Below are 62,123 nucleotides of genomic sequence, written 5' to 3' on the forward strand. Positions count from 1 at the left end.
TGGACCGCGCGAGCTCGCGCGGCCTTCTCGCGCGCCCGCGCGCTGTGCCCGCGTGAGCAGTCCAGCAACTTCTGCCATCGTCGCGCGGTCGGGTCGCGCGGCCGCGCGCCTGGACCGCGCGACCTCACGCGGTCTTGCGCAGTGATTTTGTTTTGGCTCGTTCTCCCTCGTCCGAACTCCGATTTACGAACCGTTTGCGCTCACGAACTCCTCTCGAGATGAACTACAACTTGTATTTCAGCCAAATCTTCCAAATTCTTCTTCTTTATTTCTGAAAATACGTTCAAACACAAGCGAGTGACAAGTTCTTGACCAAAAACCAATATAAGCTCAAAATAAACCATCAAACACACAAAAACCTCATAACTAACCATCAAATATGACACACTAAGAGGTAAAAATGCATGTTTATCAAGGGTAGATCTCACCAGAAAAAAATCAGGAAGCAGGGTTTTTAACATCCGCAACTGCCCATCACCCATTTCCCTGTGTTGCCAATTTTCCTCACACAGAAAAAAGGAATCGGGGTAAGCATCACAATTAGCAGGAGAAGATGATACAGGCAGTTCATCGGAGATCATAGGAGTAATGATAGGGCCTTTACCTTGTTGGGCTAAAGCCAAGCGACCCCGTTCTCTGATTCGATCTTCAATCACCTTGACCTCGATCCATGTCTGTAAAGAAGCCATCCATTCCCAATCATATGAATCACCATAGTCTTTCGACATCCTTCGGTTAGATCCCTCAGATTTTGAAGGTAGACTCACAGAGAGAGAGAGACGACAGGCAGAAGACGAAGATAGAGACAGATCTGATTTTGGTAAGGGTTTACATCATTGGGATTTTTCAATCGGGGACGATGGTGGAGGCCAAATCGGTGAGAGACGAATTCAGAGGGGGCGGCGGCTTACAGCCTAACAAGGCGACGAGGGGCGGCAAGCGTGAGATGGAGAATTCAGGCGAAGAAATAAATTAGGGTTTCAGACTCGAGAGAAAGAGAGAGCGGTGGACATGAGAGACGAATTAAATGGAATGGAGTGAAGAAGAGACGGTTCCAATTCAGATGAGAGAGAGAGACGCGTGCCTTTTTCTAATTTTAAAGTTGTTTAATTAGGCTTTTAATTAGGGGTTTCATTAACATTAAACACTCCCTTATTTTTTCCAAAAAAGGAAACGTGCCATCAATAACGGGACAGCCCAAAAAGGAAAACGTGCCATTAATAATGGGACGGAGGGAGTATAAAGGTATGAATTGCGAAAAATAATTTTTTGCTACCTTTGGGATTCGAACTCAGGACCATGAATTTATCCAACAAGGTGATGAATCAACCGTAGATCTTGATGATCTAAGGGCTGAAAATGGTTCCTAATTTATATTTTAAGAAGCGTTTTTATTTTAGTCTTCCCCTATATATATATATATATATATATATATATATATATATATATATATATATATTGAGAGAAAGGAGACCAAATCTCATGCGTTGATCTTATCTAATCTAACGGTCAACGTTCGTTCGTTTAAACGTTCAACGGGAATTGTGTTGAACGTATACAGGGTGCGAACCCCAATAACCCCAAACGTTCAACTAAATTATTGGTATGTTCAACCGCATTTAGTGACATGTTCAATGTTTCTCCATTCTCTACTTATATATTCGTTTCTATGGAAGTTAACCCTATATATATATATATATATTCACTTGCAGCGCGAAGTAGAGTATATGTAGTATATGTGTAGTAGGGTGGAATGAAGATTGGTTGTGAATTGTGATTGTAGTTTGTAGTATCCAATTATGAAGTGTGTTGTCACATAATTAATGATGGTTTGTAGTGGGCCGGCTTGCTTGTTGGTTACAAGTTGGAAAATTTTCTTCAGAAGACGATACAAGTTCAATGTTTCCTACAAATAGAAAGAATAAATTTCATTTGTTGATTTCTGAAAATTTTGAATTAAGTGGGTGAGAAATTTTTGTTTTGTTTTTTTTTTTTTGGGGGGGGGGAGGGTGAGAATTTTTTGTTAAGCTTGTGCTTGTTCTCACTTTTCATTTGTAGATCCTCCAATTATCAGGCTCATCGGAAATATGGGGACATGGGTTGGGGTTATGGGTTATTTAATTTGGAGATTATGGACTATAAGGTAAAATAGTAAATTTATATTTATTTATTATTATTATTATTTTAGTTGGGGCTATATAAGGTAAAATAGTAAATTCATATTTATTTATTATTATTATTATTTTAATTGGGGGCTATACTGAGTAAACGAAGGCTGTGAATAGAATTACCTATATATCATAATTCGACCAATTTGAATTGAAACTTTGGGCTTTTAGGATTGCTGATTGGGCTCATGTTTCATGATCTGGGCCCAATTATTTTATTTCCAATTTCAGTTTCTAGTTTTCAATATATCCAATGTAGTTTACAGAAGATGATGTGGCAGCAGTTGGAAATTTTGATATTAAATCGTTATAAGACCTTAATTATTTATGATAAATTTGTTGGGATTTGTCAAGATTTAATTATACGTCTCAAGCACATAAATTTAATGTATTTGATTATTTATTTTTAATTTGTAATGAATGAGCAATTAATGTATAAAATTTGATGCTTGAGAATATGGAAAATGAATGTATCACACATTGGTGAAGAAGTTCACAGTCATTTATAAGTGTTGTCCCATTAAAAAAAAAAATCAAGTGTACAACATTATAGTGCACCTTTTTTTTTAGAGGACCATTATGATGTACCTTATTGGGTCTTTTGTATTAGTCATTTTATGGCTAGTCACGTGCACATCATTGCGAGAAGTAGTGATGAGCCTTTGGTTTTGGTAAAGTGACTCGTGAAAGCGGCTCGGCCGGTGGTAGTTTGGGTAGTTCGATCGTGGTTCACACCGGATGTATGAAGTGACAGTAAACAGACACGTGGTGCAGAGGTGGCAGCGGTTGGCGTCGGGTGGTGTTTGTTTGACCCAGGCGCCAGAGTCAGGACTCACACATATTCGGGTCTAACTACCAGATCTATTCAGAACTCGCACCCCTTTAAGTTAGACCACTTACACCTATAAATAGAGGGCCCCATAAAGTCATAAAAGCTCATTCAACATACTATTTCGACCGTTTATCGTTATTTTCATATAGTTCGAGTCCTAAAAAAATACTCAGTCTCGAATATCGAGTAGTTCGTTAGAACGTCGAGCCCATGGTGTGCATCGACTTGAGTTCATCAGAATCGTTGTATCTTGAAGATAATTATATATTGTAGAATCGTGTGCACAATATAGCAGAAAAAATATTATTACGAAAATAGTCTCCAACCACCAACCTCAATTTTTTTTTCATCTTTTCTATTATTTTTGTAATTCCATATCCTAACGCCTTGGTTTATTTAATAGTAGCTTCTATAAAAATAGTGTGGTGAATCTATATATATATGAAACACCAGTTTTTGTTCCCGTCAATTTTTCTCCTTCCTTCCACTACTGCATTTTTTCACATTTTCTCTCTCCTCTCTCTATCACACGTTTTTTCACTATTTTTTTCATACAATTTCTCTCTCTTCTACTCTCTCTTTCATACTTTAGTGATTTTCTTAAAAAAAATTAAAATTGATATATGGAAAGATATTCAATATGTATCTTAAATTAAAGATAATGACAAGATCTTTAATTTGGTATAAAAATCATAATATATGAATTTGAAACAAATAAATTATTGTAATTAAAAAATTTATGGTAATTATTTTTCTCTCTCCTATTTCTTTTTCTCTATTCTTTTATATTTTTATCTCTTCCTTTTTTTTGCACTATTATTATTGTTGTTATTAATATTATATCGAAATTATTTTATTGTAATTTAATAATTGTTGTTATTATATTTTTTTTCTCTCTCCTCTCTCTCTTTGCTACAAACTTTATCTCTTATTTTGATCTTTTGTTCTTTCCTCTCTACTTTAATGAGTGTTAATTTTCTCTTTAATGACATGTTTACTTTTTTCTATTATATTAATTTTTTTTTTTGTATTTTTAGATAAAAATAAGTAAATATCATGTGTTTGTGTTTACATATATTTTTTTAATTATAATAGTTTAAATGTAATAGAGGTGAAGGAATATATATTGGTTCATTTTATAACTCTTTTTTTTTTAAATATTTTTTTTGTATTAATGTTAATTTAACTTTGTAGATGAAATTAGTATATATATTAAAAAATATAATTTCTTTTTATATTTGTGAATTATTTATTTATTATGAAGCATCATACTTTATAATTATAATAAAATATAATGCTAATTTTCATTATCAAATAATTATTAATTATTTAATAACTATAATTGACATTACACTTTATATAAAGTTGAAAATTTACGTTTTCAAAACCAAAATTTTATTGAGTAATTGATGTCGTTTAATTTCGATACTCGCCGTGCATCGCACGGGAGATCGTTCTAGTTGTTTGATATCTCAGAGTTATTTATTGGGAAAGTGAAAATGTGTTTGTTTGATTACTTTTTCAGTTTGAATACTGTGTCTGATCAATTATTGAGATTAATTTTGTTATAGGAGAGATTAAGATTCATAAGGAAATAAGACTAATTTTAAATAATACTACTATCTTGAGATTATGTATTGATGCATGTCCACTCAATCGAATATGATATATATCATGAGGCTAAACTTATTTAGTCCATCAAATCGAATAACCCTGCTATCATTCCCACTATCACAAATTGAATAACCCTCCTATCATTCTCACCATTACAATCGATAAATGCTTATTTAATTGGAAATGGTATAATAGTACTCTCTTCGACACAAATTTTAATAAAAATATTTAAATGTATTGTGAGTGGAGAAAATACCTCATCTAAAAAGTATTAGTATTAATAATGATAATTAATTGTATTGTGAGTGGAGAAAATGACTCATCATATGGTGAGGTATTGTCCATAACTGTAAATGAGCTAATTTTTATGGATATATCAAAATGACAAAAATAAACTATTTTTCATAGACGAAGAGAATAATAGTAAATAAAATAAATGTGTCTTCAAGTATTTTGCATAATGGGAAAATGTGAAAAAAAATACATATGTACATGACCAAAGATTTATTCAAATGAACACGACCAAAGTTTGTGGAGAACGCCAATGAGGCCTTGCTCTAGTGGCAAAGTTGGAGCACTCAAAAACTCTCATTTGTCAGAGGTCTTGGGTTTAATCCCGCTTGGCGGCGATGTTTTTCCACTTTATGTGGCGATGTATTGTTGTTGTATTAATTGTTTGGTGATGTGGTCTCACAGTCACACGCAAGGCGTTCTCGCCTAAGTGCAGCTCGCCTGCGTGCGGTGATGTTTTCCCACCGTTGAGTGGTGTTGAGGTCCCGCCTGCGTGCGGGTTGCATAATTGATTGTATTCAGGTACCTCTTGTAACTTAAAAAGTGTTTTAAGAAATAAATATATTTATGATAAGATCTCATATACCGATTATTTCAGTTCTCCTATAACTTTGGTCCTGCTACATTATTTAGGAATAAGTTTTTGTAGTTCACAGCTTGGAACACGTTTCAGAGCATGTGCATGTTTGACCTTTGCTAGGTCTAATTTTACTTCAAAAATTCAACCCTCATTAATTCATGCTTAGTCAATTGTTCAACGTTTGTTGCTACTTTTGTCTGATTCGAATTACAATAGTCTCTTCTCTTTTTAATTTATTTTTTCGTATTAATATTAGTCTTTTTGATTGCGTCAATTTAATCCAAAGTGCCATTTAAAGGGTTTTAGCCCCACAGCAAAAGAGGATATAGGTTGAAAAAGTCTTAACTATAAAGGCATGCAGGAATATATGAGACTTCCGTTCACATACTGACTAATCTGTAAAAATTATTTTATGAGCGGTGAGAACAACATAATGCGGGAGAAAATAAAAAATCATTATTAATCTTTTTTCTATATAAAAAAGTACAACATAATAATGCAGTTGCCTAGATATTCAAACTGACGATTGGTTTAATTTCACGTTGAGTGAGTAAAGTGTGTGTAGGTTTTTTCCTAAGAAAAACTATATAATATAACTTTATTTTAATCAAACCATGTGATCCAAATTACCGGAAATGCATGTACCATTTATCTTGTTAATGGCATCCACGGTCCACCCCACTCCCACTAGATCTCATTAATATTATTTTTTCCATATCAAGTGGAATTTGTTAAATTGGAAAGTGATAACTGTAAACTATATTAGAACTTTTACATTATGGTCTCATTGCTTTAAAATTTTAGATTTTTTAGTAAACCAGATTTTAGTAACTTGGATTAGTATAATATTTATCCTTAATGAAAATATGAAAATTATCAAATAATAATGGATTAATGATTAAATCTATCCCTATCTCTAGTGATTTTATAAAATATATTACAATCTTTGAAATTTATCAATTACATTCCAACTTTTAGCGACTACGCCAATTTTATACGGATCTTTGAAGCTTATTAATTATACCACAATCTTCTCATCAAATCAATATTAATATTATCATCAAAATTTAACTTCAACAGCATGTCAAAGAATGACCTATTATTTTACTCTGAAAAATAAATTATATACGAGGATATTAATATTTCACTTTTTTTTTTAAATATAATTATCTTAAAACAATTTATAAGCATTGGTACAAATTGAAAAGATTAAAATATACTAATTAATAAGTTGAAATTTTTGGCTTATAATTGATATAATTACTAAAAGTTAGAATAAAATTAATATTCTCGTCCCAACTAACTTGATCAATATTTTTTTTAGGTTGTTTGAATTAAATTGATCAATTTTTTTAGATAGAATAAATTAGAAAAGATTTTTATTTATTTTATTATCAAATGCATTTAAAATATTAAATATTAGTAATTCATCAACTCAAATGGGTGGGAGGGAGAGAGTAATAAAATTACTCAAGATTGGAAAAAATATCATCGATCCAATTATAATTATAGAAATTAAGTCATAGTGATATGAGTGCGTATAATTAGAGAATGTGAAATGCTGTAAAAAGATGAAGTGACGGTAAAATCTAGAAAAGGCATTTAATGAAAGTAAAAGTCCACTTTGTGGAGTTTGTGTTTATCTTTGTCCGAAAACGGCAACCTCATCATGTCGGAGCTCTGACACGCCCTCAAATCTCTGGATTTTCAAGTTCTTGCAACTCCCAACCCGAATAATGCTCCCTACAGTGCTTCTCCTCCTGTTCCTGCAGTTGGCAGCAGCTCCATCCTCAGCTCTCGACTTCATCTTCAACTCCTTTCCCGCCGGCGCCAACCTCACCCTCATAAACCATGCCCGCATCGACCCGCCTGTGATCCGCTTCACCAACGACTCCGAGCAGTACTCAAGCGGCCGCGCCTTCCTTCCCTACAGAGTCCCCTTCAAGCCCCCAAACTCCACCAACGCCACGACGTCGTTTTCCACCCAATTCGTCTTCTCAATCCTCCCCGAAATCGCCGACAGCCCCGGCTTCGGCCTCGCCTTCGTCCTCTCCAACACCACCACCCCTCCCCGCGTCGTCGCGGGCCAGTACTTCGGCCTCTTCACCTCCCCGCCGCGCACGGTGGCGCCGCTCCTCGCCGTCGAATTTGACACCGGCCGGAACACCGAGTTCAACGAGGTGAATTCCAACCACATCGGCGTCGATTTGAACAGCGTGTTGTCGGAAGTAACCGAAACGGCTGGGTATTACGATTCCAATTCTACATTTGTGGAAGTTAATATGAGAAGTGGGCAGAATGTCCACGCTTGGGTCGAATTCAACGGCCCGGAAAATGAAATCAATGTCACGATCGCGCCGGCCGGAATGCCCCGCCCGGCGAGGACTCTGCTGTCGTATAAAAGCCCGTTGATTGCAGACTACATCGCGGCGGAGATGTTTGTCGGATTTTCGGCTTCAAAAACGGAGTGGGTTGAGGTGCAGAGGCTGCTAGCTTGGAGTTTTAGCGATGAAGGAATTGCTAGGGATATCAACACTACTGGTTTACCAATTTTCCGGCCGGCAAATCCGGGGTCGTCTTCCCTCTCGAATGGGGCGGTTGTGGGGATCGCGGTGGGGTGTGTGGCAGCGGTGGTGGCGGCTGCATTGCTCTTGACCTATTGGTTTTGGTGGAGAAAAAGGGGAGATTTGGATGACGATGATGATGACATTGAGGATTGGGAGATGGAATATTGGCCTCACAAATACTCATACGAGGAGCTCAGCGTGGCCACAAAGGCGTTTTCGAGTGAAGAGCTTTTAGGATCGGGTGGTTTTGGGAAGGTTTATAAAGCTACATTGGGCAACAACATGGAGATGGCGGTGAAGTGCGTGAACCATGACTCCAAGCAGGGGTTGAGGGAGTTCATGGCTGAGATCTCGAGTATCGGTAGGCTGCAGCACAAGAATCTAGTGCAGTTGAAAGGGTGGTGCAGGAAAGGAAATGAGCTGATGCTAGTGTATGACTACATGCCTAATGGAAGCCTCAACAATTGGATCTTTGACAAGCCCAAGCGCTTGTTGAGTTGGGAGGGGAGGAAGAGGGTTCTTGCTGATGTTGCAGAGGGTTTGAGCTACCTTCACCACGGTTGGGATCAGGTGGTGGTTCACAGAGACATTAAGTCCAGCAATGTGTTGCTGGATGATGATCTGCGTGGTAGGTTAGGCGATTTTGGCTTGGCGAAGCTGTACACTCATGGACAGGTGCCTAACACGACTCGGGTAGTGGGGACGTTGGGTTACTTGGCGCCTGAGGTGGTGACATTGGCTTCTCCAACTGCAGCTAGTGATGTGTACAGCTTTGGTGTTGTGGTGTTGGAGGTGGCGTGTGGGCGGAAGCCTATTATGACGGGGGTGGCGGACGAGGATGAGGAGATTTTGATAGACTGGGTGAGGGGTAAGTATGTGCAGGGGAGGATCTTGGAGGTGGCGGATGCGAGGATTGAGGGGGAGTACGAGGTGGGGGAGATGGAGGCCGTGTTGAAGCTTGGGTTGTCTTGCTGCCACCCTGATCCTAGCCGGAGGCCTACTATGAAGGAGGTCACAGCAATGTTGTTGGGCGAGCACGTGGAGATGGAGCCGAGGGATATGTTGTCTGGATTGACTCCGGTGCAGAGCATCATTGATAGAGATGAAGGTGAAAAGGAGCAAGAAAAGGTGTTCCTGCCTCCTCAAGAGGAGGTGTGAAGGTCTATTTTGTTCTTGTAGGTGTTTTGGTATTTGATATGTATATATACAGGTTTGTTGTGTGACTTGATTGATTATTTGAGGTTCTTGCCATTGTTGTTGTATCATATAGTTGGGATTTTCCATTTATGAACAAAGTGCTTGGCTACATTTCCTTACAGACTATCTTATTACACTTTTAATTATTACAGTGTCGCATGGCCACAAATTAGGTATATTGCAATTTGTCTGCAAACTAGCTAGAGTGTGAAGTTCAGTGAGTGAAAGGTGAGTTTTGGTCTCTTTCCCTTAGCATTCCTCTGTGAAACCCGAGCTCGTCTGCAAGCTAAGGCAACAGAGTCTTTCATCCCTTGAGGGCCACAGACGAAAACCCCTATATCTGATCCACCAGTTTCTCTAGCGAAATTTGAGATTATATCTGCCGAGCCGGGAATGAGTTAGGCCACGTGCGATAATAATCATAATATAGAGAGCTAGATGTTCATGTATCTATCTCTGTAGTTGAAAGGAAATATAGTGTGTTAAAGACATGCTACCTTGAAAGATTGGTCTTCCTCCAAAGTGGATCTCATGTTCATCAAGATCCCTACTTGCTTCAAGTGAGCTCTGTTTCACAGCTTTGCTTTGCTTATTGGAGAAGAACTGAAGCTCGTTTGTTAGTATCGTTACCCTCTTCCACCTTATGGCAATAGCCATTATTGCTGCGGATATGATTGCTATGGTGAAAGAGCAAACAAGGACGAGATCAGTCTGTGTTGAGGATTTCTTCTGAGCTGCTGCTGGTTTCTGGGCTGGTGAGATAACAAAACGGTTGAAAATAACGAGTGAGATGAGAAACATGACTGAAGAAATGACTGTGACAGCAGCCATCCATAGCAATCTTTCAGGCCCATGTACTGCATAAGTGGTGTTTGCAGTGCTAAAATTCGTTATTTCTGCTTTGGGAACGTCGTTGAACACTTCTCTTAGTGTCACTCCGATTTGGTTTTCCCTAGTGACGAATACTTTGAGTTTCGTGTGAAATTGTTCAATATCTAGCAGCTGTGGGAGTATTGGATCAAGTAAGCATACATCTTGTGACTTCTTTATACTGTATATGAGATGTATCCTATCTGGATATGCATTTCTGCCGTTGCAGGTTATCTCGCGCAAGATGCTCAGGAACGGTGTCACCCCTATCCCTCCAGCAACCATGAGTAAGTTATTGTACCTGAACATCATAAACATGGACATAAAGTTGAGAATTAGGAAGTTAATCATGCTAGTTGATCACATTTATACCTTAAAAACTCCGTAGATGCAGGCCCGTATGGACCTTCAACTGCGACTGGGATGCATTCCCTTTTATCTGATTCTGAATCTTGCTTTTCAGCATGAATGATCTTGCTATGCAGGGAGCTAGTCCATTGCCCCTCACTCTTCACAATGACTGAGATACTGTGCTCGTCTGCGCTTGAGCTGGAGGTTACGCTGAATGGATGCCATTGGAGCTTGGAAATGCTCGGTATCTTGAGGAAGATGACGCTGGTTGGCTCGTATTTTAACCCTGCAGCAAGTTATAAAGACTAGTATGATATATATGCTTTCTTGAAAATGATGGTTAAAGTGATGAAGGACTAACTTGAATCCTTTGGCAAGGTGAGTTCTATGGCTTTGCAGGGGAAGACTCGAGCAGAGAGAATGCACGTCTCTGGCCTTGACTGCACCACACGGAGGAGTTTATCCAAGGCGAAGAGGAAGACTCCGGGAAACACCATGTAGAAATGGCGGTCTCCACCGTGGAAGAGGAAGAAGAGAATGAAGACTATGTAAAGGTGATGTGTGTAGTAAAAAATTTGAAACCATTTCCTCCTAATCTGTGGAAGTGCTGTGATCGCCATCACAAAAGCTGTTGCTAGAGCTATCTCTCCTGCGAGGTATATACGACCTTTCTTCTGCCACTCCCACATCTGTAAATTCGTCGACTTATTACTGTCAACTGTTGTATGCAATGTATGAAGAGTTTGAGCTATGAACAATGTTTGTGATTGTTGGTTACCTCGTCTTGGATTCTATGCTTGATTCCCCAGATGAAGAGGGTGCCTCCACCGTGTAAAGTGGCGAAGAATATCATTGCAGAACCGAGCCAGACATGGTACTTGATCGAGGCCTCGAATTGGATGCCAAGGCACCGGAATATGGACATCCCTCGTAGCACGGGGAGAAGCAGCAGAGCTAGGCAGGCTTCTGATAACAAGCCACAGCGCGTGGCCATCCTGAACAGCTTATATTGCCATCTGAAAACCAGGTACCGATGAATTTATAATCTTATACACAACACGAATGCTTCTTTGATCGGAGTGATTTGAATGCTTACATGCTAAGTTTGAATGATTTGAGCGGCGTCATCTTCTTAAAGTCATTAGAAACACGAACATAGAATGTCCAGACAAGGAGCATGATGAACAGAGACGAGGTGAGGATCTGTGCCCCCGATAGAATACCTACGTATGGATTCACCAACAGTGGACTAGAGAGAGAAGTGAGTGCAGTAGTCCTTCCTAGGCTGCATCAAACTAGTTACATATGTAGATGTAGTAGCAGCATCGAAGAAAAAAAGTTTGATGTTTCTGGTGAGTTATATACCTGTTTCTTGGTTCGTCATGATGTTTCAGTTCCAAGTAGATGAACCCGATTATAGACAGACCGATTAGAGGGAACGTGAAGACCACAAAATCTAGGCCTGTGCAAATTTGATCATAGAAAAAACACAATTCTTGACTTAGACACAACATGAGCTAGGCCTTGAAAACGTTGTTGGAAACGTACCATTATAGCCAAACGCGGTAGCTGATGCTTTTGCCTCTGCGCCCTTCCATTTCCTTGTCCAGAACTCAGTCGGCTTAAGAACCCAAAGCGACACCCAACCAGCAAATACCAAGATCAGCAGTAGCTTGAGTAGTAAAAGAGACAACCTAGTCATGCTTCAATCCTTATAGTTTTCAAGAATCCGAGGCTTCGGCTTGACCTTATATAGTGCTCGTGTAAGAAATGAAGATCACTCCAAATGAAGAGTATCCCCACCATTTTGCAGAGGGATTTGTATTGCTGCTAATTGGCGTCGCACCGATATCATGTGATGGGATATGTGTGATCATTTTCTTTAGTTTTTCATCTCAAACATTATGCTAATTTGGACTGTGTTTTGCCTCAAGACTGGAGATAATGGATCATGGCGACTGAAAACACACACTGTGTCGTTTGGCACCGTGACGCGAGCATGATGATATAAATAATAGTAATTCTTTTTTATTTATTTTTATATGCAGTTTGCTGTATATATGCATACCTCTCAATCAGCTAGCTTTTTGAGATCATTGGTCCAACATCATTGTAGTGGAATTATGGTCCAAACTTACCCACTAATCTTGTTTCTTGTTGTAGGAAAATTACGACGAACAAACACCTTTTTTCTACACCAGCGCACATCAAAATTGAAAAATAAGAGTTTCATTTCTGAGTTTGTTTTTTTTTTGGGAAGAATCTGAGTTTCTTTCTTGTTAGAACTATTTGTTTCTTGTTAGAACTAAATTTTAGAACTACTTGGAATATGTGTGTTTTATATAAATGCATCTTTTTGTGTAGTGGGATAATAGATAATTGAGTATGGAAGTTGGTCTAAAAGATTCTTGATGATGAGTTCAAATCTTCGAAAAAGTCATTCATGTGAAGAGAAAGAAGAAAGGAGTTAAAGAGCTGTTGTTACATACGCAAGAAGTGGTCAACTTGTGCTAAAGGGTGCCAACTTTTTGCCCACCTTCATTCGTTTAGAGCATGCCTCGAAATTTGTTGTTTGCTAAATTGCGCTTTTAATAAACTTCATATGATCAATAATAATTCTCATTTCCCTCTATTATTACTCGAACTCCTAGTTTTAATAAATCAGTTGAGCTTCTCAATTCCACTTTTAATTAGGTACATATATTTATCAATAATGCTATTTGGACAAAATTTGTCTGAACAAAATATGAAGCATTTAACTTTTGTTTTTAGCTAATAATTGTACTAGAGTTAATTATTCCATAATTAGGATAATTTTTAAATAACAAATGATTATTACTGTTCATTATAATTTTTGTATAATTAATTAATAAATTTTATTAAAAAAAATAAATTTAATAATGAGGCACAAGGAAGATACAAATGATGATGATTATAATATCTTATGACATTACATTACACTAGCATTTGCACCTTGTGCAATGCACGGAAAATGTTTTATATTTTAATATCTATATAAAATTGATACCAATTCAATTATTATATTATAAATATCATAAAAAAATAATTTTAATTGAATATATTTGAGAAGAATATGAAAAAAAAAATTGCAACAATAAAAATTGATATAATGAAAAGGCAAAAATAAACAAAAAAAAAGAATTAAAAAATAGATTTATTCAAAAAAGGATGAGAGAGGAGAGAGGGAGAATTTTTAAAAATTTAAATATTTAAATCATATAACTTTTACATTTTAAATAAAATATTTACATAAAATATATCAAATTAAAGCTCTTTTAAATAAAATTACAAGAGACATCTAATATATAATCAAATCAGCAACTCGTACGCAGGCAAGACCTCTACACCACACAAATGTGGAAATACAACCGCACACAGGCGGAACACTATTTATACAAAAGTGGAAAAACTATCTGCACGCATGCATGATTGAACCTAAGACCTCTCATAAAGGAGAGTCTTTAAATTTATCAACTTTGCCACATGAGCTAGGCCTCATCGGCATCAAACTAAAGCTCTTATGATGATCTTTAATTTGATATGAATATTAAAATATTTTATAATTATTCAGAATTTCACAATTTAAAAAAAATAAAAATAAGAAGATAAATAAAGAGGAAAAATATAATTTACAAATTAACCTTCAATATTATTATAATTACAAAATTTCCACTCAATTTTAAATTAAATTGATTTGAAATTGATTTCAAATTAAAAATCGTCTTTTTACATTATACATTATACATTATAGATTATAGATGGCCCCAAGAGGATCAAGGTGGCTTAAGCACGTGCACCCTACTAAACAAAAGAATTGTTTTATTATTATAAAATCATCAACTTATAGATATTTTGTGCAAATCACTGTATAACAATCCTCATTACAAAGTCAAATTGTACGAAAATTGTTTTAAACAAAATTAAAATTCAAAACGTAGAATATATAGTCCCTTCATTACATGGCTGGTAAGCTTATTCTAGTGGCAAATGTTGAAATTAACGTATCATTCTTTGTGGACTCTAATTAATTATGATTCGAGAAAATGAAGACCCACGGAAAGAAACCATCTTTCCAATTATGGCTCTACAAAAAAGTGGAATAGCGATGAGCCATGAAGAAACAGACACGAGTGGCGACTATCAAAAGATTCTTACATTATCTTTATCCCTTCCTTAACTAACATTAAATAATTAAATCATGTTACTTTCGGCTTCAAATCCCAAAATATTATATAACTCAATCGCATGAAAAAATTGGAACAATATGTAAGGGTTTCTAGTGGTATAAATAATCCAAAGTAAATGAAAGAAAAAAGTTATTCTTATCAAAATAGCTCATATATACATTAAATTAATGATGGCTTTTTAATTCAAATTTATAATTATTTTAAATATATCATGTACTCCCTTCATCTCCAAATAAGTGTCATCTGACATAAATTTACACATATTAAGGAGTATAATTTTGCATGTATATCCTTAATTATATTTTCTAATTTTAAGATTTCAAATTTTAGTTCTCTAGTCTCTATTAAGTGGAATAGCAAATAAAGAGAATGCATTTAATTCTAATATTAAGATATGAGTAGAATTGAAAATTTAATTAAATTTTACTCTAAAATTTCACAATATGACAAAAGGAGACAAAAAGAAACTCTAGATTATGATATTTATTTAAAGATGGAGGGAGTGTTTATTTCCGTTGTTCGATTTATAGTATGGGTTAAAATTTCTAGCCAATTGAAGCTGATCATCTAATTGAATTATGTATATTCAAACACTTGGCTATCTGATGTTTTTTATACATTTGTATTTCTAATTCGATATATGGTTGAAAATTTTAGCTTATGCTAATTTGAACAACAAATACAAGTAATTGAAGAAGTAAGAAGAAGAAGAAGAAGAAAAAAAAAAAGAGTAGAATGAGAGTGCAAATCTACACAACACCAAAAATAATCCTCACTCACACCAAGTCAACTCAAAATGGTAAATACTTTGTAAACAAGTGGCCATAGACAAAAAGAAAAGCACAAAGTCTCTGCTGTATATGCAATCACTCACACACACACGACACAGGTTGTGAGTTGTGACATGAAAAAAGTTAAAAAAAAATAAAAATAAAAATCAAACCCTTTTTTATTTTGTGATTTTCTTTACTCCTTCATGGCTTTGAAAGCAACGACCCTTTTCTTACAACCTCATCACTCATACTTGTTGTTTTCCTCTTTTGTGTGAATTCGAGTGATACATATGGAGGAGGGGCAGTATCGTAATTTGGCAGCAAAGTCGTCGCCGGAGATAGTAGAGATTGCGGAGGAGAGTAATAGCACAGCCGCCAGCAGAGATGGTGGTGATGTATATGTTGCTGTTGGTAAGCACGATTTGCACGTGCTCAGATGGGCTCTCGATCATGTCGTCTCGCCAGAGAGTCGTGTTTTTCTCGTCCACGTTTTCTCTCCGATCACCTACGTCCCCACGCCAGGTCCGCTCTTCATCATTATTTTTCTTGTTTGACAGTTTAATTAGTTAGGAATTTAATTTGGCAGTTTATTGCAATAATTAACGAGTCCTAATTAAGAATTAATGACAGTTGGGAGGCTATCAAGAAGCCAGCTTAGCAAAGATCAGCTGCAGGTTTATATAAGGGAGGAAAGCAACAAGAGGAAACACCTCTTGGACAAGTACATTCAACTCTGCAACGACTCCAAGGTGTGTACGATCGTAACATTATGTGTGACAAATAAATAGAAATCAATATAAGGCTGCGTTCTCTTTGATGTAAATAGAGAAAAATATACTATATTTTTATTAATTTTTTATGATAATATTATCGTGGAGTATTGATATGATAATAATTATCTATATTCTTTCACCTTAGAAACCATGGGATAAAAAATTAGGAACATTAAAATATGGAGAGAAAAAAAATCTCATCTTTCTCTGTTCTTGCAATAAATTTTCAATGAAAGAGATAAGGCATAGTATTAATTAACAAGAATTGTGGGTAAACTTAATTTATTGCGCAGATAAGTGTAGACACAATGCTAGTAGAGAGCAATGCATCAGGCAAGGCCATTTTGGAACTCATTGGTGTTGCTAACATCACTCATCTTGTGATGGGAACTAAACAATCACCCTTCTCAAGGTAAATTAATTAATTCCCATTACAATAGTGGGTATTTTAATGTGGATGACTAGTTTATTTATTGTTAATTTGTGATCTGGTTTAGGTTATCGAGGAAGGGTGTAGGGAAGGGCGAATATGTCAAGAAATATGCACCTGAATATTGTGAAGTTAGTGTGGTATATGATGATGCCAAAAAGATGAAGGATGAGCAACCACAAATTAGAGACGACTCCAAGAATGCATCTCATCAAACACAACAAGTAACCAAGAATTCTCAAAGGCACTTCTTTGAGTGTGTGTGCTTTTCAGGCAAATTCGATTGACAAAAGTTCCATAATTTGAATTTTTCAAGATTTTGTCCACTTATTTTATTGCCATCTAGAGAAATAGGAAAGGTATATACGAAATCTTGAATGTTGATAAAAAAAATCGGCTATAATTTTCGCTTAACAATGTTTAGATTTATTGTTTCATTGTGATAATACACATGGCCTTTATTTTATCCACTATAACTTCTTATTTTTAAAAATAAAAAATAATTACAAATATACTATTTTATTCTTGTAGCCCCATGATTAAATTCAAATTAATGACTTAAAGAAAGCAACATACGGAAATATAAAATTCTCATAAGCAACCCAATGTAATGCCCCCAAACTAGACGAGAATATATAATTGCATAAACTCTCTCTCCAAATTATGATCTACATTAGAGCTGGTCTCCTATACACCTAGGTTGTACTCGATCCGGATCCTGACCCATTTTTTCTTAAAATGACACTAACACTAATACGATCTTAGATTGACAATAACAGTATTTTATTTTACAAATGACACTATTTCGAAAATAACACTAACATTATTTTGTTTTACAAATAACATTATTTCGAAAATAACACTAACACTATATTGAAGTAACACTAACACTACATGTAAATGACACTAACACTATATCGAAATGACACTAACACTTGACATTCAGGTAGGATAGTCCAGTTAGGTTATATTCGGGTCGGGTACGAGCCGGGTGTACCGTACACCCGGGTCTACAGGAGATTTTGTATCTACATTAATCCATCTTTGAAAAAAGTTATCTCACAATCGTCTTCCTCTCCTCTAAAAATTTTATTTATTATTTTCTTGCTCCATAACTTTCATTTGCCTTTTTTCTGCAAAACTTAAGTGCTCGCCTCTATCAAATGTAAAGAGAAGAATGAGATTTGAGAAGTGAGAGAGAGATCCTTTGTGAGTGAAGAGATTTCATTCGATTTCAATAATGATATTTTCATGTATAGGAGTTGTATTTATACAACAACTAGCTAATGATTACACGGTTAAACTAACTAACTAGTTAACAAGAAATTGACTCAGCAAAACTACTTAACAAACTAATGCCGACTCATTTAACTAACTAAAATATACTTCAACATGCACCAATAACTCTTGAATCTATCAACCAGGGGGCTTAGCCCACTGGCCACCGGGTCCTCACTTAAGTGTAAGTGACCCGAGTTCGATCCCTCTTGGGAGCGAATTTGGAGATTGGAGATATAAGGTGGATTTTGGTAAATGGAGAGATAAGGTGGTTCTTGGAGTGGATGGGGATCTAATTACTAACATCTAACATGACTTTGCCCGATCAAAAAAAAACTCTTGAATCTATCCATGATCATGCGGAGATTCTAGATGAAGTTGGTTGCGAAAAGCACAGAAACGAGCCTTGGCGAGAGGCTTGGTGAAAAGATTAGCAATTTAATCAACCGCAAGGACGTGCCCAACTTCCACAAATTTGTCTTGTACCTTTTCTCGAATAAAGTGCACATCGACTTCTATGTGCTTTGTCCGAGCGTGGAAAACAGTATTTGAAGATAATGCTACGGCGCTGGAGTTATCACACCACTGTTTATGGGGAGAAGCAACTGGGAGATGAAGCTCATGACATAGAGAGTCTAACCAGAGTAGTTCGGCAGTGGCAGAAGCTAAAGACCGGTATTCGTATTTTGTGCTGCTTCTAGAAACCACGTGTTGCGCCTATCGTCGATGCAGCTAGCGTAATTTGCATCTGCAAATCCAATAAGTTGAGTAGAGAAAAATGGAGCAAAGTGCAGAGCCATGGAACTAGAACCTTGAGATACCGAAAGACTCTCTTACAAGCAGTCCAGTGCAGAGTTGTGGGATGATGTAAGAACTGACTGAGCTTATTAACCGCAAAAGCAATATCCGGCCTGGTGTGAGTAAGATACAGAAAACGGCTCACCTCCTTTTTTGGAAAGCCGAGTTGCTGGTGTCATTGGAGTGGAGCAAGGATGACAAGAGCTCATATTAGTTTTCTCCAGTAGTTTTTTGAGATACTTAGATTGACACAGAGCATAGCTGGGGCCGGATTTAGTAACCTCTATACCCAAAAAATAGTGAACTGAACCCAAGGAAGTGAGAGCAAACTTGTTGTGCAGTAGATCAATGAGACTCAGAACTTCAGAAGAACTATGTTCGGTGATGAGTATATCATCAACATAGATGAGAATGAGGAGAAGTGCGCCATTAGAATGTTTGTAGAAGAGGGAATGATCAGAGACAAATCTCTTAGGCCCTGTTTGTTTGGCAGGAAAGTAATATTGTCTGGGAATATGATTTCTGGGAATATGAATCCTGGGAATATGATTCATGACAAATTACTTGCCAGTATTTGGAAAAAACAAGAAAACTGTTAGGATTTTGAATTTTATATTTGACTCAAATTTAAATATTAATTGAGTTACCATTAAAAAACATTAAAAATATCTTATATTTATCATAATACTAAAATCTATATTTAAATTTTCTTAGTAGAAATTATTAAACTAATAACATAAAAAAACACACAATACATCACAAAATCAATGTTAAAATAAACTACAATATGAATTTAATTAATTAAAACTAGAGTATAGATAAAAAGAAAAACGTAAATAATGTAAGTAGTGAGACTTAAAGTAAAGAATAATTTCTAAATGACAAATAATCTAAGACTAATCTATCCAGGCAATTCAATTAGAAATATTTCTTTCTGAGAATGATCATCAAGAGTGAAAAAGTAATCCAATAAATCTGGATCGCGAACAAGTTTCATTGCAGCTCTTTGTCTTTGTGAGTGCTTTAAAACTTCAATTTTTTGCAGTTCCTCATTAAGCTTACGCAGATTATCCTTCCTTTCTTGATCAACTCCAACAATGCTTTCCATATACTTGTCCATTTGATCATTAGACTTATCCATGTTAGTAGTAAGTGTATCGATCATGTACCTCAAACTTGAAATCAAGCCATCTGTACTTCTTCTCCTCTTTCGTTCAGATTTTTTTGAAGTTCATTCACATCGAGAAGTTGTGTTTGGTGACATAATACGAACACTATCATCATCAGATTCTTCATCTGCTTGGTCCACATTTTGATCTCTTTCCAAGTCTTCAATCACATCTTTTGGAGCTTCAACATTTAATCCAGTGGCTCTATCTTTGCCCAAAACAAGTGCTAGTTGATCGTAATAAGGAAACGGATTGTTTCTCATAAAACTGCAATCTGGATGACTCTGCAAAAAGTACAATCATAATAAATAGTAAATAATAAATATAATTTTAAAGATGAATATAAATAATATTACCTTCAAGTAATCATCCCACACATCTGCACTTGCAGTAACACACTTTCTAGCGTCATCCCAACCAAAACCACTTAATTCTCCATTAGCAAGCACATCATAGATAGCATGATATTGTTTTTTCAATAACTTACATCGAGATTCGATGTGTGGTTTTTCTTTAAGACCGTGGCCTGGTAACTTTTTATGTAATATTTTTTTCAGCTCCTTTTGATACCCTTTTTTCAACCCACTTCCACTTTCACCATCCCAATTTCCACTTCTTTTCTGAAATAGTTTAGTGCCTCAAATTACCACAAGTAAAAACTGTGAATTCGTAAGAGTAATGTTAGCAGGAATGTTGATAACAGGATGTTAATAGCATTCAAGCTAACATGCAGCGGAAATTAAAGAACACACAGGAATACTTTTTCACGGATTATATCACTATAATCCGCGAGTGCCTCAAGGCTAAAAACACTATGATCATCAACAATATAGAGTACATATTTGAGATCTCTTAGAGATCTATCTTTACAAAATGACTGCCTAAGATAAATCAACCTATCTACTCACTGCACTAGAATGTTGAATCAACACAGAACCAGAACACCCTGCTACTCTCCAATGGCCTTGTACTTCAATTCTTGCCCTTGACATCCCGTCAATACAAAGTAAGACTTTACAGATTAGCTGCCTAAGCCCCCTTTGTCAAAGCAATCCTTAAAGAACCGGTATCACGTTTGCAGCAGGAATATTGAAACAACACAGCCGAATAACTCGGACAAAATAGTCTGCTACGCTCCGATGTCCTCGATCTTCAACCCTTACCCTTGACCTCCCGTCAATACAGAGTGAGCCTTTACAGATGGGCAACCTAAGACTCCTCCGTCAAAATAAGGTTTGAAGAACTGGTGTCATGTTTGCAGCAAGACAAAAGTGACGAGTTGGTTGTGAGCGAATGTTAGGTCGGTGAAAATGCACTCCCAAAATGTAAGGATGAATGAGGCTTCTTGCTGCTTTTATAGACCTTCATGTCGTGGTTAGTTTCCTCCACTTCCCACTTCCAGAAGCTTCCAATTACCGCGGCAATCCACCTTCGAAAATTGCCAGTCGACTAGCCTGGAATGTTGGTTGAAAGATCATGGCTCCTTAAAAGTAGGAACTAACACCCCACTACTTTGGATCATGAATAACCGTCTTTCCACTTATTGAAAACATGGTCAACAAGCTTGAAACCTTTATTTCACAACCAAAGAATAATAAAACGTGAAAGGAAGGTAAAGATTAAATATATACAATTACCAATGGAAAGTCAAAGTATGGAGTCAAGGCAGACTCCAGAATGTTGGTTGAAACCTAGAAATGTTGACACCATGAATGTTATCAACATTTCACCCAACATTGAAAACACGTATGTTATCAATATTGGTCCCAACATTGTCGGAGTCAATACATTGACTCTAACAATCTCCCCCTTAATCTTTTCCTTCCTGCAACAAAAACACAAACAAAGAAAAACTATATACAGAAAAGAATTCTATGTTACAGGTTTTCAGATCAAGAAAGAGTTAGAAACTCCCCCTTAATCAAACAAGGGGTGAACCTCAAAAACAGTCCAGAAGAGATATTGGAACAACATTCCCCTTGAAACAAACAAGAGGTAAACCTCGAAAAAGTTCAGAAAAAGACGTTGGAACAACACTTCCCCTGAAACAAACAAGAGGTGACAACCTCAACACAGTCCAGAGAGAATGTTGGAACACCAATCCCTTTGAAACAAATTACGAGATAGTTTGGAACTCCCCATAAATTCAGCAACACTGAAACCTGCAAAATAAATGTCAGTGAAACACAACAAGTATTGAACTTTGAATCTCTCCATCAACCTTGTGAAGGTCGGCCGAAGGCCAAGACCTTCATTTGTGATGTTGGGATCTGGGAATTCAAAAGCACAAAACAAAAACACAATATACTAACAAGTATATAAAAAATAAGGAAATGTTGAACACACAACTTAACCAAAAACCAAGATAACATTTAACAATGTTACCAAAAAGGTGCTCATGCACCACAAACATCCAAGGGTGTGAAAACACCACAAAAATAGATGATTATGCATCAAAAACACCACCAAAGAAACATTGTTTTCAAACAAAGACTGCCAACAATCTCAGTCAACACCACACCCAACAATCTACTCCCCCTTTTTTGTTGAAGAAGGAAAAGGTAGGAGTTTGGAAAAGACATTTTCGCAGCAATCAATCCTGGCGAGCATAGCTTGCCCCATCTTGATCGTCCGATCCACCATTGATTGCACTTGGCTTTTGAGCTTGTGAAGATCCTCCCTTGCCTTAATGAGCTCTACAATGTCAAGATCGATCTCAACCTCTGATTCTCCAACTGGCCCCTTGCCTTTACGAGATGTTGATGTTTCTTTAGTGAAATGGGCTTTGACAGAGCGGATGTTGGCAACATCTGGAACAGTTGTTCGTTCAATATCATCGCCCCTACCATACTTGTCGATCTCAGCTTCATAGCCAAAAACATTTATAACAGTACCCCACATACCCCTATCTTGTAATAAGATATCAAGCTTAAACTTTGAATAGAAATCCTCATCCGCACGTCTATCATTGTGAAACTTCCTAGCAGCCAACACTTTATGCGCATTCTTTGCTTCACGAGTGTAAAAACGAGTAGAATATGACTTACTAACCTCAACCTTTGATTCAGAGGAGCTTCCAGAACAGCTTATGCGAGGAGAGGTAGTGTGAGAGGCCGAAGACACCTTTCCACTCTTCGAGGCAGAAGAGTGTTCAACCTTTGGTTTGAGCACTGTTGGCTTTGATGTTGGACCAACATCACTGTCTTCTCGGCTAGGAAGGTTGAGAGTTGATGGAATCACCCGTGTGGATTTGGATCTTGAGGATCGCCTAAGAGAAGCCATACTAGCTTTTCGTTTCCGACCTTTCTTGTCAGGAACAAAGGTCTCAACATCAATAACATCTGTGCTCTCAACATTGTCAGTAACATCAATCGTAGAAATAGATTTGTCAACATGAAAAGCAACATTCTTATGATAGTAATTAGATTTTTGCTGCTCAAGATTCATCTCGAATGTTACTAACTTACTAACCAAATCACCAATTCTAATCGAAGTAACATCAGCAGTTGCTTCAATGGAAGAAATTTTCATGTTGTACCTTTCCGGAAGTGATCTCAACATTTTACTTACAAGTCTCTCGTTGCTGATTGGTTCTCCAAGACCAACTGCCTCATTTGAGATCTCACACAACTTCTCATAATATGCTGGAATAGTCTCATCTTCATGCATCCTCAATATTTCAAACTTTGTAGTCAACATTCGCAATTTTGTTGCTCTAACACTTGCTGATCCTTCACATTGTTCCTGTAAAACAAACCAAGCATCGCGAGCTTCAACACAGTTAGAGATCAGGCGAAAACAAGGAACATCAACTAAGATGAAAATAGCCTTCAAAGCTCTGGTGTTGTGACTAGAAATAAGTCGTTCATCTGCACTCCATTGACTTTCTGGTTTAGGAGTAATGTTGCCAACATCATCAGTAACACGCGGTGAAGTCCATCCATCCAACACAGCAACCCAGGCACGTTCATCAATGGATTTTATGTAGATCTTCATCCTAGTTTTCCACAAGGAATAGTTCTTCCCACTACTATCCAAGGTAGGAGGACGAACCGAAGCATTAGCCACATCCATTGGTGGTAATTTTGCACACATGAATCGATTCTTAGTTCGTCAAGAACCCGCTCTTGATGCCAATTAAAAGAATTTAGTGCCCCAAATTAACACAAGTAAAAACTATGAATTCGTAAGAGTAATGTTAGCAGGAATGTTGATAACAGGATGTTAATAACATTCAAGCTAACATGCAACGGAAATTAAAGAACACACATGAATACTTTTTCACGGATTATATCACTATAATCCGCGAGTGCCTCAAGGCTAAAAACACTATGATCATCAACAATACAGAGTACATATTTGAGATCTCTTGGAGATCTATCTTTACAGAATGACTGCCTAAGATAAATCAACCTATCTACTCATTGCACTAGAATGTTGAATCAACACAGAACCAAAACACCCTGCTACGCTTCAATGGCCTTGTACTTCAATTCTTGCCCTTGACATCCCGTCAATACAAAGTAAGACTTTACAGATTAGCTGCCTAAGCCCCATTTGTCAAAGTAATCCTTGAAGAACCGGTATCACGTTTGCAGCAGGAATGTTGAAACAACACAGCCGAATAACTCGGACAAAATAGTCTGCTATGCTCCGATGTCCTCGATCTTCAACCCTTACCCTTGACCTCCCGTCAATATAGAGTGAGCCTTTACAGATGGGCTGCCTAAGACTCCTCCGTCAGAGTAAGGTTTGAAGAACTGGTGTCATGTTTGCAGCAAGACAAAAGTGACGAGTTGGTTGTGAGCGAATGTTAGGTAGGTGAAAACGCACTCCCAAAATGTAAGGATGAATGAGGCTTCTTGCTGCTTTTATAGACCTTCATGTCGTGGTTAGTTTCCTCCACTTCCCACTTTCAGAAGCTTCCAATAACCGCTGCAATCCACCTCCGAAAACTTCCAGTCGACTAGCCTGGAATGTTGGTTGAAAGATCATGGCTCCTTAAAAGTAGGAACTAACACCCCACTACTTTGGATCATGAATAACCGTCTTTCCACATATTGAAAACATGGTCAACAAGTTTGAAACCTTTATTCCACAACCAAAGAATAATAAAACGTGAAAGGAAGGTAAAGATTAAATATATACAATTACCAATGGAAAGTCAAAGTATGGAGTCAAGGTAGACTCCGGAATGTTGGTTGAAACCCCCCAGAAATGTTGACACCATGAATGTTATCAACATTCCACCCAACATTGAAAACACTTATGTTATCAATATTGGTCCCAACATTGTCGGACTCAACATTGACTCTAACATTTTCAACTCAACAATTGATTCTACAAGCTTCGCGTCTTCTTCAATCGTCCATACATGATTAGCTCCTTTTCCACGACGAGACATCTACAAATATTTTAACTATTAAAAATAATAAAATAATAAAATAATATAATTATAATGTTGTAAGAAAGTATACATATCAATCATAAAAATCAAGAAACGATGTAATTAAACTATTATAAAAATAGAGAAACAATGTAATTAAACTACTATATAAATGTCATGGCGTCACAAATATAACTCAAACATCTACCAAAGAAAATGATGCAATACTACAATCAAACATGTCTATTTTGCATCTATTGGTTAAACTTTTGATTAGCTAAGTTATATCTCCAATTTGTCCACTCTTGAGTTGGTTCAACTGAAGTAATTGGCTCTCTATCTAATTCAACAGTCTCTTAATCTTCATTTTGAAGATTGTCATTGTAACAAGTTTCAATAGGATCAACTGACATATGATCTCTAATGTGGTTCTGAAGAAGACAACACGCCATTATAATTCTGCCTTGTTGCTTGATTGGATAAAAATTTGGATTTCTAATTATATACCAACACATTTTTAACATTCCAAAGCATCTCTCAATGACATTTCTTGCTGATGAGTGCTTCATATTAAAATATTCTTTTGGAGTTGTTGGTTGACGTCCAGTCCTCCATTCAGTAAGATGGTATCTTTGCCCTCTAAAAGGTGCAAGAAAGCCTTTGCCGTTTGTGTATCCCGCATCCACTAAATAGTAATAACCTAAAATTTTAGAATATAGTAAGTATATCATTGATATATATTAAATATGAATATTAAAAGTGTATATCTTACATACCATCTTGTATTGGTAATCCATTCTTCTACTTAAAGCATCTCGAAGCACTCTTCCATCAGTGCTGAGCCTTCCCAACCCGCAAGCACATAAATAAATTGCATGTCTTGCGAACATACTCCTAAAACATTTGTAGAAGTATGACCTTTTCGATTTTGATATCTAGGTTTATCAACCTCAGATACTTTTACTTCAATGTGAGTACCATCAAGAGCTCCTATGCAATTCTACAAATTTAGATCCAATCGTTATAAATATATATTTTTTATATAATCATATAAGGTGAAATTTAAAAGTGTTTCTAATATACCTTAAACCATTTCCATTTGACATCAGAGGAATCCTCAGTTACAGGTGAAGGAACTTTTAGTAAATGACCTTGAAGCTTAAGAACTGAGCTCAATACCTTATTGAAATAGCATTGTACGGTTCTTTTGATGATGAGCTAGTATGTATAAGAAAATAGCAACTTGCTCATCAACTGTCAGGTTTCTTGTAGCTCTTAGTCGTCCAATCGTTTGAAGCATGTTAACTAGCCTTCTAAACGTGTATCTATCCATACGTAATTGTTCATGACATGTGGTGTCACTCTAATAGATCAGTCTGTGAATGTAACGAGATCGGTCTATCTCATTCACTAAACGTGCGACCTTTAAATAATATTTTTTACAGTGATGTCTTATGAGAGTTGTAATCACAAGAATGATTCGCCTCAACACATTAATTCTCTCCATATGCCTACGAATAATAGGATATAAAAGCTTTCTTGAATTTATGTCTAATCTTGCTATCCTCTTAAAAAGATCCTGAAACTTAAGATTATACATTCATACATTCTACCAATCAAAATAATAACAAAACAAAGTAATAACAATAAATCATGGCAACTGATAAATAAAGATAACGACCATGATTTCCTACCCAGGCCATGCACTTATCCTTTGCTAGACACCTAATTACAGATTCTCATTACCAATAAAATGTAACAAACATGGACGCGCACAGACAGCAACATCAACTACACCAATACAATTGTTAAACAGAAGCAACTACAAAACAATAATTATACTATTCCAATTGCTTAAAGTTGAGTTTGCAATATGATTATGATATTAATTATAATTTCACAAAAAAAAGGCTATAAGAAAAAAGATCAAAACTACATAGCTAATTAATACATCGACTCTTTCAGATTTGACAGCAGCAAATTATCAAATTTAAAGATGCATAACAGGTAGAAGCAGTAGTTGTAAATATAATTTGCTCAAAAATTAAGCCGGCGAAGGGCACTTTATAAGTCGCTATAAAAAGCAGATCATTATTTACTCTAACACTGATCATTAATAAGAGTGAACATCTGTGTAATGATTATAAGCGCAGATTTTATGAGAGGTTAGTTATTCAAGAGTTTTCTATAAATAATCTATCCAATAACACAGGAAGCACACTTGAGAGGCGATGCAATGGGAAAAATGCAGTCCACTCCGCACCTCCATAATTAAATTGTTCCCACTTCCATTGAATTTTGGACATTATATCATTGAGATTCGACCAAAATCATGAGTAGACAACTATCAAATCTTGACATCACGCATGCATAGTACATGTACTAGATGATTGCAGGGGAATAAGGCGAACAAGATATTCAATTTTAGACCATTGCATCTTAATTAACTTTGAAGACTTCACATGAATTCAATCTAACTTTTAAGACTTCGCATTAAATATATACAACACCTTTTATCACAAAGAACCACACATAACCACGACTAATATAAATTCAAAGGTGAACAATAATTCATTCAAAAATAGCCACGCAATTTCTCCACATAATTTTACAAATTCATCAATAAAAATATAGAGAGTTTAAAGAGTAACCTCGATTAAATTAAATTCGAAGAAGGAATGGTCGTTGATGATAAAACAAGCAGATTATGAGCAACAATTTGCAGACGAGAGAGAAGAACTTGCAGACGATGGAGAACTTTTACGTTGAGCAAAGAAAAAAAAACCTAGCGAGAGAAATATAAAAGAAAGAAGTCATCTTTTTTTTTCCGTATCTTTTAAAATCCTCAAATCAGGGAAAAATAATACTTGGGTTGGAGTGGGGAATTAGAATCCCGAGATTTCACGGAACTTTCCCCATATTTAGGAATCAAATTATTTTCCTCATTTTCTTATAATTAAACCAAACACAGAAATTTAATATTTGGGAATCAGATTACTTTCCCAGAGCACATTCCCTGCCAAACAAACAGGGCCTTAAAGCCAAGAGAGTAGAGAGTGTTTCTGAGTTTATCATACCATGCCCGGAGCACTTGACGTAGGCAATATATTATTTATTTTAATAGTAAAAAAAATACCCCTCCGTCAGTCTCTGTCCCATAAGAGTGTGTACTATTTTCCCTTTTGGGATATTCCACAAGAGTGTAAACTTTCCTCTTTTGGACTCCTTCTTTCACTAATAAAACTGAGCCCATTCTTCCACTAACAATCATGCACACTCTTATGAGGCAGAGAGAATATACTTATAAGAGGACATCCAAGCAGTATAGAGGCTTATGGTTCAATCCCCACCATTCCCCTTTCCCATCTAAAAAATATTACTCCCTCCGTCCCATTATTTATGGGACATTGCTTTTGGGCATGGAGATTAAGGAGAACAAGTTTAGGGTATAGAGGTGAGGTAAAGGTATTTGATAACACTCAAGTTTCCATGGTTTTTAATGTTCTTTTGATGTTAATTTTATAGGAAATTGAGTGTTGGATGATTGTTTTGTGCTTAAATTGCTTTATCTTGTGAAACATGATTCTTACTCGAACTTTGAAGGAATTTTCAGGATTATTTAGTTCGAATTTGGAAAAATATTCTGAAATAGAAGTTGTAGATCGTCTCGATACGAGTTCGTGACCGCAAACGGATCATAAATCAGAGTTTGGATGAGAAAGTGATGACCGAAACAAAAATATCGCGCGCAACAGTCAAAACTCGGCGGTCAACGTCAAACTCCGTTGACCGCCGAAAATGGGCATTTTGAAGAAGAAAATCGGCGACCAATTCGGCGGGCGCCGAAGTCTCTGTCTCACTTTTAAGCTTCGTCCAGGAAGCTTGGCGGGCGCCGTTTTCGATGGTTTTGAAGCCCCAACTCGGCGGGCGCCGAGTTTGACCGCTGAATCGAGATTTTGTGCGGGATTTTCTGATTTTTATTGCTTTCCAGTTTTTAGAGCTTGGATCGAATTCTGCAAGGATTGAAGATTCAAGTTTTTTCATTCAGTTTTATTTAATTCAGTTCTTCCAATTGCTGTATTTTTAATTATGTTTATGTTTTACTTTAATATGTCCGGCTAGTTTTCTTTTCTGATTCTAGGGTTTATAAATAGTTAATTAGATTCATGTGATTTATTTATTAGTACCTATTTACCTTCCACTTTATGATTCATAATTCTTGGTGCTTGATTTCTTGTGAATTATCTTATCAATAGTTTGCACGTTTAGCTATTCGGTTTAAGACCTAGCGGAGATAACTGTTTAGCGGATTCAGGAATGTATGATATGATTTTAACCTTGAGACCTAACAGAGATAGGTGGATCATAGGGAGCTATTCTTATGCGCTTTTGGGAGTTAGTAGATTTCCTTGAGACCTAGCGGAGATAGAGAATTTACTAATCTACGATCGTTGCTGCTCTAGCGAGAGTAATTAATTAATTAAGTGATCTCTCATCATAACTGGATTAAAATTGGTTAATAGGATTAATAGATTTATTATGTGGATTTAGTTAATGAATTTACTACCCTAGGATCAGTTGTCTTTATTATTTGATTTTTCTACGTGATTTTATTTGCTGCTGTTTGAGTTTAGTTCTAATTAAACCTTCTTCATATTTGTTTGCCTGTCTACTATTATAGTTTGTTTAGGAGATAGCTAGAGTTATTTCGTTGTGTCAGTCCCTGAGGATACGATACTCGATTGCTACATATATGCTACAATTACACCGTGTTAGTTGCGGTTTAGTTGCTAAATAAATTAGTGATCGGTATTACATTAGGTGATTAATTACAAACAAATTTCAAGCAAGATTGCTCACAAACAAATCGACAATTCAAGGGAGCGGTCGAAATTTCAAGCAATATCGAAATTCAAAATCGACACAAATTCCTCTTGCTTGGAATTCTAGAACCAAATTAACAAACAAAATTTCAGAACTAAAATTGAAATTTCAGAATAAACAAAAATCCAGAACAAACCCAAATTCCAGAATTCCAAAATTTCAGAACTAAAATTGAAATTTCAGACCAAGAACCAAATTTCCAGAATTTCAGATCCAAATCGACAATTCCAAGAACCAAGATTTCAAAACAACCAAATTCCAAGCAAGATTCCAAATCAACAATTAAAATTCAAGCACGATCGAAATTAAAATCAACAAATCGACGCAGGCAGTGGTATGGCGAAGGCGGCAACACGCCGGTGGACGGCGCGGGTGGAAGTCGGGTTGAGGTGGTGGAGGCACGAAGGCGCAAAGGCGGTGGAGATGCGAAGGCAAGCGGTGGAGGCGCTGGAGACGCGAAAGTTGTGGAGGCTCTGGAAGCACGAAGGCGGTGGGAGGTGGTGGAGCCCCAAATCGGAGCCCTAAATCCTCAAACGCACCGCCTATTTCCCTTCGTACCCAAATCCACGGCCTCCTCTCGAATCCACATATCCACAAACCAAACAAATCAAGGGAGAAGGCTTCTTCTCCGCGAGGCCGACAATGTCGTAGCGAAGGTGGCGACGCGGGTGGAGCAGCCGTGGGAAAACGCAGGTACAAAGGCGGTGACGCGGTGCGACCGGGTGGTGGGGGCGCGAGGGCGGTGGTGGCGGTGGATGCGGCAAATCGCCAGACGGTGGTGGCCGATAATTTTGAAGGGAGAAGGGAGGCGGCTGGTAAAGGTGAGAGAGAGAGAGAGAGAGAGATGAAGTAGGAAATGAATTTTAATTAGGTTAGGAATTTTTTTAGGCAGGTAATTAGTGATTAAATTAAGGCCTAAGTGAGCCCTTATTATTTCCCAAAATAGAAACGTGTCATTTAGGTTGGGACAACCTAAAATTGAATACGTGTCATTAATAATGGGACAAAGGGAGTACAAAACTCTTGTGTATTAGTGTACAAAGATCATTCGACTAAATTCACTTATTTGAACTCTCTTTCGTGGATTATTAAAGATAAATTTACATAACTTTTTTATAAATGTATCGTCAAATATTAATATTTTATTCTTGTATAAAAATAAAATAATTCAATGTATAATGAATAGTATAAAATAACTATTTTATTCGTATATGCAATTTTATAAAATACAAATACTCCTGTGCAACTGGTTTTCAGAATGACATCACTTCATTCGGAAAATGACACTTGAACATTTACAAATGACACTTCTTCAACATACAAATGACACTTGAAGCACCGTGCAACTGGTTTCCAGAATGACATTACTTCATTCGGAAAATGACACTACTTCAACATACAAATGACGCTTCTTCAAATGTCATTTGTATGTTGAAGTAGTGTCATTCAAAAATCAGTTGCACGCTGCAACCAGTTGCACGGGAGAGTGTCTCTTTATAAAATAACCATCAATTTACTATTATAAGGCATGTTACATTGATTGTACTAAACATAATAAATATACTTTTTTAAGATAATAAAGTATGGGGAAAAAATTAAATATGATTGCAATTGTATTTTAGAGTAACTAAACTTATACAACTTCATTGTTAAAAATATAAATTTATGTCAATGTATTACACAATATAAATATTTTATAGAATTTCTTGTGTATATCCATATAATAAGTTTAAATATTATAATATATATTAATAAAAGGGTAAATACCACTTTAAACCCCAAACTATTTTTGCACTATCAATTATATCCTGAACTACTGAAAATAATTTTTTAAACCTTGAACTATCAATTTTGTATCAATTGTACCCTTTATCCATTTTATCCTTTGAATTTTTAATGAGTGATGCATATAATCATGTCGTTTTATATAATATAGGTAAAAAAAAAAAGAATGATTCTAAATACATTGTAGTATCCAATGAGCCACGTCAAATTTTTGAAGCTAAAAAAATGAACGAATGGTATAGTTGATACAAAATTGATAATTCAAGGTTTAAAAAATTATTTAAGATAGTTCAGGATATAATTGATAGTGCGACAATAGTTTGGGGTTTAAAGTGATATTTACCCTTAAAATTATACAAAATATATTGATTTGTTCATCAATTAATTGTAAAATCCAACAATATATATTGTAAAATATAAACAATATTGTAAACATAAATTATGAGTATTTTATATTTTTATTTTTTTTCAAATGAACTATTTTGATATTAGGTCAATGCCCATTTTATTGAACAATTAAACTCATCACTATGATATAAAGTGATTTTTATAAATATTTTTATTTTTGATCGATAAAGTATTTGATAGAAAACAATCATGACCCATTAATCCATAATTAAAAATTTAAACTTAATATCCATTGGATAAATCAATGATAGTTTTGGAGGAAATTTTTTGCAAGCAAATTCTTTTCTTTGATATATATAGATATAGACATTGATAGATTTATTGATTTATTGATTACAGATTTATATAGATATATTTATTTCATTTTCGAGAAAATAAAAACCACCAACCAAAATAGAAGCGGATCTAACAAAGAGGTCAAATCCCTCGCTCCTTTTGAAAGCTAAACCCTAAAATTGAACTTTCCTTCTTCTTCCGATCACTTTTGCCCCTTTCCATTCGTTTTAGCCTTGTTAACTTCGGTGTACATCGCAACTCTGCGAACCCAAAACCTAATTTGCTACTCCAAATCCGCCACATCATGTTCAGCAACCACGATTCTAGACTCCACGACGCCGGCTCTTACCGACAGCGCCGAGTGTATGTTTTCATGTTTAAAGATTTTTCTTTAGGGCTCGTATGCTGAAATTATGGAGTAATGAAAAGTAGTGGTACGATTTTAAGCGATTTTTGTTTTTTTGAAGCATATTGATTTTCGAGTTTGTTATAGTTGCTGACGGCTCACCTGTTCTATTTTCTTAATTTGGTTTTATTGAATGATCACAGGACTGGAAATATGTTTAGGGATTTAAATGAGTGTTTAAATACAGTAATTTTGTGCTTCTGGTTTATGATTGTATTCTTGTTGATACTGTAGTGATTTAGTTGGGCCACCACCGATGATGATTCCGCCCCCTGTGCCAGGTGGTGCTCCGCCCAGCTATGGCCGTGGAGCTCCTCAGGTGGCACCCCCATATATGGTGGGTGGTGCTAGGAGTGGATATCAGATGGAGCATGGTATTGGAAGAGGGTTTGGGGCTGGTCATAGTAGTAATTTTGCTGACCGAGGTAGAGGTGGAGGTGGAGGATGGTTTGGTGGTAGAGGACATATCAATAATGGCGTAGGAGATAGAAGAGGCGATGGGGGTGGCCGTGAAGGTGGGAGAGGAAGTCATTTCTCTGGAAGGAGTTTTGATCATGGTCGTGGTGGCGGCTTTAGTGGAGGTCGTGGTGGCAGAGGAAGTAGGCAGAGGGGGGATGACTTGGATAACATTTCTCTTCCTAAACCAGATTTTAGTGGGTTGATTCCCTTTGAAAAGGATTTTTATGTGGAGAGCCCATCTGTGAGGGCGATGACTGAGCAGGAGGTTATGATGTATCGTGCACGTCGGGAGATTACTGTTGAAGGGCAAGGTGTCCCCAAGCCTATCCGGGTGTTTGAAGAAGCAAGTTTCCCTGGTACTTGTGTAAAACTCTTTACTTTTATATACTAAGTTGCATGCTAATGTATCTAGAGTTGGAAGCTTTCTCTGATACAGAAGTGATAAGCCAGCAGGCTTGGACTAATGCACGTTCGTGGTTTCAGTGTATTGTATGTTTTCACTATTAACTTGTAGCTGAGGTTAGCTGATTGATTAGCATGCTTTACAGGTTACTGCCTTGAGGTAATTGCCAGACTGGGTTTTGTTGAGCCAACACCTATTCAATCACAAGGATGGCCAATGGCATTAAGAGGTCGAGATCTTATAGGCATCGCTGAGACTGGTTCTGGAAAAACTTTGTCGTATTTGCTGCCTGCTTTTGTTCATGTTAGTGCTCAGCCTAGGTTGGGTAAGTTCTTTTCAATTTCATGTTTATTTGACCTTATCTTATCTCTTTTTGTATGCATGGAGATGTTTTTTGACACTAAATACAATTATTCCAGCACAAGGTGATGGTCCCATTGTACTAGTCCTAGCACCTACTAGAGAATTAGCTATTCAGATTCAAGAAGAAGCTGTGAAGTTTGGATCAGTTGCTAACATAAGAAGCACTTGTATATATGGCGGTGCCCCAAAGGGCCCACAAATTCGTGACCTTAAAAGAGGTATTTGACTTTGTTATTTTCTCTTTTTGAAATTCATTTGCATAGTTTTTTAATGGAAGATTTTGCAATCTTGTTCTTCTGTCAGGAGTTGAAATTGTCATAGCTACACCTGGTAGATTGATTGATATGTTGGAAGCTCAGCACACCAACTTGAGAAGAGTGACTTACCTTGTACTCGATGAGGCTGATCGCATGCTAGATATGGGATTCGAACCCCAAATCAGGAAAATTGTGTCTCAGGTATTTCATTGCTTATCCGCCTTATCTGTTTCATATTTAGATAAAGTTGCGTTTAGCAACTTATGTTTAAGGGGAATGCAGATTCGTCCAGATAGACAGACCCTGTACTGGAGTGCCACATGGCCTAGGGAGGTGGAAACTTTGGCAAGACAGTTCCTACGCAATGCTTACAAGGTTCGTCCTACACCTTTAACCCATGGTTTTCTTACACTGTCGAGGTCAGCCACAGTGCTTTGAGCTTGAAATGGTCCAGGAAGTATACTTTTATCTAGGTACCTGTGATAATGTTTAATGTATAACAGGTTATCGTTGGGTCTCAAGAACTGAAAGCAAATCAATCTATACATCAAATTGTTGAAGTTATGACTGATATGGAGAAATATAATAGGTGACATGGCTGATAGACATTATCATGCACTTATAAGTTTCTTGCTTCTTACCATTTATTTCCCGCAGGTTGATCAGATTGCTGAATGAAGTGATGGATGGAAGTAAAATTTTAATTTTTGTGGAGACTAAAAAGGGTTGTGATCAAGTTACAAGACAACTAAGAATGGATGGATGGCCAGCTCTGTCCATACATGGTGACAAGAATCAGGACGAAAGGGATTGGGTCCTAGCAGAGTTTAAAAGTAGCAGAACTCCTATAATGATTGCCACTGATGTTGCTGCTCGTGGCCTTGGTAGGATTAGTCTCAAAGTTTAGGTTTAGAGTCTCATTATGGTCTTTGAACTACATAGCTCGTCTCCCGGCTGTTCCTCGTGTTCCTAATGATATTGTGGTTTGGGTGCGGAAGTTTTTTCTATTATGCATGCTGGCTGCCAACTATGGTATCTCTACGCTCCGAGCATAATGCCTTGGCCTAGTAATGACCTAGAAAATATTGAGATGATGCTGTTGCTTTTCTGTTTTTCTTGTAAGTCCAGAACAAAAGTGACTGAATCCTCTAGAACACACCGTGCTGCAGCTTTTGATAGTCCAGTATGTCATAGGTTTATGAATCTTGATAGGTTCCGTTAATTGTTGTTTGATATCCATATGATGAGGGGGATCAACATTAGATGTGGACACGGTATTAATAGACTGCTCCATATACAGTGTGCTCCTGGCATGTGTCTGAGCGACATAAGTGAAGCTAAAGTGCCCATCCACTCTTAGGGAGCTAATAGTTGTGACAGCCGGTAGACACGTGCGAGATTATTCATTGATTGGACAGTGATTATGAAAGTTGTGGAGCAGCTGCTTCTTATCCCTGCAAAGTAAGGTAGGCACATTTTAAAAGATGTGTTATATCTTAAAACACGATCTCTTTGGATCATAGGACTGCAGGGATAAGGTGGCCATATTGTTGTGTTGCTTTTGAATTCTTATCTGATGCACAACACTTTCTGTTTGTTTGTCTAGATGTGAAGGACATAAAAGTCGTCGTCAACTATGATTTCCCTTCAAATTTGGAGGATTATGTCCATAGGATTGGCCGAACTGGTCGTGCAGGAGCCACAGGAACTGCTTTCACATTTTTCACACATGCAAATGTGAAGCACACAAGAGAACTTATCAAGATTCTGCAACAAGCTGGGCAAGCCGTGCCGCCTCAGCTTGCTGCTTTGGCACGAAGTGGTGGATCAGATATCGGAGGTAAGGCACTGTTGAGTGTGCTACTAGTAGTGGTGAAATGTCAATCATTTAGCACATTATTGATATGAAAAATGTCCGATTATATATGTTTTGGTCGATCTATTGTCGTTCTAACTCGATGTTTCTGTAGGGCCCGGGCGTAACTTCCGATCCAGAGGCCGAGGCGGAGGTGGCTTTGGCAACCGTTCCGGGTCTAATGTAATACCTATCGGTGGAAGAAGGCCTTATTAGTTTTGTGCCATAGTTTGTAATGGATGTAACTTTTACTTTGATCCTAATTTGTGGTAGGTGCTACCTATGTTTAGCTTATTCCCCTGTTTCTTCTTTTCTGTAATGTTTCAATATGTTCAAGGTAGAGCGAGACTAGTTCTCCCTCAGTTCTGGAAATGGAAATTCGTGTAAAGTGAGAATATTTTTGTTAAATCTATGCAAAATTTCGATTGAGTTGATTGGAAGTTCATAAATATGCGTTTTAAAAGCAAAGAAGATTATGTGGTATTTTAATTAAAATACCAAGTAATCTTCTCTAATATTCATTGAAGTTTTCTAGTAATAATTTTATTCCACATGACAATTAAAATACCACGTAATCCTCTTTAATATTCATTGAAGGCTTGAAGTTTTCTAGTAATAATTTTATTCCACATGACAATTAAATGATAATTAAAATACCAAGTAATGGAGGAAGTTGAGTGGTTGTAGTTAAAAAGAGAAAAAGTGGGGCTATGTCTTAAAATAGAAGTGATATATTTTTATAGGACGGACGAAAATGAAAAATGTGATTCTTACGGGACGGATACACGAACTTTGGGACCATTTTGATTTTTTACCCGAACTTTGAAAATTGTCAAAGAATACACAAACTTTGAATATTTTATTTTTTCCACAAATTTTGAGAATTGTCAAAAAAATACATAAACTTTGGCTCATTTTATTTTTATATATTGTTATAAAAAATTATCCAATTAATTCTTTAATAATTAATTAGCTAGCTTAAATAATTTAATTAATGATAGATGGCAATTATTAATGAGTGACATGATTCATTTTTTTTAATTTAAAAATATGTTTCGGAATCAAAATGACGTTGTTTTAAAAAAAATTATATGGCTCATTTTTATAATAATATATTTTGTGGGAAAAAATAAATCAGCCAACTTCTCAAAGTTCGTGGCAAAAAATAAAATGAGTCAAACTTCGTGTATATTTTGACAACTTTTAGAGTTCATGGAAAAAATCAAAATGAGCCAAAAGTTCGGGTATTTAGGCGCCAATAACCCTTCTTAATATATACTCCCTCCATCCCACACAAAAAAAATCAATTTGTCATTTTAAAATATCTATACAAAATAATTTTGTTTTATTTTTAGACATCCTATAATATTATTAAAATGCAATTATATATAAAAAAGAAAGAAAACCCTATGAATCCTTAAGGAAAAGCTGACTAAGGGCCGAGTCTCATTAAAACTTCTTCAAGGAAAATCCAATAGGAAATACCTTAGAGAGAGAAAAATAGTACTCCTTTAACAAGCGAAAAAACACACGAAAAAAAGCCAAAGAAATAAAGAGAAAAAGAACAAAGAACAAAGAGGTGGGGGATAACTTCCGGAGCTTCGGCCTACCCATCGCCCCTAGGTAATCCCGAGCACCCCCTCCCCCCGTTCAAAGATAAACACGCCAAGCGCGCAACAGACAACAAGAGAACCACTATGGAGAAGCAAAGTGTATATAACTAGTATGATCTCCCGTGCGATTATTGATGTCAATCGGGCCAGCCCACTCTGTTTCGGGCCAGCCCATTCGGTTTTGGGTTATTTTCAATTCGGGCTAATAAGTTTTTTTTTTCGGGCTAAAATCTTTCGACCCTAATCCTAACCCACTCGGTTTCGGGCTAGCCTGTTCGGGCCCGCAAGTTTACGATTTTTTTATATATTTAATTTTTTTTATAAATAGTCATATTCTTGTAATAAAAATATGTCGTGTTTTTTAAATCAAGACATTTCGCCTTGTTTTAGAAACAAAAATTAGTGTTATTTTAACGTAAGTTTACATAATATCTAACTTTAACTTCGTTTTCGATAAAAAATGTATATAGATTTAACATAAATAACTATCTTTCTTTTACTTTTATATCATAAATATTTGTTATTAACTGTTGGAAAAAATGAAAAACATATTCTACAAGCATCAAAATGTTATTATCGAATTAAAGAGTAAAGTATTAAAGTTTAAAAATCAATTATTAAGAAAGTGTTCGATTAATCGGGCCAACCCACTCGATTTTCGGGCCAACCCTATCGGGCTCGGGCTATTTTCGGTTCGGACCATTCGGGCTAAAATTTTTCAGCCCGAACCCTCCTTTTTTATCAGTCTATTCGGGCCGACCCGTCAATTTCAGGCTTTTTTGACATCCCTACGTGCGATATACGAACCAAAATATATTTATTTATTTTTAAAATTTTAAATTATATAAAAGTGTAAAAATATCATTATTTATCAGTTAGATTAATTGTACATAAAAAAAATTATATTGATTTAAATACTAGTATTTAATTTAAATTAGTGTATAATAACAATATTATCAAATTAATGAGCACAATACTAAATTTAATGAGTATTGTATAATAATAATTAAATATGTATAATAATAATAATAATAATAATAATAATAATAATAATAATAATAAAAAATTGTAAATCAAATAAGTTATATCAATTTCATTTTGAACAAAGAATATTAAGAGACCACTTTTGAAATAGCTATTTTAAAGAAGGAAACAAAATATTTGACCACTAATTGAAAAAACACAAAATCTGACCATTTATTACGTGTTAAAATTGTTTTGTCATTAATTAGGGCGGGCCAAATTCGGGTTTGCGCACGGGTTAGGTACATATGACACTATTAGTGCCATATGTGCCAACCGAAAAAAAATCTAAATATAGGGCACTAATATGGCCATAAGTACCATTCGTGCAACACTACATAAGAGAGTATATGACACTAATGACACTAATTTGGCCATAAGTACCATTTGTGCAGCACCCTATATATGGAGAATCTAAATCCTAAGGGCTCGTTTGGTTTTCAGTAAATGATTATGTAGGATAATTTGTAATCAGGATATTTAGCGTGGATAATGACAGATTATTAATACTGAGTTGGCGTGTTTGCTATCATGGCTAAATACAGAATATCCTGGTTTAAGTTAATCCTAGGGGGGAGGTGGTATTATTAATCCTAAGAAATCTGGATTAATAATACTGGGTCGTGGGATTAAACTGGGTCATCCGCATTATTATTAAATAATACCAAACACTAGACTGATCTGTACCAAATTAGCTAATATAGAGTATTAGCCAATATCAAACACGCCCTAAATACATAATCTAAACCTTAAATGGGGAATCTAAATCGTAAATGATAATCTAAAGGTGTGTTTGCTTTTTTATCCCTCTAAATGGAGGGATAACAAAAATTTATGCCTTTAAATGTTTGCTTTCTTATCCCACGTTTTACACAAATACCATTTTTCCTTCCTTATTTTCACTTTAAGGAATGATAATATTATCCCTCCTTGAAGTGAAAATAAGGAAGAAAAAATGGTGTTTGTGTAAAATGTGGGATAAGAAAGCAAATATTTAAAGGCATAAATTTTTGTTAGCCCTCTATTTAGAGGGATAAAAAACAAACACACTCTAAATGGATAATCTAACCCTATGAGGAAGTGTTCAAAATGGTCATATAACTGTACTCTTCTAAATAATATCAGCACACATATATATGGCACTAATGGCGCTAATATGGTTATAAGTACCATTTGTGCAACACTGAGTATATGGCACTAATGACACTAATAGTGTTATATGTGCCTAACCCGCGCGCAAACCCGAATCCGACCTGAATTTGGTCCGCCCTAATTAAGGGCAAAATAGTCCTAAAGCATAAAAAATGGCCAGATTTTGTGTTTTCTTAATTAGTGGTCAAATATTGTGTTTTCTTCTTCAAAATGGTCATGTGAGTGTATTGTTTCTAATATTAAACCATCATTATAAAAAAAAGTTAATAGTCACCGTGTAATATAACAGTTTTGGGCTCTTAAAAGTCCAAATTGTATTACTAAAAAGGTCATATTTAAATAGCTCAAAATTAATTAAAAAATTCAGAAAAAATACAAATAATATAAAAATAAAAATATAACAACAAATATGTTCATATAAATAAATCTATACATAGATTCTCATTAAAAATAATTAAAATCATATTTTCATCACTCTTAATATTCTAATTATAATATCTTTTCATCACTTTTAATACTCATTATTCTTTCTGTCTCATTGATAATTACTCATTATTATTCGGCACAGATATTAAGAAGAACATTGATTAAAAGATAAAAATGATAGAAAGTGATGAAATCCAAAAGTTTTTGTGAGAAAAGATGATTTTCTTTTTTGAAATAGACCATTATTAATAAGACAGATAAAAATGAAAAAGTGAGCCATTATTAATGGGACGTATAGAGTATAACACTTTTTCACCAGTTTTAATATATTTAATAATTTTTTTAAAAAAATTTGTATATCTCCCGCCTAGAAAATTATTTAGAAGACGAATGGAGTAGTTTATCTTTCCTTCCTTTTCTCTTTTGAGAGGAGAAATAATTAACGGTCCAACGAAAAACTAAAAAAAAATTGTAAACTTGCACAATGAAATGAAAGGGCATTGTTGTAATACTACCTATTTGTTTCGGAAACCCTCACACACACACACACACACACACACACATCCATTTGGATATAAAATCCCCAAAACCCTAACCCCAAATTTGCCTCCTCCCAGCGCCGCCGTCCCCTCTCCCACCCACTCCCTACCCCGCCGGATAAAATGACGACCAGATTCAAGAAGAACCGCAAGAAGCGCGGCCACGTGAGCGCCGGGCACGGTCGTATTGGGAAGCACCGCAAGCATCCCGGAGGCCGCGGAAACGCCGGAGGTATGCACCACCATCGCATCCTCTTCGATAAGTACCATCCAGGATACTTCGGCAAGGTCGGTATGCGCTACTTCCACAAGCTCCGCAACAAGTTCCACTGCCCGACCGTCAACATCGACCGCCTCTGGTCGCTGGTGCCGCAGGAGGTGAAGGACAAGGCGTCCAAAGATAACGCGCCGCTCATCGACGTCACGCAGTTCGGCTACTTCAAGGTCCTGGGCAAGGGATTGCTGCCGGAAGGCAAGCCGATCGTGTTGAAGGCGAAATTGGTGTCGAAGAACGCGGAGAAGAAGATCAAGGAATCTGGCGGCGCCGTCGTGCTCACTGCTTGATTTAGGGTTTTTATTATTTTTTACTGTTTTATTTTGCTTTTCAAGTTTTATTGCTAAGGGATTTTGAATGAATTTGCTCGTTATATACTCTAATAGATGTTTTCATCTTATGAATTTTGGATTCTCAATTGATTTGCATTTGATATGATTTTGTTCTAAGATGTTGCGTTAGATGGCGATATTGCAATTCGATGTTTGATTAGAATAACATTACGGAATGCTTTATTATAAGTAAGTTGTTTCTTTATTGTTATTATCCTATTTGTATGGTTAAATGTTGGATATTTGTGTTTGTTTATATGATTCTTGGACTTGCTTTATATCTCTTGCATTGTTTGACAAGGTTTCAATTTGTTGGTTGATTTATAAAAAGCATTTGTTTGATGAGAATGTTGGTTTGTAGATTATATGATGAGAGTGTTGGTTTTTTGTTTGATTCATAAATTGCTGCTCTTTGAATACTGATTTGGATGTTAACCAGTGGCAGTGGGCTCCTAAATTGTGAGTTGTCACTGCATATTACTGTAGGTGTAGTTGTGTTCCTCTACAGATTTGCATTGGTTGGAATTATTATTTGAAACTTGGATCTTGTTAAATATTTTCCTGCAATGTAGAGAGGTACTTGATGGTGTTTGGCTAAGTTTATTTTCGACGGCATATAAGCTCTAACGACTTATAAGAGTTTATAAGGTATGTCTATGAGCTTGGAACTTGTTTTATAAGTTATAATGTTTATGAGCTTGGTGAATTGATTTTAGAAGTTAAAAGAGTATTTATGAGTTAGAGAGAAAATCAAGGGAATATAAAATTAAAAGGATATATGTTGAGAATAACAAATTGTAATTGGTTTATTTTGTAAATTGGTTGTTTATAAAATTATGAAAAATAATATGGGAATGAGGAACTTATCTTCACATATTATAAGTTGGTTAAAAATTTTAGGGTTATTACTGTTTAAATACATCAACTTTCCTTCTATTTTGAATTTTAACATGAACTTTCAATTTTTTATTAAAATACATAAACTTTCATATTTTTTGATTTTTAACACTGACTACTATTCCGATGAAATTGAATCTGATGTGGCATAAATTAACTGACGTGGATATGTGCTGTTATTATTATTATTTTTTTTTGTGAGACGCACTAATTTTTAACACTTTCACAATCTCGGCTGCAATTTTACAGAATCCTAACGAGTCGCAATTTCATCTTCAATCTTAACCATAGGCTTTTAACTCTCACTAAAAAACGCAGTAAAAAAGGAAATTCCTGAAAGTTTCTTATGGTGGTACCGTTCGAAGAAGCTGTGGTAATGGCGTAAACAAAAATCTTAACCATAGGCTTACGATTTTCACAGGGTTAAGCCATCTTGTAGAAATGGTAATGGCGTGTTTTTGCAAGTCTGTTTAGACTAAAGTAGCTTGTGTGTGTGTGTTTAGACTAAGGGGGGTGTATTCGTTGTGGAATTTGATGGATTTCTATGGATTTTAAAAGTCTGGGTGTATTCGTTCAAGACTTTTAAAAGTCTGCAGAAATCTGGGTGTATTCGTTCAAGACTTTTAAAAGTTCATATAAATCTGGGTGTATTCGTTCAAGACTTTTTAAAATCCATACAAATCTAGGTGTATTCGTTATTCCATTGACTTAAAATCCGGAATGACTTCCATGGATTTCATCCAAAAAATACACACGACGAAATCCAGCCAAGAACCACGAGAATTGAAATCCATAAAATTTTAAGCGAGCGCTGAGTTCCAGCACCCGCGGCCAAGAAGCCAGCGAGCGCTGAAACTCAGCGGGCGCTGGGTATAACATAGCCCACTTTTGGCTTATGTTTTCGCTTACATTGTGCCTCGAAGCTTTTGGTGCTGTGTGATGTGCTTTTGATAAGTGATGGCTGACAAGCTTGTGCAAATACATAATTATTAATGGACCGACTGCATGGCTGACAAGCTTGTGCAAATGTCTTTCAAGTGGCAGCCTTTTTTGATGCCACAAGGCCCACAATTGCAACAGGTGCTGATATTAAGCTAGCTGCGAATTGGATATTAAGCTCGCTGGAACCCAGCGCTCGCTGGGTTTCCAGCGGTCGCTGGGTTTCCAGCCGTGCTGGGATTCAGCGGACGTTGGCATCATGGATTTCAATTCCAGAATTATCCCCTAAATTCTTCGAAAATCAGTGAAAATCGGGGTGAAATCCAACCACGAATTCTTTGAAAGTCGTCTGGAATCTATGTGAATTCCATGGAATTTAAATTCCATGGACTTTTTAAAGTCTGTGTAAATCCACAACGAATACACCCCCCTAAATTAGCGTGTCTCACAGAAAGAAAAAAAAATAATAACACCACATATCCACGTCAGTTAATTTATGCCACATCATATTTAATTTTACCGGAATAATCATCGGTGTTAAAAATAAAAAAATATGAAAGTTCATGTATTTTAATAAAAAATTGAAAGTTCATGTTAAAATTCAAACTAGAAGGAAAGTTGGTGTATTTAAACAATAATAACCCAAAATTTTATTCATTTGTTTCAAGAATTCATTAACAATTTTTTTGTGATATAAACAATTTATCTATTGTCTTAAAAAGTTTATAATCTCAGCAAAATTCTTTTGGTTGGGCCTTTGATAGATGCAAAACGTGGACATTCTTAAGGCCCCTTGCGTAACCTCAAATAGAAACAGCCCAAATGGCCATTCCATTTCTGCTTGTCATTTTTCTTTTGCTTGTAAGAACTATGAATGGTTTTAAAAATACTCAAGTTTTTGTCCCATACAAAAATTTTCTGACGCTCCAAAGATGACGTGTTTCGTCAGAGTCCCTAGGCATACGTGATGTGGCCTAAAAAATTGACGTGGAAAGCTATATAATTAGAAAAAAAAAAAAAACTAAAGCTAATACAAAATTAATTAAGCTTGTAAAAGCTTAAAACTCAGAGATTCTTTCATCGCTCCTAAGAGGATGTTTGGCTAAACTTATTTTAAAGAGTTTATATGCTCTTGGAACTTATAAGATGTTTCAAGAGCTTATAAGATGTAGTTTTTTAAGAGCTTATAAGTTGTCAAAGTGTTTGGGTGATTGAACTTATAAGCTAAAAAGAGAATTTTTAGTTAATGAGAGAAAACTGAAGAAAGAAACTTATTTTTTGGGAGCTTATAAGCTACTAAAACTTATTTTTACAGCATATAACTCTTTAGGAGTTTATTTTGTCAAACATTTTGAAGACTTATAAGTTGTTTTAAAGAGCTTATAAACTCAGCCAAACACCATCTAAGACACCCGCACACAAAAACGATTCTACGAAAAAAATCACTGTTGAGGCAATGCACCATAATATATAGGAAATAAATTGTAAATGTGCAAATACAAGTTTCAAATTAGCAGATTTTTCGAAAAAGAGAAAAAGCAAAAAGTAGCAAGAGCATATGTAGTGAGGGGTGTAGACGCCGGTGCCCACCGGGCATGTGAACATCTACAAAACTAACTTTTAAGTTTGATCGTGCCTATTTTGTAAATTGCAAACTAACTTTTAAACATCATCTCGTATAAAGCTTGAAAAATCATGACAGAACAAAACTGGCTTGTGAAACATCATTTTGTTTTAAGTTTGAAATACCATAACTAAGTTTTGAGAATCATCTTGTCTATAGCTTGAGAAAATTGATGTGAGATTCAAATTATATAAATTTTCATAAAAAATCAATGTGGAATCAAAATTTTATTTTAAAAATTTATACAATATATCTTATTTTATCGCCAAATTAAAATGAAGAAATAATTTATTTAATCATAAATAATTATTTTTAAATTAAAATAATGTTTTATATAATTAAATAAATTTGATCAAATTAAATTGACTAAGCAATTCAAATTTATCTTAAATTTTAATTTCAATGAAATTTTAATTATTAAATTAAATGTCAAATTTAACTGTAAATAATATTAAAATTAAATATAAAATCAAAAAATTAAATTTAAGAGCCAAAGTGAAGGCTCTCCCATTATGGAGAGTGCCTCTTAAATGGTGGGGACCACTAGCCTGGCCAAAGCCCAAGCCCACTACATAGGCTCTAAATGACAAAAGGCATTGATAGCTGCACCGGCCAAAGCCTAGGCACACAAAGGGCGTGTGCATTGCACGCGCTCCAGCTGTGCCGCTTGGGGCAGCTACAACCCACTCGCGCTTCACCTCTCTTCTAGTGGGGCCCATCGCGTCAGTTTGGTACCTGGCAACAATTTTAACTAGTGTGTTCGTAGCCAAAATGTGACTATTTAGCATTACTCAAATAAAAGTGTCATGTTATATATTCTCTCTCTCACACATAGTTATAGTGTTATACTTCTTTCGTTCAATAAAAATGTACTCCCTCCGTCCCATTATTGAAGACACACTTTCCTTATTGGATTGTCCCAATAATAAAGACACACTTCCAAATAAGAAAATAATTAGGATTTAAGATATATTAATTAAATGCATCTTAATTAAAGTATAAATAAGAAAAAAAATCCTAAAGGTCTTTTCTATCTCTCGGCCTCTCCGCCTCTCTCACTCTCTCGAAAGTTCTCTCTAATCTCTCGGCCTCTCCGCCTCTCTCACTCTCTGAATCGATCGTCTCCGGAACCCTAAAAACCCGCCGCCCTCAGCCAATTCTACAGCTACACCCCTCCATCCGCGCCGCCCTCCTCCGAAACCCTAAGATTCTGCCACCCTCAGCCTCCAACCCTAATCCCCTTTTTTCCTCTCTTTGGAACCCTAGATCTACGCATTTATGGCCGATAAATTGGGTTAGTCAGCGTGTTTGAACTCCGAATTCGTTCCCGATTCGGAGGACGAAAAATTCTTTGATTCCTTACCTCTGTTGCCGTCGCCGCCGTCTGGTTATTTCTATGAGAGGAGCGGCAGATTCCAGGGTTCCGAGGAGTCCGTAGGTGGTGCTTTCATGGAGTATTCGAGGGTTCTGAGGAGTCCGATCCGCCGGCCCATCTATCGCCATCTCTCTACCGCGATGAAGGCGGAAGAGTCAGAGCTAGACTCTCTCCTATGCACGGAGAGCTGGGACGACGTCGTGCACGAGCGGGAAGAGGTTGTCGGCGGCGACTGGTGTATCCGGTGCTCCCCTTTGTTGCGAAGGATGGTGGGGACCATGTTTCTGGCTCTAAAAGGGTGAGATTGTTCTTATTGTTGCGATATTTGTGTTCCTCTGTATCTAGCATCAGTACAGTGTGGTAGATGGAATTTGATATGCTGAAATGATGAATAAATGCTCGCTTGTTTAATTTGTATGTCTTGGCCAAAAAATCTATGATTATTTATGCTACTTCATGAGATTGTGGGCTGTTGACTCATCCAAAACACCTAGCGGATGGACTCGAATTTATACGAGGTCGTCCTAGGGCAGTAAGGTGACTCAAGTCGTTTCACACGGAAGGCTTAACAGGGCTTCAATTGTGCTACTCACAGGAAACAGGAAATAAACCTAAACACTCTAATCAGAAGTTGGGTCTGACATTCACTCTCCGATTAACTAATGCGTAAATAGAATTAAGCATATAAAACTAACTAGGCCAAAAATAGGAAACAGATTAAGAACGCAGGAAAACTAATAAACCTAGGGTTCTAAACTAGCAATCTAGAAAGCAATAGTTAATTCAACAATCATAAACAACGATTATCTAAGCGAGATAAAAGAACAAACAATTCATCAAATGAACTCGAAGCAACAATAATCTACGCAAAGGAAATAAACTAGCATTCAATCCTATAGAAAACGTAAACTGAGTTCTTACAGCGAGTACGATCCAAAACTTTAATCCAATGTAATGAAAATTAACATGATCTTCAATCCACAAAGCCAAAAGATGTTTGTTGATGTTTGAACTACTCTAAAACTAGGAAAACAATGGTAAAATCGCCTAGGAGGCTGCTGGGGTCGAGAGTGAGTCCAAAACGTAACTGCTGAAACACCAGGGACGGCGGCGCCATGGACGGCGGCCGCCGTGACACGGCGGCGCCGTAGACACCCTTTGCTGCTCTCTCCACAGAATTGCACGGCGCGCGCCGTGGGGCCGCGGCCGGCGTCTTGACGGCGGCCGCCGTGAGCTTTGCTTCCACAAACGCTCCCAACGATGCCAAAAAGCTCGACAACTCCTGAATCCTGCACACGACAGTAACATACCCAAATAGTCATCGAGCACGTGAAAAATAGAGCAAAAAGAAATGAAGCACGCTCGAATGCACAGCAGAAAAACTCGCAAATACAACCAAAAACGAGGTAAACAACCCCCCCACACTTAAATCCTTGCTTGTCCTCAAGCAACAATCACAATATCGAAAGAAAGTCCACAAGCGATTCTTCTCACCAAGCAAACACCAACCAATCCAAGTCCTTCAAGATATCAATGTCCCCAATCAGGTGTTCAAAGTTAAGGTTTAAAAATGCAACAACAAGGTGATATAACTCAATCCGATCAGACCCAATTCTCCGCTAGGGGTGAATTTCCTAATGCCATTTCCTTTATAATCATATCTCGTTCCTTTTTCACATTCTTTCATTTTTTTGCATTTCACTTTTTTTTTTGGTCAAGTTATTTTCGCTCTTAATAGATGGGCCGTAATTCACGAGATTGACACTTTTAGAGGTGATCCAAAATATTTTCGCGTGGTTTCCAATGCTCATAATGATGCCATTAGAGAAGCAGAGACCCAAAGCTATCAAAAACTCAACAACCAACCAAACATTTCAACTCAGAGAAAGATATTAGGATATTGCACTGAAAACACTCTCCCTAGCATCTACCGGACAAATCACGTCAAGAGTTGCTCATCAGGGTGTTGCATCTAAACCTTAAACTACTTACACCACATTGGGAATAAATCAATCATAAAAGACAAGGACAACAAACAACACGAATCACAACCCAGAATCGCTAGTGAACCACCATCAACATGCGATGCACTTCAAAAACAAACAAGAAATCAAGACAAGGGGACCATTCGCCCCACACAAGAAAGCCCTAGAACACAACAAAAAGACACCCACAGGATTCACAACTACCAACAAACACCCCCCCCCCACACTTAAAATCTGGCACTGTCCTCAGTGCATACAAAAAGAGGGGTGAAAGAGGAAACTTCCCTAAATACTGATCCAAGTGGTGAGTCTGTAGTATCCCACGATGTCTGCCAATCCTCATCTATAAACCAACAGTCCCCAACGCACCAACCTGCACCAAACAACAGAAACAATAGAAACACAAACCCAAACAAAACGAAAGAAAAACGAAAACAAGGGAAAGCAAGAAAAACATGGGTTGCCTCCCATGCAGCGCTAGTTTTTAAGTCGCCAGCCCGACTAAGAGGATCCCTTAACCAAAATCCGATTGAAGCGTCAGCTGCCTTAACGCCCTTGTAAACACATCTTCTTGAATTGCAGCTGCGGGTCCTCCAAATGAGCGCTCCATGCTCATATCATGAGATGGTCTTCTATCCACACATCCAAGGAGATCGAGTGACACAACCTCATCAAGCTTCTCTTCCAGTAGCAAGGCACACAAAAGGCCTTGCTCTTTATCTTCTTCCTCTTGCAGCTTATCCAGGAATTCTTGCTCAATCTCACTTTCATCTTGCAAGTTAGCAAGAAATTCTTCCACGATCTCGTCCTCCTCCTGTAGCTTATTAAGGAATTCCTGAACAATACAATCCTCATCCAAAGCATCAAATGTTTCAACATAAGAGCAGTTTTGAATTAAGAAAGTTGGGGTAGTAGGTTTTTTATCAAAAGCTGAGAATGTTACAGCTTTACCTGCCCCTGCCATACTCACAGTTCCCGTACTCACATCGATGCGAGTATGGGTGGTAGCCATAAAAGGTCGGCCAAGCAGCACGAGATGCCCATTCTCGCCTCTAATCCCTTTTCCCACATCAAGGACAACAAAATCAGCCAAAACACTAATCCCCCTCACAACAACCTCAACATCCTCAACAAGGCCCCGTGGGCTACTAATAGAGCCGTCAGCTAGCTCTATCTTCATATTTGTGCATTTAAGCTCTTTATTACCTAATTTCTCAAAAATATCAAGTGGCATCAAATTGACTGCCGCGCCCAAATCAAGCATTCCTAAAACCTTTTCAACCCCACCTAAGCTAATATAAAAAATAAAGCTACCTGGATCTCCTTGCTTGGGTGGTGGTTGGTCTGGTGCAACAGTGGCAGGTGGCAGTGGCTCACTGGGGCATTGGGTGGCTTTGAGTGCTTGCACGGTTTTGCTTCTCCATTTCCCCGTGGTTATTGGGGCATTTTCCTTGATTACCGCCACGACATGAGCTTGATGCGGCTGTTGGTCCTGGTTTGGGAACTTTCCAGTTGGCCGTTCTTGCTGCAGCTGATTCAAGGCTCCTAATAGTTGCCCAACTGTAGTCTCAAGGCGCTTGATGGTAGCACTCTGAGCCTCCATCGCCTGTTTGCTAGCTTGCATGAAAGCTTGCATCTGATCTTCAAATAAGGGGCCTGGAGGTTGGTGCTGCTGAGGTAGGTAGAGTTGCTGCTGATATGGTTGAGGGTAATGCTGCTGCTGAGGGAATGAGGACTGTTGTTGAGATGGGTAGAACTGCTGCTGGTCTGATACCCCAATTGCTGTGGAGGTCGGGGGAACTGATTGCCTTGGTTTGATTCCGACCCTTGGCCAGGAGCTTGGTTCCTCCATCCCGAATTCTGCTCATTTCTCCAACCCGAGTTGGAGCTTTGTTGCCCTTGATTAAAGCTGGGCCTCTGTTCAAATTGAGGCCTCCCCGGATAGCCCTGAGCAGCATAGACCTCTGCTTCTCCTTCAGGTGTGAATTCTCCCATTCGATGGCACGCGTTGATTCCATGGCCAAATTCACCACATATGCCACAACCCTCTGCTGGTGGCGCGCAAACGGGTGGAGCCTCCACCTTGTTCATCGTGAGGTGCTGTACTTGCCTCATCAAGTCTGCTACCTGCTTCTGAAGCTCATTGTTTGGAGCTACTGCATTCGCTTCAACCCTCCTTCCTCTTACCGACTTTTGTTGAGAACTCGCGGCAAGCGTGTCGAAGATCTCCTTGAGCTCATTGGCTGTCTTTCGGGCAATGTTGCCCCCTGCTGTACTGTCCACCATAAACTGTGCCGTCTGAATCAATCCGTCATAGAAGAACTGCATCAACATAACGGGTGCTAACTGGTGCTGTGGGCACTGGCGGATGAGCTCTTGGAATCTCTCCCAAGCCTCGTGGAGAGGCTCGTCAGCTCCTTGTATGAAGTTCATTATTTGGGTCCTAATCTCCTGTGTCTTGTGATTAGGGTAGTACTTGAGCATGAACTTCTCGCATGCCTCTCCCCATGTGGTGATGGAGTTTGGCGGCAGGGACAGTAACCACGTCCTAGCCCGGTCCTTGAGTGCATAAGGTAAGCACTTGAGTCTCAACTGATCCTCGGTGAGTTCTAGCAGTGGGAAAGTCTGCACTTGAGTGCAGAAGTCACGGATGAACTACAAGGCATCCTCACTTGGCATCCCATGAAAGAGCGGAAGCAGGTTTGAATCGTTGGGCTTCAGATTATAATTCCGGACTGCCGTGGAAAGCACTATCGCCGAAGTGCTCGTGTTCCCAATAACTGGCCTGGAAAAGTCGCCCATGTACTGTATATTCTGCTCCGCCATGGCTTCGTAGTCAGTGTTGGGACGAACTTTTTCTTCTTCTTCAGAATGCACTGAAAGTGTATCCTCAACGGCTTCCAGGATGGGGTTGGAAGCGATTCTCTCTTCACAGTCTTCCTCTCGAAACTGTGATTCCACAAGGTTTCTCGAACTGGACTCGGACTCCTCCTCCAGGCTTGAAAGGATCTCATGAGGTCGATGTATGTTGTCGTAGTAAGGTGCAAGCTTTCTCTTCAAGCTTCTGCGTCCTTGCATACACAACACGAACAAAAAAATCAAACGCACCGGAGGGAGAAAATAACCGAGTTAAAAGAAAGAAACAAAATAAACACTGAAAACAAATGCAACACAATCAAATGCCTAAAGCCTTCCCCGACAACGGCGCCAAAATTTGACTCATCCAAAACACCTAGCGGATGGACTCGAATTTATACGAGGTCGTCCTAGGGCAGTAAGGTGACTCAAGTCGTCTCACACGGAAGGCTTAACAGGGCTTCAATTGTGCTACTCACAGGAAACAGGAAATAAACCTAAACACTCTAATCAGAAGTTGGGTCTAACATTCACTCTCCGATTAACTAATGCGTAAATAGAATTAAGCATATAAAACTAACTAGGCCAAAAATAGGAAATAGATTAAGAACGCAGGAAAACTAATAAACCTAGGGTTCTAAACTAGCAATCTAGAAAGCAATAGTTAATTCAACAATCATAAACAACGATTATCTAGGCGAGATAAAAGAACAAACAATTCATCAAATGAACTCGAAGCAACAATAATCTACGCAAAGGAAATAAACTAGCATTCAATCCTATAGAAAACGTAAACTGAGTTCTTACAGCGAGTACGATCCAAAACTTCAATCCAATGTAATGAAAACTAACATGATCTTCAATCCACAAAGCCAAAAGATGTTTGTTGATGTTTGAACTACTCTAAAACTAGGAAAACAAAGGTAAAATCGCCTAGGAGGCTGCTGGGGTCGAGAGTGAGTCCAAAATCCTAAGAATCGGCTTTTATATGAAGAAAAACGTAACTGCCGAAACACCAGGGACGGCGGCGCCGTAGACACCCTTTGCTGCTCTCTCCACAGAATTGCACGGCGCGTGCCGTGGGGCCGCGGCCAGCGTCTTGACGGCGGCCGCCGTGAGACGGCGGCGACCGTGAGCTTTGCTTCCACAAACGCTCCCAACGATGCCAAAAAGCTCGACAACTCCTGAATCCTGCACACGACAGTAACATACCCAAATAGTCATCGAGCACGTGAAAAATAGAGTAAAAAGAAATGAAGCACGCTCGAATGCACAACAGAAAAACTCGCAAATACCACCCAAAAATGAGGTAAACAGTTGTGTCCCTTAAATTTGGCTTGATGGCTTTGAATTGGTTCTTTCTTGTGACTAATTGTGTGTGATTGAATATGGTGTGTGTCCTGTTGGTATGAGGGGTATGGCCCTCTGTGCTGTTGATACTTCCATTAAATTATTGTTGGTATGAGGGATGTGTCCCTCTGTGAACTGTTTGTTTTTTTAAACTTGAAAATTTCCAGGCTGTGTTCCATTCTAAATAAGGAGCTTTCAAATCCATAAAATGAAAAAGCTTTACACTAACACTTTACAAAATATGGGGCATTTAACAAAAACTAACCTCTTTCAGTTGGTGTCTCCAACCAAAATAAAAAAGAATTCTAAAAACAGCCAACTAAATGGAGGCATCCGCAATCAACATTAGTTGATTGAAGGCAGCTTCCATTGCTGCAAATGCATTAGGCTCTAATCCCAACTGCATTTTCAGTTGGTCTATGCCCTTCACAACTCAGTTTTCAAGCAAATATCCAATGCACTCTTCCACAAGGTCTTTTGACACTTCTAATGCCATTGGAAGTGCACACAGTCTTGCAATCATTCTCTTCTTCATGTGTGGGAGATTGTAACAATTCTGCCTTCTTACTTTTAAAATTTCAGTTAAACACCCATGTAGGCTCAATAATACACAGTTTAAAGTACTAGGACTTAGCTCTTCATACGATTTCTGAACTGCCTTCACTAGCTCCCCTTCATTTGTGTAAACTGATTGTACTTGCAAGCTTTGAATGGCCCTAAACCAACCCAAGTCATTGATGTTGGTGTCTGGGCTATTTGGAGGCTGATGAACAATCTTGATATCAAAATCATTTGCTGTTGCTGCAGCTCTGAAATCTGGATCACTGTCTTTTATATGTGGCTTAGCATTATCTTGCTGTATGTATATAGTTTTGCTTGCAAATTGGGGCCATTTGGCCATAATTGCTGGAATTAGCTATTTATATAGCCAAGAAACTAAAATTAAACATTCTTACATGTGAAATTAAGCTTCATATGAGCTCAACAAAATAAAACCAACTAAATTAGAAGTACAATGCATACATAGCTCGTCTGTTTTCCATGCCTTGTAGATAAAGCAGTCCTTCATCACTTGTTTAGTGATGGACTGAATTGGTTTCTCTTCCATTGTTCCAGCCTCCCTGTTCTTGCTTGTTCTTTTGGCTGGTACCATCTCAGTGAAAGGGAAAATCCCTATCTTGCCATCGAATAACACACTCCCATCTTCATTGAATAAAGGCCTGCACACTGCACATACGAACATAACCTTTTTAATGAACTTCTTACTTTTGCATGTGCAATGTGGATCTATTTCTGCTGGAGTCAAGTAAAATTTGTGATTTGATTTGGTGATGTAGAACCACTTCTCATCAACATGCACGACATTGTGCATATTCTTGAACTTTAGGACATTGCATATCCTATCATACACAATGTGTTCGAGAGAGAACTGAAGCCTCAATAACTTGTTGGGAGCTGTCAAATCTGGTCGGATGACACTTGAATGAGCTCTGATCAGCCCCTTTGAGATCCATCTACCCATTGTACTCTTTGAGCAATTTATGCTGGTTGCTAGCCTTCGAATGGTCCCCCTTTTGTGCAACTCCAGACTTGATATGAGTTCTAAATCAATGCACGCTCTTTTTCTTCTAACCTTGTTTTTTTTTGCTTTGAACTGTTATTAACTGACCTTGTGCTTGTTCCTCTTTTGCAGCCTTCCATAAACGTGCAATGGAGCTTCTACAACATCCTCATTTTGCCATGGCAGCCTTATGCGTCCCATAATGGAGCTTCCCATTAGTAGAGTTTTAAAGAAGAAACAAGGCAATAGCTTGTCTTTCTTCACTAGTTAGATCTTTCATTCTAGTCATCTTCTTTTTCTTTCTTTTTTTGGTGGGAAGAGCTTTTTGAGCTATGAAAATGTGTGGAATTGCTGCAGAAATTTTTGTGAAAGTAGTGTGGCAAATACCCCTTTTATAGGTTGTAAACAGAATTTCAAATGGGAAGTGAAACTGATGCAGCGCCATTTTTTTTGGTGGGAAATGAAATTTGTTTATTTCAATTGAGTTTTGAGTGGAATGGGAAATTTTGATGCAGCGCCAATTTTGAATGGAATGAGAATTATGAAATTTTGAGTTTCAGTTTGCATTGATAATAGTGAGAATGAAAAAAAAAAGGATTAAATGGAAATTTTGAAAAAAAATAATTAATTTAATTAAAATTCCAAAATTTAATTATTTAAAATTTTAAATTTGAAGTCAAAACTTAAAATAAAGGTCAACACATTCATTAAACTTCAAATAATCAAATACACTAATAGGGGTGGGCCACAATACTTTAACACCTAAACTACCTCTCCTTAATCTCTGTGGGCAAATGAAGTGTCTCCACAATACACTAATATTGGGATGTCTCCACAATACACTAATATTGGGACGGATGGAGCATCATTTGGGAGATAAAATGAAATTTAATAAATATTTGATAGATAATGTATTGAATAGAGAAAACGTCTCACTATATAGAAATGAGTGATTGTAGTTATACTGAGTACGAGGTCATAAACGATTGTGACTAAAAAGAAAAAATAAAAGTATATTTTAAAATAAATGAAACGAACAAAAAAAAATAAAAAAATGTTAGATTTTTATGGGACCAAGGAAGTATATCCTTTCTTTGTCATGGCTATAGACTTATAGTTATAATTCAGTTGATAATCTTATAAAATTTCCCCTAAATTGTGTTGGGCCACGTTTATATCCAACTCCAATGGTTGATAGGTGACAAGACGTCTACAATCTTAGGGCTCTTTCATGGATGGTTCTAGAAGATTGATCTGCTAATCCATATCTCCTTCAATCAAATTATTTATCTGCCTTTCCCTCAAATAGAAACTGCCCAATAATTGATTAATGTTCAATTTTCTATTTTCCAATAAATAATTGATGGCTGTTTGTATCTATTTTCCGTTCTTATCAATTCTTGTCACGTTTCGCTTGTTGATATTGTAGAAAGATGAAGAAGCGTTGTAAATTGCAGTCCTATTTTTTAGCGCATTTTTATTTATAATATATCAATAAGCATGCAAGTATATATGTATTAGTATATTGTATACAATGAATCTATTTTATTAAATCTAACGGATATCGATAAAATAGATATCATCTAAATTTACGTAATAAATGATCTGATATCTTCAGCCCATTAGTTGTTTATTTAAAAGTCGAAAGTCTAAAGCAGTCGATATATTTGATCATAATTTTATTCTAAGCTTCTGACTTCTTAAATAATGACCCACCTTCAATGGGCAACAATTGTTATTTCACTTAGGCAATAATGTCTAAAATTTAGGTTCTAAAAAAAACTTTTAACTTCTGACTATTATACGGTTCTGAAAAAAAAAAAAAAAGTCCTGACTATTATAAACAACAATCCATCGCCGATGGCCAATAATTGCTATTTCTCTATTCTTGTTAGTGACAATAAAGTTGCTCTAAACATTTTTTTTTTTTTTGACTTGGGGGAGTTGGAGAGGGGGAGCAGTGGGGTTTGAACTGGAGACCTCACTGTTCACACACAGGAGATCGCACCGCTTGATTTTAGGTTTTAGAAAAATTACAAAAATTATTTAACTTAGCTTCTGACTATTATTTCAATTTTCGAACAACGTTCCATCGCCGACAGATAATAATTGTATTTCACTGTTCTTGTTAGCTCATTTGCTAGCATGTTGTCCATTGATGTGCTGCCTCACTCATCTTCATTCTTTATGTTACTCCCTCCGTCCCACTATAAGTGAGACCTTTTTTTTAGCACGAAAATTAAGAAAATTGTATTTTGTGTGTAGGTGAAAAAGTGAAAAAGGTGTTTAAAGGGAAAAACTTTTACCAAAAAAGAAAGAGTCTCACTTACAGTGGGACGCCCAAAATAGAAAGAGTCTCACATACAGTGGGACGGAGGGAGTAATTTTTATTTTATTTTTTTGGAAAAGTCATTTTCACTTTTAAAGTTATTACAATGTCCAACAATATCATTTGCATTCCTCTTATCTTTAACTCAAAATATTCTCTATCATACATATGCATATTCGATTATATCATACATGGGAACACAAATACAATAAAACATAAATGTTATGTGCTATGCACAACTAGTGGATCAAATAATTCAATTATAAACAAGTCGAGATTTGTATTGTAATATCCCCTTGAGCAATCAATTTCAAAGTAAAAGAATGGAAGATTCAGAGAGAAAAGAGAAGGAGAGAAAGAAGAGAGAAAAACAGATTCTGTATTCTCATAACCGTATCTCACAGTTTCATCATATATATATATATATGAATAAGTAATGTACAATATATAATAAATAATATTATTTACAATAATTTGACATATTATATAACACCTCAATTCAGCACATTTGCTTCTTCCTCTTTTTTTTTTTTTTTTTTTTTGTGTGTGTGGAAAAAAAGGGGTAGTTGGTGGGGGGAGTGTAAAACAACCATTTAAATCTAAGTGGGTGTCAATTTAGTCCACATATAAAATGTTTCCCCTCATATATAGGATGGAAAAGATTGAAAAACTTTACAATAGAAAATGACAAGAAAAGCACAATAATTACATGCAATAAAATTGAGTGATAATGGGGTGTTAGTGTACATTTTTCCCTTATGATGTCATTTCACCTTAGCAAAGTGATAATGATGGGCCCTCTTATATATGTTGACTTACCATGGCTTTGAGTGTTATAACTTATAAGTGGATTGCATAAGACTATTCACTTATTGATGATCTCATGTTAAAGAATAGTAAAATCTAATTTTAATCCTAATAAAAAAGAATATTGTATGAAATATGTGTTTCGTTCATATCTAGTGTTATAATATTTTCTGTCATGTTCTACTCGTATTTACTATTAAATTCATTATTCTAATAATATATTTTAAAAATAAAATTTATAGTAATATAAAGAATTATAATCAATGATTATAATAGCAATAAAATATATATATATATATATATATATATATATCCCACTTATGAATTTATCAACCTCAATAATTCTTACTCCCTCCGTCCCATTACAAATGTCCCATTTTTCATAATGGGATGTTCCATTATAAATGCCGCATTCATTTTTTGATAAAATATTCTTTGTCTATACCTAATATTTAAATAATTTTTCACCAACCCACTTTATCTATTAATTACACATTTTTTAATTTTCGTGTCCAGAAGTAATGGGACATTACACTAACAAAAATAAAATTTAAAATGATTATATACTCTAATTGGAATAAATTCTAATTAATAAGTACAAAATTAAATTAAATCACAAGAAACAAAATAAAAATATATTTAATTTTTTCAGTAAGATACGCAATGGAACATCAAAAAGTGGTTATCACGGAGTTTTATTATTCTCAATAATTTTTACATGAATTTATTAGTTGGATAGATTGTGTGTAAACAAAGCTTCAAATTATGATTTTAATTTTATTCACAAGTCGGATACATGTAAACGTCTAATAATAATGTTTGATTTTTTTATTTTTTATTTTCAGAATTACAAGAGATATCTAATATTCTCTCCGTCCCACTATTCATGTCTCGTATTTCTTTTTGGATTGTCTCACTGATAATGTCTCGTTTCTATTTTAAAAAATAATAAGGGCATAATAATAAGGGCATACTTAAAGTAAATTAATTCACTAATTGTAACACTAATTAACCCCTAATTTTCTTTCTCTCTCCACATTCTCTTTCCTCTCTCTCTTCTTCACCTATCCGCCGCCCTCCCACCTCCACCTCCACCATCTGCCACCTCCACCATCTTGCCACCTCCACCATCGCGCCATCCTCTGCCGCCTTCACCCACGCCGCCTCTTCTTTTCCCTCCTACCTTGCTTTTCTCTTACCCCAATTTTTAGGGTTCTCTGCCTCCCTATTCTCTTTGAATTTTCGCCCCTTTGGTGAGTCCCGCCACCGCCGCCCCTGTCTCAGGTAACCCCATTCTTTCTCTCTCTATCGAGATCTCTTTCTCCCTGCCCTCTCTCTGCTCTCACTCTCGATCTCCCTTTATCTCTTGTTCGCGGTGGCTGCTGCCGCCGCCTCTGCTCCTTCTTTCTTCTTCGCTCATTCCGCCTCCATGTCCCTCCCAGATCTGTCTCTCACTCTATCTTACTCTCTATCTCCTGGGAAATTGCAAGAGATCTGTTTGTGTGCAAAAAGAATGAATTGATGAAATGGATTGAAGCTTGAAGTAGCAGATTTTTGGAAATGTTGATTGAAGCTTGAAGTTGTAGATTTTTGAATTGCAGATTTTTGAAGATTTGTGGAAATGCAAATTGATTGAAGTATTTTTCGGAAATTCAAATTTTTGAAGTTTTTTTGGAAATTGCAGATTTGATTATATTTCGAATTTTAAGGAATAATTAATTTAATTATAGGTTATTAAAAATTAAATTAATATGAAAAAAATTAAATCTTTTTGATATTGATAAAATAGAAATAATTAGTTATTCCTTAATCACAAAACTTAAACATGTGGATCACACTCCTTATTCACCTAATTTGCTTCTTCTTAATCTCCGTGCCGAAAAGTAACGAGACTTGAATAGTGGGACGAAGGGAGTATATAATCAAATGAGTAATTCGCACGCAGGCGGAACCTCTACATCACACAAAGATAGAAAAACTACTTGCATGCAGGCGGGACCACTACCCACACAAGAATGAGAAAACTACTCAACAAAAGTGTGGGACCATTACTCACACAAAATTAAAAAAATTATCTGCACGCAGGCGGGATTGAGACCACTACCCACACAAAAGTGAAAAAACTACTCGCACGTAGGTGGAACCATTACCCACATAAAAGTGGAAAAACTATCCACAAAAAAGTGCGAGACTACTACCCACATAAAAGTAGAAAAATTACATGCATGAACGCGGGATTGGAACCACTATCCACACAAAAGTGAGAAAACTATCCGCACGCAGGCGGGATTGAACCCAAGAACTCTCACAAAGAATAGTCTTTGAGTGCCTGACCTTAGCCACTTGAGCTAGGTTTCATTGACAATTATGTTTGATTATTAATTTCTGCTAGGCCTATATTTAGTCAGGGAGATGCCTATAACTCATATTTTATTCTTGAAAATGTATAATGATAATGGTATGACTATGGATTTTTTTTTTCAATCGTAAATTCAATTTTATTTACCTTAAAGTTTTGTTCTCCGAAGCTCAACCCATCTAATAGTTCTCTGTATTTTTTCTTGATTTGTGTTCTTTCAGGGTGCGTTCTCTTTGGTTGTAAAATTATCATGAGAAAAGGATGGAAATGAAAAGGTGGGAAAATTTTATCATTTCCACTCTTGTTATCTCATGTTCTCTTTGATGGAATTTTTTTTATCCTATACTTCATTTATCCTATACACATGTTCTCTTTGTGGAAAAATGATGGATAAATTGTTAAATGACAACATTACCCTTATTATTGACTTACTTATTTATGCCATACTTTCAATTCTATTTTATGACATACTTCATTTTTTTTTTAATTTTTCTCGCCACCTCCACCCCCACCCCACTATATAACCCCACGCCCCCACCAACACCCCTGCCCCCCCCTCCTCCCACAATTTTTTTTTTTTAATTTTTCTAGCCACCTCCACCCCACCCCACTACCCCACGCCCCCACCCACCCCCTCCCCACCACCCCCCACCCCTCCACACCAAATTTTTTTTTAAAAAATTTTTCTCGCCACCTTCACCCACCCTCGCCTACCCCCACGCCCCACCACCCCCCCCACCCCCAATTTAAAAAATAAATAAATAAATTTTCTCGACACCTCCACCCACCCCACCCTACCCCACGCCCCCACCCAACCCCCACTCCCCCGCCCCCCAAAAAAAAAATTAAAATTTTTCTCGCCACCTCCACCCACCCTCCCCTACCCCACGCCCCCACCCACCCCCTCCTCCCCCCCCCCCAACCCTCAAATTTTTTTTTTTAATTTTTCTCGCCATCTCCACCCACTCCCCCCCTACCCCACGCCCCCCCCCACCAACCAATTTTTTTTTCTCGCCACCTCCACCCACCCCTCCCTACCCCATGCCCCCACCGACCACCCTCCCCCACCCCCCCAAAAAAAATTTACTTTTTCTCGCCACCTCCACCCATCCCCCCTACCCCATGCCCCCCCCACCCACCCCTTCTCCACCACCCCCCCCACCCCCCAATTTTTTTTTTTTTATTTTCCTCGCCACCGTCCACCCACCCCCTCCCTACCCGACACCCCCACTCACCCCCTCCCCCCAAAAAAGAAATTCTTTAATTTTTCTCGCCACCTCCACCCCACCTCTTACCCCACGCCTCCACCCACCCTCCCCCCCCACCCCCCCCCCCCCCCCCCCTCCCCCCCCCCCCCCCCCCCTCGCCAAGTTTTTTTTTTCTCTCGCCACCCCCCCTACCCCGCCGACGCCCCCCCCCCCCGCGCTCACCCTCCCAACCCCAATTTTTTTTTTAAAATTTTTTCTCGTCACTCTACCCCCCAATCCAACTTTTTTTGTGGGGTATGGGGGAGGGTGAGTGGGGGCGGTAGGGCTGTAAATGAACAGAGCTATTCGAGATTCGGCTCGAAAAAAGCTCGTTTGGAGCTCGATCGATATAAGAGCCGAGCACGAGCCTGATTTCGAGCTCAAAATTTTTATCGAGCCGAGCTCGAGCCTGACAGTGCTCGGCTCGTTGAGCTCGCGAACATGTTTCGAATTCGATTGTTCACGAACATGTTCGCGAGCCTGTTCACGAACCTTTAGTCGAGCCTTCAATCGAGTTAGTACACGAGCCTTAAACGAGTCGAACTCGAACTCGAATAACATATTAATTAAGAAGATTTTGTTAAATTTATAACAAATTCGAGCTTGAACATCATATATACGAACATCTAACGAGCCGAGCTCGAGCTCAAGCTCGAATTCGACATTATCGAGCATCACCCGAGCCGAACTCGAACCGAGCTCGAGCTTAGTATGTGGGCGGACGAGCCGAGCTCGATCATCAAGATAAAAGCTCTAATCATATTATCACACCTGCAGGTCATGATAATATTATCATGATTTGGGATGAAAATGTGGGAAAAGGGGCTGCCCGGGAAAATTTTCCTTCCTGCCCCGGAGAAAATTTGCTAACAAAGAGAACACATGAAAAAGATGGAAAATGAGGGAAATTATTTGTTTTCCATCCTTTTCCCACAAAGAGAACGCAACCTCAAGGGTTATTTTCTTGATTTTTTTTTTCTTTTAATAAAGCTTTATTTAATAATATCTTATAGTTTTGTCCGGCCTATAACTTGTATTTTATTCTTGAGAAGGT

General features: G+C 37.1%; 8 protein-coding genes and 1 long non-coding RNA gene across 10 annotated transcripts in view; 5 read left to right on the forward strand and 4 right to left on the reverse strand.

The window, feature by feature from the left end:
* LOC131019703 (uncharacterized) overlaps positions 1 to 950 on the reverse strand; it is an 8,723-nt gene extending 7,773 nt beyond the window's left edge. Inside the window, exon 1 of the mRNA XM_057948294.1 lies at positions 429 to 950. Coding sequence (XP_057804277.1) covers positions 429 to 728 — 300 coding nt within the window. The 5' untranslated portion in view covers positions 729 to 950. The remainder of the gene's footprint in view (positions 1 to 428) is intronic.
* A 6,132-nt stretch (positions 951 to 7,082) lies between these two features.
* Positions 7,083 to 9,368, forward strand: LOC131019706 (L-type lectin-domain containing receptor kinase S.1). Its single transcript, XM_057948297.1, has one exon. The coding sequence runs from the start codon at positions 7,222 to 7,224 to the stop codon at positions 9,208 to 9,210; it is 1,989 nt and encodes a 662-aa protein (XP_057804280.1). The 5' UTR covers positions 7,083 to 7,221; the 3' UTR covers positions 9,211 to 9,368.
* LOC131019704 (ferric reduction oxidase 8, mitochondrial) lies at positions 9,310 to 12,569 on the reverse strand. 2 transcript variants are annotated; one of them, XM_057948295.1, is made up of 8 exons: positions 12,019 to 12,569; positions 11,836 to 11,932; positions 11,567 to 11,755; positions 11,249 to 11,486; positions 10,832 to 11,159; positions 10,492 to 10,756; positions 9,747 to 10,420; positions 9,310 to 9,628 (listed from the first exon to the last, which is right to left on the reverse strand). In XM_057948295.1, the coding sequence occupies exons 1-8, from the start codon at positions 12,170 to 12,172 to the stop codon at positions 9,450 to 9,452; spliced, it is 2,124 nt and encodes a 707-aa protein (XP_057804278.1). In that variant the 5' UTR covers positions 12,173 to 12,569; the 3' UTR covers positions 9,310 to 9,449. The 2 variants fall into 2 exon arrangements, with proteins under 2 accessions (XP_057804278.1, XP_057804279.1); XM_057948296.1 differs by lacking the exon at positions 12,019 to 12,569 and having other exon boundaries at positions 11,567 to 11,765.
* On the forward strand, positions 10,989 to 13,105 carry LOC131019707 (uncharacterized). Its single transcript, XR_009100388.1, has 3 exons — positions 10,989 to 11,126; positions 11,280 to 11,497; positions 12,634 to 13,105. It is a non-coding gene; the product is annotated as an uncharacterized LOC131019707 (long non-coding RNA).
* A 2,438-nt stretch (positions 13,106 to 15,543) lies between these two features.
* Positions 15,544 to 16,980, forward strand: LOC131019708 (U-box domain-containing protein 52-like). Its single transcript, XM_057948298.1, has 4 exons — positions 15,544 to 15,973; positions 16,082 to 16,200; positions 16,518 to 16,636; positions 16,722 to 16,980. Exons 1-4 carry the CDS (start codon positions 15,742 to 15,744, stop codon positions 16,939 to 16,941), a joined length of 690 nt encoding a protein of 229 aa, XP_057804281.1. The 5' UTR covers positions 15,544 to 15,741; the 3' UTR covers positions 16,942 to 16,980.
* Positions 16,981 to 18,597: 1,617 nt separating this feature from the next.
* LOC131023264 (uncharacterized mitochondrial protein AtMg00810-like) lies at positions 18,598 to 19,284 on the reverse strand. The gene is made up of 2 exons (XM_057952809.1): positions 18,876 to 19,284; positions 18,598 to 18,680 (listed from the first exon to the last, which is right to left on the reverse strand). The coding sequence occupies exons 1-2, from the start codon at positions 19,282 to 19,284 to the stop codon at positions 18,598 to 18,600; spliced, it is 492 nt and encodes a 163-aa protein (XP_057808792.1).
* Positions 19,285 to 32,735: 13,451 nt separating this feature from the next.
* Positions 32,736 to 36,815, forward strand: LOC131019709 (DEAD-box ATP-dependent RNA helicase 20). The gene is made up of 10 exons (XM_057948300.1): positions 32,736 to 33,001; positions 33,279 to 33,859; positions 34,052 to 34,231; positions 34,326 to 34,487; positions 34,573 to 34,727; positions 34,809 to 34,901; positions 35,030 to 35,115; positions 35,184 to 35,410; positions 36,133 to 36,366; positions 36,497 to 36,815. The coding sequence occupies exons 1-10, from the start codon at positions 32,943 to 32,945 to the stop codon at positions 36,595 to 36,597; spliced, it is 1,878 nt and encodes a 625-aa protein (XP_057804283.1). The 5' UTR covers positions 32,736 to 32,942; the 3' UTR covers positions 36,598 to 36,815.
* A 4,255-nt stretch (positions 36,816 to 41,070) lies between these two features.
* LOC131019710 (60S ribosomal protein L27a-3-like) lies at positions 41,071 to 41,826 on the forward strand. Its single transcript, XM_057948301.1, has one exon. It carries the CDS (start codon positions 41,258 to 41,260, stop codon positions 41,696 to 41,698), a length of 441 nt encoding a protein of 146 aa, XP_057804284.1. The 5' UTR covers positions 41,071 to 41,257; the 3' UTR covers positions 41,699 to 41,826.
* A 10,574-nt stretch (positions 41,827 to 52,400) lies between these two features.
* LOC131023265 (uncharacterized) lies at positions 52,401 to 54,288 on the reverse strand. Its single transcript, XM_057952810.1, has 3 exons — positions 53,790 to 54,288; positions 53,377 to 53,672; positions 52,401 to 52,607 (listed from the first exon to the last, which is right to left on the reverse strand). The coding sequence occupies exons 1-3, from the start codon at positions 54,286 to 54,288 to the stop codon at positions 52,401 to 52,403; spliced, it is 1,002 nt and encodes a 333-aa protein (XP_057808793.1).
* Positions 54,289 to 62,123: the final 7,835 nt, after the last annotated feature.

Source organism: Salvia miltiorrhiza, chromosome 4 (assembly GCF_028751815.1).
Source record: "Salvia miltiorrhiza cultivar Shanhuang (shh) chromosome 4, IMPLAD_Smil_shh, whole genome shotgun sequence".
Classification (NCBI taxonomy): domain Eukaryota; kingdom Viridiplantae; phylum Streptophyta; class Magnoliopsida; order Lamiales; family Lamiaceae; genus Salvia; species Salvia miltiorrhiza.

Bases quoted from the DNA above. Each gene is read 5' to 3' on its own strand.
- LOC131019704 (XM_057948295.1), bottom strand. From the start codon at position 12,172: ATGACTAGGTTGTCTCTTTTACTACTCAAGCTACTGCTGATCTTGGTA. The intron at 11,933-12,018 runs GTACGTTTCCAA...AAATTTGCACAG, and splicing joins TACCGCGTTTGGCTATAATG to GCCTAGATTTTGTGGTCTTC. The intron at 11,756-11,835 runs GTATATAACTCA...AGTTTGATGCAG, and splicing joins CATGACGAACCAAGAAACAG to CCTAGGAAGGACTACTGCAC.
- LOC131023264 (XM_057952809.1), bottom strand. From the start codon at position 19,284: ATGAATCATATTCCCAGGATTCATATTCCCAGAAATCATATTCCCAGA. The intron at 18,681-18,875 runs GTGAGCCGTTTT...TTGGATTTGCAG, and splicing joins TCGGCTTTCCAAAAAAGGAG to ATGCAAATTACGCTAGCTGC.
- LOC131019706 (XM_057948297.1), top strand. From the start codon at position 7,222: ATGCTCCCTACAGTGCTTCTCCTCCTGTTCCTGCAGTTGGCAGCAGCT.
- LOC131019708 (XM_057948298.1), top strand. From the start codon at position 15,742: ATGGAGGAGGGGCAGTATCGTAATTTGGCAGCAAAGTCGTCGCCGGAG. The intron at 16,201-16,517 runs GTGTGTACGATC...TTTATTGCGCAG, and splicing joins AACTCTGCAACGACTCCAAG to ATAAGTGTAGACACAATGCT. The intron at 16,637-16,721 runs GTAAATTAATTA...GATCTGGTTTAG, and splicing joins AAACAATCACCCTTCTCAAG to GTTATCGAGGAAGGGTGTAG.
- LOC131019709 (XM_057948300.1), top strand. From the start codon at position 32,943: ATGTTCAGCAACCACGATTCTAGACTCCACGACGCCGGCTCTTACCGA. The intron at 33,002-33,278 runs GTATGTTTTCAT...TTGATACTGTAG, and splicing joins TCTTACCGACAGCGCCGAGT to TGATTTAGTTGGGCCACCAC. The intron at 34,902-35,029 runs GTTCGTCCTACA...AATGTATAACAG, and splicing joins TCCTACGCAATGCTTACAAG to GTTATCGTTGGGTCTCAAGA.
- LOC131019710 (XM_057948301.1), top strand. From the start codon at position 41,258: ATGACGACCAGATTCAAGAAGAACCGCAAGAAGCGCGGCCACGTGAGC.
- LOC131023265 (XM_057952810.1), bottom strand. From the start codon at position 54,288: ATGGGTAGATGGATCTCAAAGGGGCTGATCAGAGCTCATTCAAGTGTC. The intron at 53,673-53,789 runs GTATGCATTGTA...AGCTAATTCCAG, and splicing joins ATGGAAAACAGACGAGCTAT to CAATTATGGCCAAATGGCCC. The intron at 52,608-53,376 runs GTATTATTGAGC...TGTCGTGTGCAG, and splicing joins GTCCTAGTACTTTAAACTGT to GATTCAGGAGTTGTCGAGCT.